Genomic DNA, 72,089 nt, shown 5'->3' on the forward strand with positions numbered 1-72,089 from the left:
ATCCAATTGAGAATCTGTGGTATGACTTAAAGTTTGCTGTACACCAGCAGAACCCATGCAACTTGAAGGAGCTGGAGCAGTTTTGCCTTGAAGATTGGGCAAAAGTCCCAGTGGCTAGATGTGTCAAGCTTATAAAAAACCTACCCCAAGAGACTTGCAGCTGTAATTGCTGCAAAAGGTGGCTGATACAAACCCCCCAAAAATATATTTTAATTACATGTTGTATGTCAACAAAATAGGAAAAATGTGAAGGGGGGTGAATACTTTCGCAAGCCACTGTACTTATTTAAATAAGGTATTTCTGTTTTTAATTTATTATACATTTGCTAAAATTTATAAAAACCTGTTTTCACTTTGTCCTTATGGGGAATTGTGTGTAGATTCCTGAGGATTTTTATTTTATTTCATCCATTTTAGAATAAGGCTGTAATGCAACAAAATGTAGAAAAGTCAAGGGATCTGAATACTTTCCCGAAGGCACTGTAATTGATACCATGCACCTGCAACAAGATAGCTCAGATGTGCGTGTGCATTTTTTAATGTTTAAGGTAAAACACACCATCAAATTTTTTTTTAATACAATCGAGAAACACTTTTCAATGAGAAAACCTAAATCAACTTTAGGTTTAAGAAAAGGTCTTCACCAAAAACAGTAGAAAATGAATAAATCCATATCTATAAATACAATAAATACAAAATACATAAAAGTATTTCTTAATCATGGCCTCTAAAATGGCCATAAGGTGCGCCTCCATGGCAGTCTCCTCCTTCTCCCGCCTCCACATCCACATTCTGAGAGGGAGAGGAGCCCACACCTGCAGGTTCTCCCACTTCTTTTTTAACCATGAAGGTGACAGGCTGGCCCTCCAGCTCATACTCATTCAAGTAGATCCTGAAAATACATAAAATGAAGTACAACATTAACCAAAACTAGCAAAGTAGAGTTGTGTGAACTTTCTGTAGCTACACTGCCACATACATATTACATTGGAGTGCCAAGGGGAAACAGTAACGAGTACAGCTTACCATTACTTCCACCATAACAGGGGTGTAATCATTACTCCAAACGTTTTGCAACTTACCTTTATCTGTCCAATAGAAACACTAGTCTTTGTTGCAAAACAGAAAATTTTGCAACTGTTTGGAGTAATGATTTCACTGCTATTTGCAATGAATCTAGCTAGCTAGGTAGCTAACTAGGCTAACGTTAATATGAAGTTGTCGCTCAACAGCAAGTAACCATGTAGCTGACATTACTGTTTTACATTACTAATTTCAATGAAATCACGTTGAACCAACGTGGAATAAATGTTTAACTGTGCCCAGTGGGAAGGTACAGCAGGCTGTTTTCAAAGAGGTACAATGAAATTGTCGTGATAATTTTAAGGAGAAAAAAAACGACTTACATTTGAACACCACCACAGAATCTTCACTATTTGCAATCTTCCAAAAATATCAAGCTATCAAAAATCGCAGCCGCCCTCTTGCAATGCATTGTGGCTGTGAAATTCCCAAAAAGTGTGAAGCAAATTTTACTAGAGGAGAAGCCAAAATGAGAATAACATCCTGGCATCTACAGCATACTAGATTTGTAAAAAATTAAACATATTCTTTCAAATACCAAGAATGCGTCATGCACAATTGCGTTGTTTCCTGCTTTTGGTTCATTTCAGTAACACATCCCCATGTCTTTTTATTTATTTATTTCACCTTTATTTAACCAGGTAGGAAGTTGAGAACAAGTTCTCATTTACAACTGCGACCTGGCCAAGATAAAGCAAAGCAGTGTGACACAGACAATAACGCAGAGTTACACATGGAGTAAACAAACAAGCCAATAACACAATAAACAAGTTAATGATACAGTAGAAAAAAGAAAGTCTATATAGAGTGTGTGCAAAAGGCATGAGGAGGTAGGCAATAAATAGGCCATAGGAACAAATAATTACAATTTAGCAGATTAACACTGGAGTGATAAATGAGCATATGAAGATGTGCATGTAGAGATACTGGTGTGCAAAAAGAGCAGAAAAGTAAATAAAATAAAAACAGTAAGGGGATGAGGTAGGTAGATAGGGTGGGCAATGTACAGATGGGCTATGTACAGCTGCAGCGATCGGTTAGCTGCTCAGATAGCTGATGTTTAAAGTTGGTGAGGGAAATAAAAGTCTCCAACTTCAGCAATTTTTGCAATTCGTTCCAGTCACTGGCAGCAGAGAACTGGAATGAAAGGCGGCCAAATGAGGTGTTGGCTTTGGGGATGATCAGTGAGATATACCTGCTGGAACGTGTGCTACGGGTGAGTGTTGTTATCGTGACCAGTGAACTGAGATAAGGTGGAGCTTTATCAAGCATAGTCTTATAGATGACCTGGAGCCAGTGGGTCTGGCGACGAATATGTAGCGAGGGCCAGCCGACGAGGGCATACAGGTCGCAGTGGTGGGTGGTATAAGGTGATTTGGGAACAAAACGGATGGCACTGTGATAGACTGCATCCAGTTTGCTGAGTAGAGTATTGGAAGCTATTTTGTAGATGACATCGCCAAAGTCGAGGATCGGTAGGATAGTCAGTTTTACTAGGGTAAGTTTGGTGGCGTGAGTAAAGGAGGCTTTGTTGTGAAATAGAAAGCCGATTCTATATTTGATTTTGGATTGGAGATGTTTAATATGAGTCTGGAAGGAAAGTTTACAGTCTAGCCAGACACCTAGGTATTTGTAGTGGTCCACATATTCTAGGTCGGAACGTCCAGGGTGGTGATGCTAGTCGGGCGGGCAGGTGCGGGCAGCGCAATGTTTAAAAACATGCATTTGGTTTTACTAGTGTTTAAGAGCAGTTGGAGGCCACGGAAGGAGTGTTGTATGGCATTGAAGCTCGTTTGGAGGTTAGTTAGCACAGTGTCCAAGGAAGGGCCAGAAGTATACAGAATGGTGTCGTCTGCGTAGAGGTGGATCAGGGAATCGCCCACAGCAAGAGCGACATCATTGATATATTCAGAGAAAAGAGTCGGCTCGAGAATTGAACCCTGTGGTACCCCCATAGAGACTGCCAGAGGTCCGGACAACATGCCCTCCGATTTGACACACTGAACTCTGTCTGCAAAGTTGTTGGTGAACCAGGCGAGGCAGTCATTAGAAAAACCAAGGCTGTTGAGTCTGCCGATAAGAATATGGTGATTGACAGAGTCGAAAGCCTTGGCCAGGTCGATGAAGACGGCTGCACAGTACTGTCTTTTATCGAATGCGGTTATGATATCATTTACTACCTTGAGCGTGGCTGAGGTGCACCCGTGACCGGCTCGGAAACCGGATTGCACAGCGGAGAAGGTACGGTGGGATTCGAAATGGTCAGTGATCTGTTTATTAACTTGGCTTTCGAAGACTTTGGATAGGCAGGGCAGGATGGAAATAGGTCTGTAACAGTTTGGGTCTAGGGTGTCACCCCCTTTGAAGAGGGGGATGACCGCTGCAGCTTTCCAATCTTTAGTGATCTCGGACGATACGAAAGAAAGGTTGAACAGACTGGTAATAGAGGTTGCAACAATGGCAGCGGATAGTTTTAGAAAGAGAGGGTCCAGATTGTCTAACCAGCTGATTTGTACGGGTCCAGGTTTTGCAGCCCTTTCAGAACATCTGCTATCTGGATTTGGGTGAAGGAGAAGCTGGGGAGGCTTGGGCGAGTAGCTGCGGGGGGGGGGGGGGGGGGGGGGGGCTGTTGGCTGGGGTTGGAGTAGCCAGGAGGAAGGCATGGCCAGCCTAATTGACAGCTGTTGTGAAAGATGAAATGAGTATGACATCTGGGCATTTAAAGTATACACAATTTTCAAAATGTCACCTACTTTAAAATGTTATTTTATTGCATACTCAAATTACCTATTATTTAGGACACAAGTATGGGTGTTCGGAGACTGCCACTGTGTCTTTACTTGAACTGTTTGCCCTGGCTGCCTATATTCTGTTGTTAGTAACGTTGAAGTTAGCATCTCACCTCGTCAACCTCATTGTCGGCTGCGGCCCTTACGTCCACGTGCTGCTTCTTTATCTGCTCTGACTGGCGGGCGATTTGTATCGCCTTCTCCAGCATCAAGTCAGACTCTAGATGTAACTTTTGTGAAACATCACTGCCCATAATGCCAATCATAATCCTGTCCCTTATTTGTTCATCCTTTGTAGTGCCAAACTCGCAGTGTTCGGCTAGTATATCTATAGATTCCTCACAAACAGTTCAACAGTCTCTGCCCCTTTTCGAATCCGTTTACGGAAACAGGCTCGTTAGTGAATCACATTGCACCATGGCACAAAATGTTCATTCAGCTTTTCAATCATCACATCAAAGTCGAACTTCATTAAAGTCATCAAAGGTGAAGGCATTGTAGACAATCTCTGCATCTTTCCCCATTGATAAATTTGTGAATTCACATGCACCACACTACTCTCCTTGTGTAGTTTTGATGCCACTCGAAAATTAGAATTTTTTGGTCTCTAGATCAGCCACGCCGACAGCGGCGAGAAATCAAATGGCTCCGGTGGGTTGAATTTCGACAGTGTTTCTCACCAATCTTCAGTGTGTGAGTTCTTTAATTCTGTCATAATGGAGACCAGGCAGACAGTAATCCAGTTTAGTCATGTTTACTGCAGTGGGTTAAATCAGGGTGACACAAAGTTTTTCTTGGTAGTCTTAAACAAATGTATATACAAGTATATACCTAATAAACATGGTTATGAGCTTAAAAAAAGAAGACACCTTTACCATGTCAGATATAGAGTTGAAATGTATTACATTTAAAATTTTCATCCCAATATTACACTTTAGATACATCACAGAAAACTGAAATTATTAACAAAAAGTTTGACATAGAAACAGCAGATTTACAGTGTTTTTTAAAATAATGTCTATTAATTATAAAATTATGAAAAATATGAATAATATTCAACCCATGAGGCCACTAGGTCATTTAACTGCAGGAAATGACTCCTACAGTAGGTCATTTAACATGCAGTCCACAGAGCTAATATCTGCTAGTACTTATTGCTAGGTTAGTCATGTTCGAATAGTCTTCTAGGTTGGTAACATCCGGTTAATGATGTTGCGCATAACTAATCAATCCCAGAGAGATCAGTCATCACTACGCTCTATCTCTCTCTCTCTCTCTCTCTCACCCTCTCCCCCTTTTGTCTTTAACTCTTATTCTCTTCCTCCGTCCCTCCCTCCTTCCCTCCCCTTCCCTTCATCCACAGACAGCTCTCGTGTGTTAAATACGAGTAGCCGTCACGTGCCGCTACCTGGGAAGGGGAGGGAGGATCAGGGCAGAGGCAGACAGAGGAACTTCAGGATATGTTCTAGAAGGCTGTAGGAGCTCTCCATCACTCTTTTCTCCGTTCAGGGCGTTGTTTATTTTAATCCTTTTCTTTGGTCATTGGGCAAAGTTCTGAGAACCGCTCACCAGGTTACTGAGGCTGACACCACCATGAGGGCCTATTGGAAGGGCTTCCCTCTCTATCTGCTTTCACACACACACGCACATGTGCACACGCCTGCACGCACACCCACACACCCACACACACTGGCAAAACAGAAACAGATCTGTTAAGTAGTGTGGGGAGTGTGCTGCTGTTGCAGGTAGTTTGCAGTTTTTTAATGACAGCAGTCATGGTTGGGTCTGGTCTGAATGCAAGCAGCAGATGCACTGAGACAGAGCACAGAGACAGTCATTCTAAAGGTTTGAATTTGTCCCAAATGGCACCCTATTCCTTATGCTGTGCCACTTGGAACACATCCACAGTCACTGGAGGGTTGAGAAAGAGAGTGGGTAGATTTAAGAGACAACAGAGGTAGAAAGGAAAGGCAGGGAAGAGAGGCAGGGAAGGCAGAGAGAAAGGGAAAAGTAGGAAATGGAGTGGGAAGAGAGGGAATGGCAGAGGGAGAGAGAGGGGAGAGAAAATTGTCAGAGAAGAAGAGTGGGATATGGGAAGAGAGGTAAAGGAGAGGGAGATTAGAGGCCAAGGGAGCGGGAGAGACATAGGCCTGAGAGAGAAGGGGCCAGGGAGCGAAGGGGCTGGAGAGGGCATACTTTACTAGTGACAGCGAGTGTGTGGTCCGACAGAAGGGCTGGTGTTAATTTATTGAGAAGTTGCTTTTATGAGGGGCTGGCCTAACAAAGCAGAGCCAGCAGGTTCAGACCAACATTCTCTAGTCTGCCCATAGCTACAGGGACACACAAACGCGCGCACACACACACACACACACACACACACACACACACACACACACACACACACACACACACACACACACACACACACACACACAGAGGACTGGTGAGATGAAAGGTGTGTATGGTGAGACTTTGGAATAGACTGTTGGATATGCCAACTGACAGAATAGCTAGTAAAGTTTTCAATGGGACAGAGGGAGCCTGAGCAACAGAAATGTCTGACATTATTCAACAGTCTGACTGTGAACATCTCTACGAAAACCAAATTAAGGGAGACAGATATGATTAGAAAACAACTATTGATGCAATATGAAAAGAAATGGGTGGAGGAGATTAATCATAAACACAAATTGAGAACCTTTTGTTTGATTAAGGGTGAATTTGTGTGTGAGAGATATATTAGGTATAACCTACCAAAAAGCAAGAGATCGCTATGTGCACAGGTGCGATCAGGGATATTGCCTCTGTGTATTGAAACAGGTAAGATCAGAGATATTGCCTCTGCGTATTGGAACAGGTCAGATCAGGGATATTTCCTCTGCGTATTGAAACAGGTCAGATCAGGGGTATTGCCTTTGAGTATTGAAACAGGTCAGATCAGGGGTATTTCCTCTGCGTATTGAAACAGGTCAGATCAGGGATATTTCCTCTGCATATTGAAAGATGTCGGTATTGTGGTGAAGCGGAAGAGGGAAGCCTATGTAACTATTGTGACCTCGAAGAAATGAGGATGAAACTCATTTCTACCACAATATACGCTTGCACTTATTCAAGTAAGCACACCAGATATACCCTGGCATTAAGTGGCTGAGTGATGAGGAGAAACTGAAATGTTTTTTTGGTCCATTGCATATTTCCATTTGCGGAAAATTTAGATAAAGCCTGGAATAAAATAAACCTAGAAAACCTACCTATAATTAAATTGTAAAAAAATGTTGCTTCTGTAGTCATGGCCAAAAGTTTTGAGAATGACACAAATATTAATTTCCACAAAGTTTGCTGCTTCAGTGTCTTTAGATATTTTTGTCAGATGTTACTATGGAATACTGAAGTATAATTACAAGCATTTCATAAGTGTCAAAGGCTTTTATTGACAATTACATGAAGTTGATGCAAAGAGTCAATATTTGCAGTGTTGACCCTTCTTTTTCAAGACCTCTGCAATCCACCCTGGCATGCTGTCAATTAACTTCTGGGCCACATCCTGACTGATGGCAGCCCATTCTTGTATAATCAATGCTTGGAGCTTGACAGAATTTGTGGGTTTTTCTTTGTCCACCCGCCTCTTGAGGATTGACCACAAGTTCTCAATGGGATTAATAATGTCTGGGGAGTTTCCTGGCCATGGACCCGAAATATTTATGTTTTGTTCCTCGAGCCACTTAGTTATTACTTTTGCCTTATGGCAAGGTGTTCTCCATCATGCTGGAAAAGGCATTGTTCCTCACCAAACTGTTCCTGGATGGTTGGGAGAAGTTGCTCTCGGAGGATGTGTCGGTACCATTCTTTATTCATGGCTGTGTACTTAGGCAAAATTGTGAGTGAGCCCACTCCCTTGGCTGAGAAGCAACCCCACACATGAATGGTTTCAGGACGCTTTACTGTTGGCATGACACAGGACTGATGGTAGTGCTCACCTTGTCTTCTCCAGACAAGCTTTTTTCTGGATGCCCCAAACAATCGGAAAGGGGATTCATCAGAGAAAATGACTTTACCCCAGTCCTCAGCAGTCCAATCCCTGTACCTTTTGCAGAATATCAGTCTGTCCCTGATGTTTTTCCGAGAGAGATGTTTCTTCTTTGCTGCCCTTCTTGACACCAGGCCATCCTCCAAAAGTCTTTGCCTCACTGTGCATGCAGATGCACTCACATCTGCCTGCTGCCATTCCTGAGCAAGCTCTGTACTGGTGGTGCCCCGATCCTGCAGCTGAATCAACTTTAGGAGATGGTCCTGGCGCTTGCTGGACTTTCTTGGGCGCCCTGAAGCCTTCTTCACAACAATTGAACCACTCTCCTTGAAGTTCTTGATGATCCGATAAATGGTTGATTTAGGTGCAATCTTACTGGCAGCATTATCCTTGCCTGTGAAGCCCTTTTTGTGCAAAGCAATGATGACGGCACGTGTTTCCATGCAGGTAACCATGGTTGACAGAGGAAGAACAATGATTCCAAGCACCACACTCCTTTTGAAGCTTCCAGTCTGTTATTCGAACTCAATCAGCATGACAGAGTGATCTCCAGCTTTGTCCTCGTCAACACTAGCACCTGTGTTAACGAGAGAGTCACTGACATGATATCAGCTGGTCCTTTTTTGGCAGGGCTGAAATGCAGTGGAAATGGTTTTTGCGGATTCAGTTCATTTGCATGGCAAAGAGGGACTTTGCAATTAATTGCAATTCATCTGATCACTCTTCATAACATTCTGGAGTATATGCAAATTGCCATCGTACAAACTGAGGCAGCAGACTTTGTGAAAATTAATATTTGTGTCATTATGTATGTATGTATGTATGTATGTGTATATATGCTTTGTGTATTTATGTATGTGTGTATGTATGCATATTATTTTACTGCTCTAGGGATGTAATTATTGTTCGGATAACCTTATTGACTTATGTATTGAGTTTTAATTATCATTTTATTACTACAGTGAATTATTGTAGTGTTTGTTTATGTGTCAATTCATCCCATAAGGGATGGGTTGCCAATTGGTGATTTGACACGAAAATAAAATGTCATTCAGTCATTCATTCATGCAGTCTGCATTCTCACAAAAACACAAACACACACACACGTGATTTGCACATCCACTCCATACTGTGCACATATGTATGCAGTATTGAGCTGTTCCATATGGGTCATAAAATGTATGAAGAGGATTACTAGCCCTCCAATTTCACCGGATGTTGTTGACTGGTGTCCCGCTGTCATCTACAGTGTGTTAGTGTGTGCGTGCACGCGTGTATCCTATCCCTGCTGGCTGATGCTGTCAGCGCATTAGTATTTTGTCTTCAGGGGTGATACTTTCCTTTCTTTCCCCACAAAGAAAGAGGAGATGGTGAGATCATTACACCAATGAAAATATCTGGAAGCAGAGAAAAGAGGAGAGGAGAGAATACAAAGATAAATGGGAGGAGAGGAACTCAGAGAACTTAGAGAGTGCAAAACATAACCATTTGAGCTGTGTCCTGGGTAACCGTCACTTGTTTACTAAAGTGGGAATCTGACATTTTTTATCCCTCCCCTTCAGCCTTTGTTCAGGGTCAGCTGTTGTTTGCACCAATGTGCCACACAATTCATTAACCTGTTTAGGATAGGGGGCAGTTTTTTCACGGCCGAATAAAAAAACGTACCCGATTTAATCTGGTTATTACTCCTGCCCAGAAACTAGAATATGCATATAATTGTTTGATTTGGATAGAAAACACCCTAAAGTTTCTAAAACTGTTTGAATGGTGTTTGTGAGTATAACAGAACTCATATGGCAGGCCAAAACCTGAGAAGATTCCATACAGGAAGTGCCCTCTCTGACCATTTCTTGGCCTTCTATAGCCTCTTTATCGAAAACAGAGGATCTCTGCTGTAACGTGACATTTTCTAAGGCTCCCATAGGCTCTCAGAAGGCGCCAGAACGGGGAATGATGACTGCAGTCCCTGGGCGAAAAACAGTAAGGCTTTTGGAAAGTGGTCGTTCTGAGAACAATGACACGGGTGCGCGCGTGCATGTGAAGACTGCATTTTCTATTTTCAGTGTTTGAACGAAAACAAGGTCTCCCGGTCGGAATATTATCGCTATTTTACAAGAAAAATCGCATTAAAATAGATTTTGAACAGCGTTTGACATGCTTCGAAGTACGGTAATGGAATATTTTGAATTTTTTTGTCACGATATGCGCCGGCGCGCCACCCTTCGGATAGTGTCTTGAACGCAAGAACAAAACTGAGCTATTTGGATATAACTATGGATTATTTGGAACAAAAACAACATTGGGTGTTGAAGTAGAAGTCCTGGGAGTGCATTCTGATGAAGAACAGCAAAGGTAATACAATTTTTCTTATAGTAAATCTGAGTTTGGTGAGTGCCAAACTTAGTGGGTGTCAAAATAGCTAGCCATGATGGCCGGGCTATCTACTCAGAATATTGCAAAATTTGCTTTCGCCGAAAAGCTATTTTAAAATCGGACACCGCGATTGCATAAAGGAGTTCTGTATCTATAATTCTTAAAATAATTGTTATGTTTTTTGTGAACGTTTATCATGAGTAATTTAGTAAATTCACCGCAAGTTTTCGGTGGGTATGCTAGTTCTGAACGTCACATGCTAATGTATAAAGCTGGTTTTTGATATAAATATGAACTTGATTGAACAAAACATGCATGTATTGTATAACATAATGTCCTAGGAGTGTCATCTGATGAAGATCATCAAAGGTTAGTGCTGCATTTAGCTGTGGTTTTGTTTTTTGTGACATTATATGCTAGCTTGAAAAATGGGTGTGTGATTATTTCTGGCTGGGTACTCTCCTGACATAATCTAATGTTTTGTTTTCGTTGTAAAGCCTTTTTGAAATCGGACAATGTGGTTAGATAAAGGAGAGTCTTGTCTCTAAAATGGTGTAAAATAGTCATATGTTTGAAAAATGGAAGTTTTGGGATTTTTGAGGAGTTTGTAATTCGCGCCACGCTCTATCATTGGATATTGGCGAGGCGTTCCACTAGCGGCACATCTAGATGTAAGAGGTTTTAACTGTTCTCCATTTTAAAAAGTTATTATGCATTTCTTGAGTCAAAGTATCACTCATCTAAAGCGTACTTTATGCAATAAAAAAAACCTACTTGAAATGTCAGTAGGTTGCAGTGGTTCCTAAACTTTGTATAGTCCAATACCCCTTCAAACATTCAACCTCCAGCTGCGTACCCCCTCTAGCACCAGGGTCAGCACACTCTCAAATGTTGTTTTTTGCCATTGTTGCCTGTCACACACACACTATACGATACATTTATTAAATATAAGAATGAGTGTGAGTATTTGTCACATGGCATCAGTGTCTTAACAGCCCATTTTGCCAAGGCAGGGTACTCTGAGTGCAGCCTAACCCAGAAATCTGGCAGTGGCTTCTGACTAAATTCAATTTTCACAGAACCACTTGTTGCAATTCCGATGAGGCTCTCCTGTTCAGATATCGGTAAGTGGACTGGAGGCAGGGCATGAAAGGGATAAGGAATACAGTTGTTTGTGTCATCCGTTTCGGGAAAGTACCTGCGTAATTGCATACCCAACTCACTCAGGTGCTTTGCTATATCACATTTGACATTGCCGTAAGCTTGAGTTCATTTGCACACAAAAAAATCATACAATGATGGAAAGACCTGTGTGTTGTCCTTGTTAATGCAGACAGAGAAGAGCTCCAACTTCTTAATCACAGACTCAATGTTGTCCAGCACATTGAATATAGTTGCGGAGAGTCCCTGTAATCCTAGATCAGATCATTCAGGCGAGAAAAAATATCACCTAGATAGGCAGTCGTGTGAGAAACTCGTCATCATGCAAACGGTCAGACAAGTGAAAATTATGGTCAGTAAAGAAAACTTTAAGCTAGTCACCATGCTCAGAGGAGCGGTGGCCTCCCTAATCGACCCTGACCCTAATCGTCGACTGTCTAAAGCGTGAACTGTGAAAGGCATAGCCACTGGAACGATGGGGATCCCTAAACTATAGGTGAATGATCTGTCTATAAAATCCCAGCCGCGCCTGAATCGACGAGCGCCTTATGCTGGGAATGCGGGGAAAACTCAGGAAAAGTGACAAACAAAAACATGTGTGCAACAGAGGGCTCTGGGTGAGAATGTTGCCGGCTAACCTGGGGTGACACCAGAGTGCCCTGCCTGCTGCCTCGATCCCCAGAGGAACCAACCCGGCACCGACCGGCAGTGTGACCTCTGCGGCCACAGATGGTGCACGAGACGGAACCTCCTCCGGTCTCCCTGCGCACAGCACCTCCCAGCTCCATGGGCATCGGAGCAGTGGTGCTGGGGAATGGACCCGACAGACCCTGCTCTGGACGTCCGTGGGTAGCCAGCAGGTTATCCAACCAAATGGACAGGTCCACCAGCTGGTCGAAAGGTGAGGGTGGTGTCCCTGCAGGCCAACTCCCGACAGACTTCCTCGCGCAAACTGCAGCAATAGTGGTCGATCAGGGCCCTGTCGTTCCATCCCGCGCTGGCGGCCAGGGTCCGAAAGTACATGGCAAACTCCTGGGCGCTCCTCGTCCCCTGCCTCAGATGGTAGAGACGTTCACCCACCGCTCTACCCTCGTGCGGGTGGTCGAAGACAGCCCGGAAACGGGTGAAATCCTTGAGATGGTTCAGCGCCGCATCTCCTTCTCCCCACACGGCGTTGGCCCACTCCAGGGCTTTCCCTGAAAGGCACGAGGTGAGGGCGGAAAACCTCTCATGGCCCGAAGGAGCCTGGTGGACGGTTGCCAGGTAGAGCTCTAGCTGCAATAGGAAACCCTGGCAGCGTGCAGCCGTCCCGTTGCACTCCTGGGGAAGTGCGAGACGAATCCCACTGGGACCGGGTGAAGGGGAGGCGAGTAGTGGAGACTCTGGTTGTGCTGGTGGAGGCGCTGGAGGAAGTCCCTGTCTCTCCCAGCGGTCCATGGTTTGGACGACGCGGTCCATGGCGACGCCGAGATGGTGGATCATTGCCCCTTGCTCCTGTGCCACGCTCCTCGACCCCTATACCAGGGGCACCTGCCCCTGCTGACTCCATATTGTTGGTGTGGAATTCTGTAAGGGGTCCGTAACTGGTGGCAGGAAAGTCAGACGCAGGGGACCAGAACTAGGTAATAGCCGGAGCAGTTTAATTGCAAAACCAACGGCATAAAGAATAACAAACATGGGTACAAAACCCATCGCACACCAGTAAACATGTGCAACATGCACTTACAACAAACAATTCCACACAAAGACATAGGGGGAACAGAGGGTTAAATACACAACAATTAATGAGGGAAATGAAAACCAGGTGTGTAGGAAAACAAGACAAAACAAATGGAAAATGAAAAGTGGATCGATGATGGCTAGAAGACCGGTGACGTCAACCGCCGAACGCATAAGAAGGGCTTTATAAATACAATTGATTGATTGATTGATTGAGGTCTCCAAGAGGCCACCTCTCCAAAGCGTGTGAAAGTAATTACAATACACTTTTATGACTCAAAAAAGAGTCTTTAACTTTTTAGCTCCCCTAGCTGTGCTGTTGAGGAACTAGATCAAGCACACTGATAGTTGTTTTGAACACAGCCCTGAATCCCCACTATCACACATATACTGTTACTGTTTACGCAATCCAAAGACAGTCCATTATAAATCACAATCTGTGTCAGGTGGGCGTCCTTTGAAAGCTTGTTCTACTGCAAACATGACTAGCTAAATTATAAACTACAATCTTACAGTGTTAGGATTTCGCAAGGCAATTCGGGAAGCAGACGGTAATTTTAGCTTGCATAGAATGGAGACATGAGTGCATTCTGATGTGTGGTCCGCTGCTAATTCTCTTCGCAATACAACAAACATAGGCTCATTCTGTTCAGGACAACCCAGAGTATAACATTATGTCATCTTGTAACTGTAAATTGAACATAGTGAGCATAAACGTTGACACTGTATGTTACATGAGTTTTATTTTATGGAAATGTGAAGTGCACATTTGGACTCATGGGTGTTTGGCTTGGTTGTATGACATCAAAGTGGTATTGATTATAATCCTCTGTCATCTTTCAAAATACATAGAGTTGTCTTAATTTATAGCATTTCCATCAGACAACAAAACATTTTCAAAACTTTCCCAATTAATGAAAGGGATAGAAGCAACTTCTTTATAGAACCTTCAAAAAATGGTTCTATATAGCACGAAAAAGGAGCTGCTATGATTACAAACCAAATAACCATTATTTGGCACTATATAGAACCTTTTTTTAAATGTGAAGGACAGTGTTTACTGTAGTTATATTTTTACGGTAATGATATCAGCTCCAAATAAAAGAGCATCCAGACTGAACAAATACAGTAGCCATGGAGTAAGTAACCAACAATCAATCTGATTAACTTTATTGACACACAACAGCAACAACAACACCAGACTGACACACGTCAAGTCGGTTGGAGACCTTTTCGAGTTGGATACTGTTCATGTCAGTTGGACACTTGATCACAACTAATAAACAACTTTATGGATGCACAACAGCACCAATAGTTGTGCACCGGAGTGACACAAGTCAAGTCGGTCAGAGACTTTTCTAGTCAGTTGGCGACTTTTTAATGAATGATAAACAGCGTTATTTTATTTCAAAACAAAGAGACTTTTCCACTTGAGCACCTCCATGGAAACATCATTGGTCATCCAGAGCCAGTGGCATAGGTGAGGTGACCTGGAAACACGCCTGTTGTTATTTTCCATTGAATTAAGAATGTATGGCATGCAGTCAGAGCACTGAAACATCCCTCTCTCTCCCTCAATCGCTCTCTTTTCAGTCTCTCACTCTCTCTCACACCCTTTGTATCTCTCTCAACACCCCCACCCTCCTTTTCCTACATATCCTATGCCTTTTGTCGCGCTTCCCCTATCTCTGTCTACGTCTCTCTGTTTATCTTTTTACTAAACAATTTAGGCCTAGACAATTAAGTCTCAGTATGTCTCTCTCCTGAACTGTACAACTCTCTGTCTTTCGCACTCTCTCTCTCCCTCTCACTCTCTCCCTCTCTGCCTCTCCTCTGTGAATGCGTTCACTGGGATGTGGTTCCAAGGCTGTTACACCTTTCACATAGGATTCACAATATGTTGCCTGTAAAAACAATCAGGCAACGTGTATATGATCCCCTTCAAACAGCACGTTTACTTCTTTCTTGTTGGCATTCACCTTTTATACAGCTATTGCTTAGCCAGCAAGGAGCAAGATTAATTTAACTTTGATACTGTTGTTGCATCGTTATGATGTTGACCTGACATGACAGCAGCGTGTTATAAATTCCTCCAACAGAATGCACTGCTTTTCATTTCTTCACATTCACAACAGTAAGTTAGTAGCTCACTATACTTTTAAATAATTACCTAGTAATGTGTTAATTTTCCTGTTATGGTGAACTGAAAGTTGGCTACAGTTAAACTCTTAAACAAAATATTGTCTAGAATGTTGCTTTTAGTTGCCTGGCTTGTTAGATTGACAGATACTAAATCCATTGCTGACAAAAATGTAGCAAGTAACGTTGCTATTTGGACCAGGCTCTAGTGATGATATGTCGTTTATATGTTTATACTTTTTCATACTGACTAGGACATGTTTGATGTCAGGCAACAACAATAGAATGTTCATGATTTACTGCGTGCAAAAGCCGATAAGTTGGCGGGACTTTTAAACATTTTACTGCATGCATGACTACCTTGGTGGAAATAAAAGTACAATGCGGGAAAAAAAGTTGGTAAAGTTGGTGGATTTTCGTCTTGGTTTGAAAGGGGTTTGTGTGAGGCTCACATTGGTTAATATCCCCCAGCTGGACCTATCTTTGCTCAAATATGTGAAAAACTAGTTGCGAGGGGAGGGACAGAATATTTTAGTATTTTTCCTACACAGGATATCTTTTTAGACACCATGTGGGTTTTCAACCCCTCTGGTACACAGACACACTGGGGTAGGTGGATGATCAAGCCACTCGATCTGTTCTGTGTGTGACCGAGGAAACTCTGAAGAAACATAATTCAGTCGTGTCATGAAATATACATTCAAGCAGTGTTGCACGGTATACCGGTGCCAGGGTAATATCACTGTACCAAAACGTCATGATACTTATGACACCAACTGTAGTCCCGCTTCAGATGATACTACCAAATGTTTCGTCCCTACTGATCTAAAGAACCTGCTGGCACTTCTAATAAACGTTTTGTTCAGTCATTTTTCTTTATAAATGTTTTAATAAGCAACATTATCTAGTCTCTTTTATGCACTGGTCCAATAACATCCACTTCACTTTTTTGCGCATATCACGTGTGGCAGCTATAATCATCCAGCTGCATCCCCTTCTAGTCATCACTCACCTGCTTCGCTTTGTACGCTCTCCCTGGGAATTTATTCCTGAATCAGTTTTCCTGAATCAATATTATTTACCCGTGATGGCGAGCGGTTATGCAGAGCAAGCAAAGTTGATACATTGCATAAGGCCAATCAGAGTAGGCTTTGCAACTTCGCTGTCAAGCATCCTCTGAGAGCTAGAGAGGAAAGCTTCGCAACAGGTATGCGTCAAATAATTTTTGGGGAAGTTGAAGTTTATTTACTGCATTTCTACACAATTTAAAAACTCTAAAATGTTATTCGGAGAATAGCAAAAACAAAAAATATTACCCCAGTCATCAATTATCACAACAATTTTAGGATTAAAGGTCTGTGGAGTGGCATATACAATTGTCATGACGTTGCCCTGTTGGTGAGGTTTATGACCCCCATAAATACCTTTCCCCTTTTCTCTCTCTTCGCTACAGATTGGACTCTTGGAAAGCCCTTTGTTAACATAGATAGAGTCTGGTAACATCAAAAGGTTGGGAACGGAACAATACTTCGGTAATCCAACCAGTTCAAAATATCCGTTGGTACTTAAAGAAATTGATGTCAGATCAGTTGTCGTCTGAGACATTATTACTGTTGATCAGACGACATAAACTGTATCTTGGAAAGTCTACACATTCTAGTTATCAGATTCACATGGAATTGTTGTGCAATTTAAATGTTTAAATACAAAACTATTTGTGAAAAGATTAAATGTAATTTTAGCTTCTAAATAAGAGAATTGTTTTCATAAGTGAACTATGCTCACTCAGTGGCCCCCGCCCAAGTGAACAAGCATTGGTTGTGAACTATGAAACACGCCCTTCTCTCCTCCACTACAAAGCCAATTGACGAAAGTCAACCTTGTCTTCCCGATGACATGAGGACTGCTGTCCATACGTTTAAAAGGGCTAATATCAACTACAGAACTAGTTACTACAGAACTCAACGTGAGCTTTGGTTGCGAATGGTTGAACGACTACAACCTAACGAAATTAACATTGTGTTCCCGATGACGTGAGGACTGCTGTCCATACGTTTAAAGGGTGAATTTCAACGTGGAGGTGACTATCGCCACACTGGAAGGATGAGTGTGACTATACCAGCCAGAATATAGCATGAGCTTACAGCTCAAGGACAGAACTAATTGCATACATTTTTAAAAATGCACACGTTGCCTACATATCAATGCATACACACAAACTAACTAGGTCAAATAGGGGAGAGGCGTTGTGCCACGAGGTGTTGCTTTATCTGTTTTTTGAAACCAGGTTTGCTGTTTATTTGAGCAATATGAGATGGAGGGAAGTTCCATGCAATAAGGGCTCTATATAATACTGTATGTTTTCTTGAAATTGTTCTGGATTTGGGGACTATGAAAAGACTCCTGGTGGCATGTTTGGTGGGATAAGTGTGTGTGTCAGAGCTGTGTGTTGACTATGCAAACTATTTGAGATTTTCAACACATTTAACTTGTTCAAGAGCCACACCATTCATTACCCGATTTAGCTGAGGTCTAGCACTTAAGGAATGATTTGTATCAAATACAATGCTCTTAGTTTTAGAGATGTTCAGGACCAGTTTATTACTGGCCACCCATTCCAAAACAGGCTAACTCTTTGTTAAGGGTTTCAGTGACTTCATTAGCTGTGGTTGCTGATGTGTGTATGGTTGAATCATCAGCATACATGGACACACATGCTTTGTTTAATGCCAGTGGCAGGTCATTGGTAAAAATAGAAAAGAGTAGAGAGCCTAGAGAGCTGCCCTGACATTAGAGACACTTCCATTAAAACAAAAACCTTTGAGTTCTATTAGATAGATAGCTCTGAATCCACCATATGGCAGAGGTTGAAAAGCCATAGCACCTCCATTTTTTCAACAACAGGTTATGGTCAATAATATCAAAGGCTGCACTGAAATCTAACAGTACAGCTACCACAATCTACTTATTATCAATTTCTTTCAACCAATCATCAGTCATTTGTGTCAGTGCAGTACATGTTGAGTGCCCTTCTCTATAAGCATGCTGAAAGTCTGTTGTTAATTTGTTTACAGAGAAATAGCATTGTATTTGGTCAAACACCATTTTTTTCAACAGTTAGCTAAGAGCTGGAAGCAAGCTTATAGGTCTGCTGTTAGAACCAGTAAAGGTCGCTTTACCACTCTTGCATAGCAGAATTACTTTGGCTTCCCTCCAGGCCTGAGGACAAAGACTTCCTCTAGGCTCAGATTAAAGATATAACAGATTGGAGTGGCTATAGAGTCAGCTACCATCCTCAGTAGCTTTCCATCTAAGTTGTCAATGCCAGGAGGTTTGTCATTATTGATCGTTAACAATAATTTTTCCACCTCTCCCACACTAAATGTACAAAATTCAAACTTGCACTGCTTTTCTTTCATTATTAGTTTTTTTAATGCATGAATATAATTGCTAAATGTTTGTCATGCTCATTTCCTGCCTAGGTTTGCCCACTTTGCCAATGAAATAATCATTAAAATAATTGTCAACATCAAATATTTTTGTGATGAATAAGCCATCTGATTCGATGAAAGATGGAGTTGAATTTGACTTTCTGCCCATAATTTCATTTAAAGCACTCAAGTTTTTTTCCCATTATTCTTTATATCATTGATCTTGGCTTTATAATAAAGTTTATTCTTCTTTTTGTTGAGTTTAGTCACATAATTTCTAAATTTGCAGTAAATCAGCCAGTCAGATGAACAGCCAGACTTATTAGCCACTCCTTTTGCCCCATCTCTTTCAACCATACAGTTTTTCAATTCCTCATCAATCCATGGAGCCTTAATAGTTCTAACAGTCTGTTTCTTAACAGGTGCATGTTTATCAATAATTGGAAGAAGCAATTTCATAAATTCATCAAGTGCAGCGTCTGGATGCTCCTCATTAATCACATCAGACCAACAAATATTTTTAACGTCATCCACATAAGAGTTACACCAAAATATTTTGTATGATCTCTTATAGTGAGAAGCTTCCTCTTGAGCGGACAGCTTGATGAAAATCAGTCAATATTCAGGTCCCCAAGAAAGTAGACCTCTCTGTTTACATCACATACACTATCAAGTATTTCACACAAATTATTTAGATACTGACTGTTAGCACTTGGTGGCCTATAGCAAAACCCCACAAGAAAAGGCTTTAGATGTGCCAAGGGAACAACACTTCAATAACACTTGACCTCAGATCTTCTCTAAGCATTACAGGGATATGGCTCTGAATATATACAGCAACTCTTCCCCCATAAGCATTCCTGTCTCTATAAATGTTATACCCTTGTACTGCTACTGATGTATCATCAAATGAATTATCTAAGTGAGTCTCAGAAATGGCTACTATATGAATGTTATCTGATGTTAGCAAGTTATGGATTTCATAAACGTTATTTCTAAGGCTACATATATTAATATGGGCTGTTTTCAGTCCTTTCCTGGGTAGCTTATCAGAGACAGACATAATATTGAAAAAAGCAGACAAAGCAAGAGAAAAAAATATACATTCAGCAGCCCATTAATCAATTGGTGTGTGTGTGTGTTGCGAGGTTGAGGCTATGAACCCATAGGCTTGGCTCTCTCATCCCTTCCAGGCTTCTGGGAGGGAGGGTAGACAATGAGCCTGTCGTAGCGGATGTATGCAATGTCCCCACGCGCTCTGGCAGCTTTCATGGCTGGGATCAGTTCTTTCCTCTTCTGGCACACAGCTTCTGGGTAGTCCTCATTGAGGAAGATATACGTTCCTATCAAGTTCTTGGTTCTTTCCAGAACAGCTACCTTGTCCTTGAACCTCAGGAACTTGACCACTATCGGCCTGGGCCTATCACCTGGGCCGGTGGTGGTTTTCCAGTCCTGTGGGCGCGCTCCACCTCAATCTTCCTTTGGTCCATTTCCCTCACTTTGTCCTCAGACTCCATCCAGGTCTCATGTGGAGATTCTGCAATTCCATCCACAACCATGTTGTTTCGCCTTGATTGTCCCTCGAGATGGTCTGATTTATCTATCATTGTTATCATGGATTCACACACAGAACTGATGTCCTCTCTCAATGATTTACAGATTGCTGTCATCTTGCCGTTCTCCTGTTTCAACTCGAAGAGCTGACCCTGGGAGAACTGCAAACTGTTCATCAGGTCCTGGACCTCTCTGGTCAGGTCATCCATTCTTTTATTAGTAGAATCCACAAGAATTTGGACAAAACACTTGAAACTATTTTATTGTTGTTGTAACAACTGCTTATAGGTCTCTTTTTGTTAGTTTAAAAGATCCTTCACGTGTGATAGAGAGACACCACTGGCACTGTCCTCAACGGTACTCCCGCTGGCTTTGGTCTTCGTCATGGTAGCTAGCAACGTATGTTAGGCTGTTACTCCTCGCAGTTCCAGACAGGGCAGGTTACAGGGAAAATTGAAAACATCAAACAGCAGGGATCTAGACAGCCACAAACCCGGGACAATCCGCGGTCCCAGTCACAATGGCTAACCGTGTCGTGGGTTGCATTCAAGAGCACCTCGCTAGCTTGATGTCCAGCTAGCTAGCAGTTAGGCTAGCTGCGACGCCAAATAGCTCCTCAGACCTGTCCTTGGTCAGCAGGATCACTGGAAAGATACAAGCAGTTCCAGCAACTGATGCCAACTGCGTCACGGGATCCAACATAAGAAGCTAGGTAGCTACAAAGAACTTTCCAAAATAATTTAAAACAACAAACTTCCCAAACAAACAAAACTGAGCTCTTCCTCGTAAAATAGGAAGTGACGAAGTTCAATGGCTGTGACGAAGTTATAGGCTACATGTGCACCACCAAGTCAGAACAGTAGGTGAAATTAAGAGGGGTAAATAGACTAAATTATTAGGGTGAGGCACATGGTGTCATAAATGTTGAAGCCGTGTTGAATGGACCAAACTGCAGACGGAATGTGGATACTCATCTTTTTAATATAGAAGAGCAAAGCATACACAGGAAAACAATAAACACGAAACTCACGACAGGCTAACAGGCTTACTACAAACAAAAGGACTAGCAGTGTTAGCACAACCACCCACAAACCCAAGTGACAAACATACTCCTAAATATATGACTCCCAATCAGGAACAACGATCCCCAGCTGTTCCTGATCAGGAGTCACAAGACTAACACAGAAACAGACATACTAGACAACACATACAGACTTCTTCTGCCACGTCCTGACCAAAAATACTACACCACTACTCCCTCTGCTGGTCAGGACGTGATACATGGGCTACTAACATCTTACTACACAACATACACTTAGTGTTACTTTCTTAGCTACATTATACATATCTTCCTGACATATTACATAATTTATGCAGCAGCATACAATACATTTTTGGACTCACCTTGTTGTGCTGTGCTCACTTGAACAGGGCGGTCCTTCGCGGGAAAATGTTGTCATCAAAGTCCGGATTTATGGTGCTTTCAAAACCACTGGGAACTCGGAAAAAACAAGGTCAAATCATGATGATGTCATTGATCTTCAGGTCGTAGCTCTAGAAAGAGGCCGGATTTACAATTCCGAGTTGGATGACTGTCCACAACTTCCCAGTTATCTTGAACTGACTGAAGTCAAGTTTTCGCAGATAACAGTTGTTTTGAGAGCGGCACAAATCTTGCTTCATTGACAGCATGGCCAATGTTAAATGTTTGTCATTTTAAACTTGGAAAAGAGCCCCTTAATCCCAGATTTGGGACAACACAGCCACTCCACTGAATAGCAGGCTAGTGAATGCTTTGCAATGCTTGCAGTTAGCCACTGTCACTGATTCCTTCCAAACCACTCATTGTTGAATATGTGATTCCAACTTGTGGTGTAATGTTTATGTCCAATGGCCGATGAGCACCGATACATTTTATCTATTATTTCTCTTCATATAACAAGGATTAAAAAGGATTTGCCAGTAGATTGTTGACTTGATTCATGATGATGACTGCTAGCTAAGATTTTGAAAGTATGATGTTGACATGATCAGTCCAATCAAAGCTACTATACATATAACGTGATTTCACATCATTTTATCTGTGGTCAATGACCTTGAACTTTCTTGGATGGGCACTTCTAATCTAACTCTACGGCAGCACCCAAGGGGCTAGAATTTTCTAGCTCTACCCTTTGACTTGGCGGTGACGTAGTGTCCACATGAGTGACAGAACACTGAGCCATTCACGATGAAATGCTCCGTATTTTCTGAAAGCACTGAGCTAGACTGAAACACCTGCATTTTGGAGCTGCCTTTCTCAAGAAAACAAAAAAGAGACCATGTTTGTACGCAGCTTTATTAACTCAATGATATATATTTTGAGCTACAGCCTTCCCTACAGCCTTCCCTACAGCCTTCCCTGTAGCTCAGTTGGTAGAGCATGGTGTTTGCAACACCAGGGTTGTGGGTTCGATTCCCACGGGGGGCCAGCACAGAAACAAAAAATGTATGAAATTGTATGAAATGTATGCATTCACTACTGTAAGTCACTCTGGATAAGAGTGTCTGCTAAAATGTAAAAATGTATTTTTTTTACATTGTTTGCAAACTGATATGTGACACGTATTAATGCCAAAATAACATGCAAAACAGGCAAGCCCATTTTTGCTAAATGCAGTGGCCCCCTGAATGACGGGTCGCCACTGCATCTATCATCAGATGCTGAGTGCATGTATTGAAGAGGTACTACAAAAATCATGGGCTATCAGTCCATGTTGTCGTTTGAGGCTTAGGCCTACTGGTTCAGTTCTAGGCAATTGTGTATCTATTCCAATTCAAGCCAACCCAACGGTACTTTCTAATAGGGGGTTACCTGTTGAACATGACATGTTCGTATTAGAGACTACGTCTTATCTGAAATCCAGCAGCTGTGGTATTGGGCTGATTCATGTAAATGCCAGAACTCTGATTTCAAAAATATATTTTATTTTAACTCTGGCTTTTCAAACCAACACTGACCTTCTGGTTATAACTGAATATTGGTTAAAGAAGTTTATTGGTTAAAGATGTATCTCTGACTGGTTATGTTTTTAGATCTGACGTACACTACCGGTCAAAAGTTTTAGAACACCTACTCATTCAAGGGTTTTTCTTTATTTTTACTATGTTCTACATTGTAGAATAATATTGAAGACATCAAAAGTATGAAATAACACATGGAATCAAGTAGTACACAAAAAAGTGTATTTTATATTTGAGATTCTTCAAATAGCCACCCTTTGCCTTGATGACAGCTTTGCACACTCTTGGTATTCTCTCAACTAGTGTCACCTGGAATGCTTTTCCAACAGTCTTGAAGGATTTCCCACTGATGCTGAGCAGTTGTTGGCCGCTTTTCCTTCACTCTGCGGTTCACCTCATCCCAAACCATCTCAATTGGGTTAAGGTTGGGTGATTGTGGAGGCCAAGTCATCTGATGCAGCCCTCCATCACTCTCCTTCTTGGTCAAATAGCCCGTACACAGCCTGGAGGTGGGTTTAGTGTCATTGTCCTTTTGAAAAAATAAATGATAGTCCCACTAAGCCCAAACCAGAAGGGAAGGCGTATCGCTGTAGAATGCTGTGGTTGCCTTGAATTTTAAAGAAATCACAGACAGTGTCATCAGCAAAGCACCCACACACCATAACAACTCCTCCTCCATGTTTTACGGTGGGAAACCACACATACGGAGATCATTCATTCACCCACACCGCGTCTCACAAAGACATAGAGGTTGGAACCAAAAATCGTAATTTGGACTCCAGACCAAAGGACAAATGTCCACCAGGATAATGTCCATTGCGTGTGTTTCTTGGCCCAAGCAAGTCTCTTCTTATTATTGGTGTCCTTTAGTAGTGGTTTCTTTGCAGCAATTCGACCATGAAGGCCTGATTCATACAGTTTCCTCTGAACAGTTGATGTTGAGATGTGTCTTTTACTTGAACTCTGTGAAGCATTTATTTGGGCTGCAATTTCTGAGGCTGGTAACTCTAATGAACTTATCCTCTGCAGCAGAGGTAACTCTGGGTCTTCCTTTCCTGTGGCGGTCCTCATGAGAGCCAGTTTCATCATAGCGCTTGATGGGTTTTGTGACTGCACGTTCAAAGTTCTTGAAATTTTCTGTAATTACTGACCTTCAAGTCTTAATGATGCACTGTCGTTTCTCTTTGCTTATTTTAGCTGTTCTTGCCATAGTTTGGACTTGGTTTTTCACCATGTTGGGCTATCTTCTGTATACCACCCTTATCTTGTCACAACACAACTGATTGGCTCAAACACATTAAGAAGGAAAGAAATTCCACAAATTTAAATTTAAGAAGGCACAACTGTTAATTGAAATGCATTCCAGGTGACTACCTTATGAAGCTGGTTGAGAGAATGTCAAGAGTGTGCAAAGCTGTCATCAAGGCAAAGGGTGGCTATTTGAAGAATCTCAAATATAACATACATTTTGATTTGTTTAACACTTTTTTGCTTACTACATGATTCCATATGTGTTATTTCATATTTTTGATGTCTTCACTATTATTCTACAATAAGAAATTAGTTTAGAAAATTATTTAAAACCCTTGAATGAGTGGGTGTTCTAAAACTTTTGACCGGTAGTGTAGTTGGCGGAGGTGGAGAGCAATTTAAATGTTTCTTTATCTATTATCCCCTCTGTCCCTATGCAATTTGAATGTTTAGCCCTAAATGTGGGACTTCGTAATGATGCCCATCTGTTGCAGATAAACATGCGCTGTACAAAAGGCTGAGGGTAAAATAAAGATCTAACCCTTGGTTCATGCATAAATTGTCTGAGAAATTACAGGAAAGAAATGTAGCTTGGGCTAAGGCTAGAATGCCTGATTCTACGTCTTATTGGGAGTTCTTCAGACATTTGAGAAATAAATGTCTATCGCTGTTTAGAAAAGCAAAACCAACATATTCTTTGAATTTTATATCGGATAGAGGTGGTAATCCAGCCAACTTCTTCCAGCCCCCCCCCCTCCCGTACTAGACTGGTGTTTTTAATAAACATTTTCTTCAGCTGGCCACCTGTTTGAAAGGAAAGTCTCTGAAAAGGAATCTTATTCCACTAGAGAGAGTTATTTAGTCACCTCAGAACAGATTGTAGAGAATTATGCACTGACACTGACAGACTCACATATGGTACTTTACTTTCATTTCAACCACTTGATGTCAATAATGTACTAAGTCCTTTGCTATGGATTGATGTTTATTGCAGAGCTATTAACATATATGTGTTACTTGACAATTGTTTCTGGTGTTATCCATAAGATCTGGAATGCTTAAAGGAGGAGATCCTTCTGACTTAGGTTACTGCTGTCCAATTTCCAAATTATCTTGCCTTTCCAAATGTTTAGATTCCCTGGCCAACTCTCAGCTAAGAATGTTTTTAACTTCTCACTATATTCTTAATGTGCACCAAACTGGTTGTATTCATTTATTTGATATTTTGCAGGACGCAATCTCTTGAGAGCCATCTTGTTTTTAGCAGTGTCCAAATAAAATAATAATAATAATACTTAGTAACAAGAATAATATGGCAATTAGTGTCTAATAATAATAACAATGAAATAATAATAATAATAATACAAATAAAAACATACATGAGCAGAATAAACTCTTTGTTGTACAACTACTAATAGGCTTACAACTAATAAAAACTACTGCTACAACTACTAATACAACGAATAAAACTAAGTGTATATAATATATGCTTACATTCATATCTACAAATATCTTTACATGTTGATGTTTCTATTAGCTAAAAAGACAAGTTTGTTCTTAACATTGGAAAAAAGGGCTTCCTTAAATTCATTGCGTTATTTTAATGCCCTGATTTCTATAGGCAAATTATTCCAGTCAATTGGGCTTTTGTGTATGAAAGATCTTACTCCAACCTCATGATGTACCCTTGGAATGTGTAATTATTGCTGTTGTCTAAAGGATTAGTCACATGCGCCGAATACAACAGGTGAAACGCTTACTTACAAGCCCCTAACCAACAATGCAGTTTAAAAAATACAAATAAGAATAAGAAATAAAAGTAACAAGTAGTTAAAGAGCAGCAGTAAAATAACAATAGCGAGACTATATACAAGGGGTACTGGTTAGTTGAGGTAATTGAGGTAATATGTACATGTACAGTGGGGGGGGGGGAAGTATTTGATCCCCTGCTGATTTTGTACGTTTGCCCACTGACAAAGAAAGGATCAGTCTATAATTTTAATGGTAGGTTGATTTGAACAGTGAGAGACAGAATAACAACAAAAATATCCAGAAAAACGCATGTCAGAAATGTTATAAATTGATTTTCATTTTAATGAGGGAAATAAGTATTTGACCCCCTCTCAATCAGAAAGATTTCTGTCTCCCAGGTGTCTTTTATACAGGTAACGAGCTGAGATTAGGAGCACACTCTTAAAGGGAGTGCTCCTAACTGCAGCTTGTTACCTGTAAACAGAAGCAATCAATCAATCAGATTCCAAACTCTCCACCATGGCCAAGACCAAAGAGCTCTCCAAGGATGTCAGGGACAAGATTGTAGACCTACACAAGGCTGAAATGGGCTACAAGACCATCGCCAAGCAGCTTGGTGAGAAGGTGACAACATTTGGTGCGATTATTCGCAAATGGAAGAAACACAAAAGAACTGTCAATATCCCTTGGCCTGGGGCTCCATGCAAGATCTCACCTCGTGGAGTTGCAATGATCATGAGAACGTTGAGGAATCAGACCAGAACTACACAGGAGGATCTTGTCAATGATCTCAAGGCAGCTGGGACCATAGTCACCAAGAAAACAATTGGTAACACACTACGCCATGAAGGACTGAAATCCTGCAGCGCCCGCAAGGTCACCCTGCTCAAGAATACATATACATGCCCGTCTGAAGTTTGCCAATGAACATCTGAATGACACAGAGGACAACTGGTGAAAGTGTTGTGGTCAGATGAGACCAAAATGGAGCTCTTTGACATCAACTCAACTCGCCGTGTTTGGAGGAGGAGGAATGCTGCCTATGACTCCAAGAACACCATCTCCACCGTCAAACATGCAGGTGGAAACATTATGCTTTGGGGGTGTTTTTCTGCTAAGGGGACATGACAATTTCACCTCATCAAAGGGACGATGGACAGGGCAATGTACCGTCAAATCTTTGGGTGAGAACCTCCTTCCCTCAGCCAGGGCATTGGAAATGGGTCGTGGATGGGTATTCTAGCATGACAATGACCCAAAACACACGGCCAAGGCAACAAAGGAGTGGCTCAAGTAGATGCACATTAAGGTCCTGGAGTGGCCTAGCCAATCTCCAGACCTTAATCCCATAGAAAATCTGTGGAGGGAGCTGAAGGTTCGAGTTGCCAAACGTCAGCCTCGAAACCTTAAGGACTTGGAGAAGATCTGCAAAGAGGAGTGGGACAAAATCCCTCCTGAGATGTGTGCAAACCTGGTGGCCAACTACAAGAAACGTCTGACCTCTGTGATTGCCAACAAGGGTTTTGCCACCAAGTACTAAGTCATGTTTTGCAGAGGGTTCAAATACTTATTTCCCTCATTAAAATGCAAATCATTTCATAACATTTTTGACATGCGTTTTTCTGGATTTTTTTGTTGTTATTCTGTCTCTCACTGTTCAAATAAACCTACTATTAAAATTATAGACTGATAATTTCTTTGTAAGTGGGCAAAATCAATTTCTTTGTAAGTGTGCAAAATCAGCAGGGGATCAAATACTTTTTTCCCCCACTATAGATAGAGTTATTAAAGTGACTATGCATAGATAACAACAGAGAGTAGCAGGGGTGTAAAAGAGAGGGGGGGGGCAATGCAAATAGTCTGGGTAGCTGTCACGTCCTGACCATAGTAAGCTGTTATTTTCTATGGTAGAGTAGGTCAGGGCGTGACAGTGGGGTTTTCTAGTTTAGTTTTTTCTATGTTGTTATGTTCTAGTTTTGTATTTCTATGTTGGGATATTCTAGTTTTATATTTCCATGTTGGGCTTTGTTTGTGATGATCTCAATTAGAGGCAGCTGGTCATCGTTGTCTCTAATTGGAGGTCATATTTACGTTGGTGTTTGTCCCACCTGGGTTTGTGGGAGATCACTTTTGAGTAGTGTATATTTCACCTCTGCGTCACGGTTTGTTGTTTTGTTTATTCAGGTTTATTTTGTATGTATTGCAGAGATTCACAGTTTAACCTGTTTAGGATAGGGGGCAGTATTTTCACGGCCGGATAAAAAACGTACCCGATTTAATCTGGTTATTACTCCTGCCCAGAAACTAGAATATGCATATAATTGTTTTATTTGGATAGAAAATACCCTAAAGTTTCTAAAACTGTTTGAATGGTGTCTGTGAGTATAACAGAACTCATATGGCAGGCCAAAACCTGAGAAGATTCTAAACAGGAAGAGCCCTCTCTGACCATTTCTTGGCCTTCTATAGCCTCTTTATGGAAAACAGAGGATATCTGCTGTAACGTGACATTTTCTAAGACTCCCATAGGCTCTCAGAAGGCGCCAGAACGTTGAATGATGACTCTGCAGTCCCTGGCTGAAAAACAGTAGCGCATTTGGATAGTGGTCGATCTGAGAACAATGAAACGGTGTGCGCGTGCACATGAAGAGTCCATCTTACATTTTCAGTCTTTGAACGAAAACAACGTCGCCCGGTCGGAATAGTATCGCTATTTTACGAGAAAAATCGCATAAAAATTGATTTTAAACGGCGTTTGACATGCTTCGAAGTACGGTAATGGAATATTTTGTAATTTTTTGTCACGATACGCGCCGGCACGTCACCCTTTGGATAGTGTCTTGAACGCAAGAACAAACGCAGCTATTTGGATATAACTATGGATTATTTGGAACCAAACCAACATTTGTTGTTGAAGTAGAAGTCCTGGGAGTGCATTCTGACGAAGAACAGCAAAGGTAATCCAATTTTTCTTATAGTAAATCTGAGTTTGATGAGTGCCAAACTCGGTGGGTGTCAAAATAGCTAGCTATGATGGCCGGGCTATCTACTCAGAATATTGCAAAATGTCCTTTCACTGAAAAGCTATTTTAAAATCGGACATAGCGATTGCATAAAGGAGTTCTGTATCTATAATTCTTAAAATAATTTTCTTGTGAACGTTTATCGTGAGTAATTTTGTAAATTCACCAGAAGTTTCGGTGGGTATGCTAGTTCTGAACATCACATGCTAATGTAAAAAGCTGGTTTTTGATATAAATATGAACTTGATTGAACAAAACATGCATGTATTGTATAACATAATGTCCTAGGAGTGTCATCTGATGAAGATCATCAAAGGTTAGTGCTGCATTTAGCTGTGGTTTTGGTTTTTGTGACATTATATGCTAGCTTGAAAAATGGGTGTCTGATTATTTCTGGCTGGGTACTCTCCTGACATAATCTAATGTTTTGCTTTCGTTGTAAAGCCTTTTTGAAATCGGACAATGTGGTTAGATAAAGGAGAGTCTTGTCTTTAAAATGGTGTAAAATTGAAGTTTTGGGATTTTTGAGGAATTTGTAATTCGCGCCACGCCCTATCATTGGATATTGGAGCGGTGTTCCGCTAGCGGAACATCTAGATGTAAGAGGTTTTAATAAAGAATTATGTGGAACGAGAATCATGCTGCACTTTGGTCCGCTCCTTTCGACTACCGTGACAGTAGCAATTAGATTAGATGTTCAGGAGTCTTACTCCTTGGGGGTAGAAGCTGTTTAGAAGCCTCTTGGACCTAAACTTGGCACTCCGGTACCGCTTGCTGTGCGGTAGCAGAGAGAACAGTCTATGACTAGGGTGGCTGGAGTCTTTGAAAATGTTTAGGGCTTTCCTCTGACACCACCTGGTATAGAGGTCCTGGATGGCAGGAAGCTTGGCCCCAGTGATGTACTGGGCCGTACGCACTACCCTCTGTAGTGTCTTGCGGTAGGACACTGAGCAGTTGCCATACCAGGCAGTGATGCAACCAGTCAGGATGCTCTCGATGGTATTGTGAGTCTTGTAAAGTTAGGTGTTCCTTAATATAACCTTTCATCACCGCCTTCCAGCATTGGGATGTCGAAGTTCCAAATTCGCGGTCAAGTTCAAGTTCCAGTTCAAGTCATTATTACAAACTCTAACAAATAAAAATGTGCCCAAAATCTGATGGCAGGCCCATTTATAGTAACGTGGCTTGCTAGCAGAGCCATAAGATGGTTATCATCAGCTGTATTTTGTCAAGGAGCAGGGCCATAAATTAGCTGGATGTAAATCCCTATTCTTCCCTTTCACTTTCACACCAACCAGCAATTGCCGGAGAAAAGAGATAGTTGTGGAGTTATCATGTCAATTTTATCCCACTGTAAATTGTGTTTTCGTAAACTCAAAAACATGCCCATTCTCAATTTTGCATATATAAACATTATTTGTTTATTTTGTGCTCACTATTACAACACACAATAAAACATCTGGGTTGGAAAACCTTTCCTTCTTTGTCTGACAACTTGTATAGGGACATATAATATTGTAAGTCATATTGTTAGTTACAATGTCAATTCTCAGCACTTTCTAAAATGCTATGAGGCTAATAGAGAATGTGCAAGGCACATGACTAAATGTGTTGCTCCTCCAGCTCTTGTGCCTGGCTCGTGCGCCCGTGCAATTGCGCGCTTTGTCTCCAGTTTGTGTATGTGCTTCAGGGCAGTGCATGCCCAAATAGCTGATGCCCATTGCTATCTAGCTAGATTTGATGATGGCAAGCCTAAGGGGAAGCGAATGACAATGTTAGACATTCTGGAGGAGAAAGAAGTGATCCTGGACTTGATGACAATGCTTTCTCGGATGCGGAGCGCATTGACTCTGTGGCAGATTTTTTTATTTTATTTTATTTTGACTGAAATTGTATTTAACTAGACAAGTCAGGATGGGATGTGAGGATGGAATGGACCTGCTTCTTGACATGTAAGTGAATGAATTGCGTTATTACCCATGTAGCTATGCATTTATGTAGCTACTGGTATTTTGGTATAATACTGCCAGGTTCTTGTTTGCAGGTATAAAAATCACAAAAAATGAACCATGATACATTAGTTATTTACCTAACTAAACTCTAAAAAGAAATGTTAACTCACTGTCAACTGTGTTTCTTTTCAAGAAACTTAACATGTGTAACTATTTGTATGAACATAACAAGATTCAACAACTGAGACATAAACTGAACAAGTTCCACAGACATGTGACTAACAGAAGTGGAATAATGTGTCCCTGAACAAAGGGGGTGGGGGTCAAATTCAAAAGTAACAGTCAGTATATGGTGTGGCCACCAGCTGCATTAAGTACTGCAGTGCATCTCCTCCTCATGGACTGCACCAGATGTGCCTGTTCTTGCTGTGAGATGTTACCCCATTCTTCCACCAAGCCACCTGAAAGTTCCCGGACATTTCTGTGGGGAATGGCCCTAGCCCTCACCCTCCGATCCGACAGGTCCCAGATGTGCTCAATGGGATTGAGATCCGGGCTCTTCGCTGGCCATGGCAGAACTCTGGCATTCCTGTCTTGCAGGAAATCATGCACAGAACGAGCAGTATGGCTGGTGGCATTGTCATGCTGGAGGGTCATGTCAAGATGATCCTGCAGGAAGGGTACCACATGAGGGAGGAGGATATCTTCCCTGTAACACACAGCGTTGAGACTGCCTGCAATCACAACAAGCTCAGTCCGATGATGCTGAGACACACCGCCCCAGACCATGACGGACCCTCCACCTCCAAATCGCTCCCGCTCCAGAGTACAGTCCTCGGTGTAACGCTCATTCCTTCAACGATAAACGCGAATCCGACAATCACCCCTGGTGAGACAAAACCGCGACTCGTCAGTGAAAAGCACTTTTTGCCAGTCCTGTCAGGTCCAGCGATGGTGGGTTTGTGCCCATAGGCGATGTTGTTGCCGGTGATGTCTGGTGAGGACCTACCTTACAACAGGCCTACAAGCCTTCAGTCCAGCCTCTCTCAGCCTATTGCGGACAGTCTGAGCACTGATGGCGGGATTGTGCGGTCTTGGTGTAATTCGGGTAGTTGTTGTTGCCATCCTGTACCTGTCCCGCAGGTGTGATGTTCGGATGTACCGATCCTGTGCAGGTGTTGTTACACGTGGTTTGACACTGCGAGGACGATCAGCTGTCCATCCTGTCTCCCTGTATCGCTGTCTTATGCATCTCACAGTACAGATATTGCAATTTATTGCCCTGGCCACATCTGCAGTCCTCATGTCTCCTTGCAGCATGCCTAAGACACGTTCACACAGATGAGCAGGGACCCTCGGCATCTTTCTTTTGGTGTTTTTCAGAGTCAGTAGAAAGGCCTCTTTAGTGTCCTAAGTTTTCATAACAGTGACCTTAACAGTTTTCAGTTTTCATAACAGTGACCTACCGCCTGTAAGCTGTTAGTGTCTTAACAACCATTCCACAGGTGCATATTCATTAATTGTTTATGGTTCATGGGGAACAAGCATGGGAAACAGTGTTTAAACCCTTTACAATGAAGATCTGTGAAGTTATTTGGATTTTTATGAACTATCTTTGAGAGACAGGGTCCTGAAAAGGGATGTTTAGTTATTTTTTTGTACCCACTTGATGCATGCTAATAGTGGTTGTATCTTGAATTCAGTGATATAGTGCCTATAATGCAATAACATCAGGTAAGAAGACACCCTGGATCCCAGTGTGTGTGAATGAGATGTTCAGGTTCCTGAGTGTGGTCATCTTCATGGCTCTGCTGAAGGCCAACGCTGTCCATATACACTTGAGCCAGGCTGGCCTTTCCTGCATCATGCCCAGGAAGAGATTCAAGGTTTTGAGATGGACCATACATATGAGCGACTTATAGGGAGTCGTAGAGAACGACCAAAAGAAGGGCACCAAGGGCTAAGACCGCCTGTTCCAACTCCGTCCCCTCCTCGAAGACATCATTGCGGCATGCGGGGCCTACTACCACCCTTACCAGAATCTCTCCATCGATGATCACATGGTGGTGTCGAATAATTTCTATCGGTATAAAACAGTACATGGTTACAGCTGCGACTTTAACATCTATCAATGAAAGCTGTTCTCTGCCACAGGGAAGGGTTTGAGCCACATATGCAGTTATGGGCCTTCTGAGAGTGGCATACCTTGGAATAGGGTTTCATGTGTATGTCAACAACTTCTACACCAGCACAGCCCTCTTCCGCAACTTGAGCCTGTGGCACTGTCAGGTAGATCAATATTGGATTCCCCCCCAAAACCAAGAAATCCCATGCCTAAGAAGGCAGACAGGGGGGCCATCAGTTGGATCTGTGATGGGCCACTTCTGTACGTCCAGTGGAAGGACACTCGGGATGTTACCATGCTCTCCTCCATCCAAATCGGTGTTCAATGTAGACTCAGTCCAGCAGAGAGTCAGGAACCATGACGGGAGATGGACTAGCTTCATGTGGGAGTGGACATGTCCGATGCCTTCCTGAAGTGTTACAATGTGGCCCAGAAGACGCCAAAGTGGTACAAGAAGCTGTTCTACCACTTTGTCAACATTGCAGTGGTGAACAGCTTCATACTGCACAAGGAGATGGCCCTGGAAAAGAGGAGAAAGCCCCTGGCACAGCGACTGTACGGAGAGGTCCTCTGCATGCAGCTGGCTGACTGTCGTGTGGAGGAGGTGGAAGAGGTAGGTGTGTGTATATTGTTCTATTATTTGCTGATGATAATGAATTTCCCCGTGGTGATCAATAAAGTATTAATCTTTATGTTCATCCATCTATCTGTCTATCCATCTGTCTAGGATGACACGGAGGAAGAGGGGGCTACAGTTTCAGCAGCAGTAGTGGGGGCTCGAGGAGGGTCATTGGCTGCTGGGTGGACTGCAACTCCATCACAATTGTGGACACCTCACTCACCCCTGACGACCTCAAGGTCACCAAGGGCAGGCTATGCTGTGACCTGTGTGCGGAGGAAACGCTGGAAAACAAGACCCCTTGGAAATGTGAGTCTTGCAATGTGCCACTCTGTCTTACAGTAGACAGGAACTGTTACCAGGCATGGCACAAGAGGAGAAGAGAAGGGACAGAAGTGTTAACACTTGAAACACAGACACAAACACACCTCTATTTTCCTTTCCCCCACACAGATAGAATCAGTTTTGTTCTCATAATCAGTTTTGTTGTAAATACTAGTTCATGGTTCCCTTAATTAATGTTCAAATATCAATTTCTAACTTGTAGCATATTACGTTTTGAGAGTGGTTAATTGTTTTCCTAATGTGTTCGGTAGATATTCAATAAAAGGCAAATCTTTGAATGGCATTTTTGCTTTTGCTTTGTACTTTTCTTGTTGATTATGTAAGGCGTATGTGTGCTTGCTCAGGTAAATGAGTACTATTATTAGACCATAGTATGAAAGGTAAAAGGTTTGCTCTTCAAATATAATATTCAACCATGTTCTTGCACTTTATACTTTTTGAGATATTCACATTTTTACGAGACGAGTAGGAACTAGGCTGGAATTACAAAAACAATTGGCCACTGAAAACCATGTGTTTGATACCATTCTATTCACTCCATTCCAGCCATTATTATGAGATGTCCTCCCCTCAACAGCCTCCTCTGATGTGTAGATACCACTGAAAGAAGAGTTTAGCTTCCTACATGTTTGAATTGCTGATTAGATGATTTATTAGACCATATTATGAAAATTACAGAGGTCCCCTTCAAATTGAATATTCAGTCATGTATGTGCAGTCTATACTTTTTGAGATTTTCACATTTATATGACATGAGTAACAATTCGCCGGAAATTGCCACCTGGAGACATGGCGTTGAAAGGGTTAATTTGACTATTCTCGCATCATTGATTTAATTTACTTTCAGAGATTTTTGAGTTTGGGTTTTCATTAAAGTTGTCTAATGTTGGTGAACATTTTTCTGCGACCAACAGGTGTCAACCATCAGGTGACGTCCATGGGACAAACCGGGAACTAGACCATGAAACAATGTCCCAAGAAAGTCTTAAAAACGACCTCGGGGGCAAAGATATGTGCGACAAACTGATAACTAGACAAAACCTGTGGGACAAACCGGGAACCTGGCAAAACCTCAAGGGGACCATGACACAACGTCCCAAGGACATCCTAAACATTTCCTCGGTGACATCCCCCTGACAAACCGGAAACTAGACAAAACCTTCAGGGGAACATGACACAACATCCCAAGGACATCCTAAACATTTCCTCTGTGACATCCCCCTGACAAACCGGAAACTAGACAAAAGTTCCAGGGGAACATGACACAACGTCCCAAGGACATCCTAAACATTTCCTGGGTGACATCCCCCTGACAAACCGGGAACTAGACAAAACCTCAAGGGAACCATGACACAACGTCCCAAGGACATCCTAAACATTTCCTTGGGACATCCCCCTGACAAACCGGAAACTAGACAAAACCTCCAAGGGAACATGACACAACATCCTTACCACTTTAGGCGACCATTTCATGACTTTTCCATCCTAACGACAAATTCTTCTTTGCAGTGTTATATAAAAACATTGCATGAAACATTGAGATTTTAGTAGTAGTTTGCAAAAAAATTGGTGCATGCACAAACGTACACACACATACACACACACAATCTCTCTCATTTCTCTCATTTACACAGACAGACAGACGGACAGACAGACTTACTGATCCACTGACTCACTGATTCACTGACTGACTGGGGTTGTGGGCATGTATTGTGGGGTCAATTGTGGGTAACACTTTATTTGAATAGTTCATCTGTAGATGCTCCTAACCCTAACCTTAACCCTTACCCTTATTCTAAACCTAACCCTAACTGTAACCTTAGCAAGCAGTGGCTTGTCAACAGATAGTTTGGTGATAATAGGACCATCTACAGATGGACTATCTGGACTGTCCAAATAAAGTATAAACCAATTGTTTCATTTGAATGTCTTGATATTACTGCTGAAATCAGTTTTAAAGCTAGGATTCAGGAATGTGGTTTGGCGTGTAGTCAGCTATTACTGAAGTATGACACTTGATATGCATGAAGAAAAAAAAGACAGTTATATTACATTATTGGTTAACGTTATTACACTATTAATGGAAAAAATTTACCCACTTCATAATGTAATAATCAACACACAATATTTTAAGCAGAAATCATTACATTATGTGCAAAAACTGTTTTACTTTAATAAGCATTCAGCATATTTATTATATTATTGGCAGTTTATTACATTATCAGTATTTATTACATTATAAATGAAAAAGCTATTACATTATATCATTAATAGCAGCTATTACATTATTATTATTATTATTATTATTATTATTATTATTACATTATAAGTTGCAACACACCCCTCTCTAGCATTGCCATATGGTGAGAAGTCTGTCAGAAAACATTTAGAAGAAAATGAGTAAACAAGTTAGTAAATCTTCACATATTTTTCAGAAGTGTCACTACCGAACATCTAACATTTCAAGAAATATGTAAAGTATGGTCTTAGTAGGGCAATTTACATCTAGCTAAGATGTTTGGTGCAGTGTGTCATGGTCCCCAGCACTATTAGTGCACTGCGGATAGTATCGAATCAGCTGTGGTTGCGCTCAGGACGGATATCTGAGAACATGTCTACAACTTCATCAGTCAGCTATCAAACTATGGTAAATAAGGGACACTGTTTATCAGTGGCAAAAATCACTAGCTAGCTAAGTTCCTTCTGTGTTTGTCATAAATCAGCCTATCACTGGCATGTGGCAAAGTGCTTCAGTGGCGTTTTGTCTTTACAACTTTTTCACTATCTATTTAAGTTATAATGCCCGAGAAGCTGGTGTATATGGGAGGATATATTGGCATGGGTGTTGTTAGGCCCGAGACAAAGTCAAGGACTGGCAAACCGTGCCATTTTATCCTCCAAACACCGTCTTCGAGGGCATTATCACTTTTATACAATGGGTTACCAACATATTAAAATGATTGACATATTTTCATTAAAAGCTTTATTTTGATGAATATATTTATGCCATTTTATCCTTCCAGAAAATATAGTCCCAACACAAATCTAGGGTTGCTACCCAAGCTCACTGGTCGTTCATTCTATTGGTTTGGTTGCCAGAAATGCGACCCAGTCGTTCAGTCTTTTTGTTCTGTATCTATGGACTCGACCAAGCCGTTCGTTCTAAATGTTCCATTGCCATACTGGCTGGCAACGTTATTAGCCCTTGCTTGCTAGCTAGCCAACTGCGTCTAATTTACAGTCACGTCAAACAGTGCAGAGCGCATGATGTCTGTCTCATCCCGACTCCTACACGTTCATTACTATGGGACAGCTGGAGATCGAATTTGAATATTGAAACAATGTTGCAAATGTCGTAAAGACAGACAGCAAGGTTTATACAAATCTCCGCTATTGAAAACTAAATGTTAGTCTAAAATACATTTGAAATGTATTCTAGATGCTTTTTATAGTAGAGATCGTTTATAACTTGCCTGGCTGGGCTGATGAGACAGATGGAACAGAGTACATAGGCATTTTAAGGTCATAGATTTAGCCTGTGGTAAGTTGTGGAATAGACACCGGCTGTAATGCGCATTTAACCAATCAGCATTCAGGATTAGACCCACCCATTGCATAAAATGCCATAATCAATGCATGATGTTATTATCATTATTTAATTATGTGCAAAAACGTTACTACGTTACTCTATTCCATCTCACTGTGCAATCCACTGTCTCATCAAGACAGCCAGGTGATTTACAAACTTTATATCCACTGTAAAAAGCACCTAGATTTAATCTCCAATTTCTTTTAAACTAGCAATTGGTTTTCAACAGCTGAGATTTGTATAAACCTTGCTGTTTGTCTCTCTAACATTTGCAACATTGTTTCAATACTGAAATTCGATCTCCAGTTGTCCCACAGTAATGAACGTGTTGGGGTAGGGATTTGAACGACAGGCAGCTTTTCTCAGCCAGTTGAAATCATGAATCAGCATAGTTTTTATGGATATATGCAAGGAAATACCAATACAAAAATACAAAATGCAGAATTTATCTGTAATGACAGAAACCAAGACAACGACTGGATCGTCTCTGGCAACCAAAATGATAGAACGAACAACAAGCAAGCATAGGTAGCAACCCTAGATTTGTGTCAGGACTATATCTTGTGAACGGATGAAATAGTATGAATACATTCATCAAAATAACGTTTTTAATGAAAATATGTCAATCATTATTTGAATATGCTGGTAACTCGTTGTATAAAAGTGATTATACCGTTGAAGCTGGTGTTTGGAGGATATATTGGCACAGTTTGCCATGCGAATATATCTTCCTAACACCAGCTTCTTGGGCATTATCACTTAATTATTACATTATCGGTTGCTACAGGGTGCATCCCATCACCTGGTGATATTTCTAGGGGTGTGGCTTAAGGCAGATTCATTCCAAAGTATTTTAATGTGTGTGTTTTGGTAGTGACAGCAAAAAGTGGGACAGCATGTTTCAGAGAAAGATGTTTAAAAACAAACACAACTACTAATCAGATCAGTATCGTCAAATGTAATAATATAACAACTCAAGGTGTTGTACAGAAATAATAGTGTTGAAAATGGTTTTACTTTATTTCTAGCAGCAACAACGGCTCAGCCGCGAAGCGGTAGGCCACGCAAGCTCACAGAACAGGACCGCCGAGTGCTGAAGCGCATAGCATGTAAAAATCGCCTGTCCTCGGTTGCAACACTCACTACCAAGTTCCAAACTGGCTTTGGAAGCAACGTCAGCACAATAACTGTTCGTTGGGAGCTTCATGAAATGGGTTTCCATGGCCGAGCAGCCGCTCACAAGCCTAAGATCACCATGCGCTATGCCAAGCGTCAGTTGGAGAGGTATAAAGCTGGCCGCCATTGGACTCTGGAGCATTGGAAACACGTTCTCTGGAGTGATGAATCATACTTCGCCACGAATCTGGGTTTGGCGGATGCCAGAAGAACGCTACCTACCCGAATGCATAGAGGCCAACTGTAAAGTTTGGTGGAGGAGGAATAATGGTCTGGGCCTCTTTTTCATGGTTCGGCCTAGGCCCCTTAGTTCCAGAGAAGGGAAATCTTAATGCTACAGCATACAATGAGATTCTATACGATTCTGTGCTTCTGACTTTGTGGCAACAGTTTGGGGAAGGCCCTTTCCTGTTTCAGCATGACACTGCCCCGTGCACAAAACGAGGTCCATATAAAAATGGTTTGTCATGCCCTAACCTCAACCCCATCGAACACCTTTGGGATGAATTGGAACGCCGACTGCGAGCCAGGCCTAATCACCCAACATCAGTGCCCGACCTCACTAATGCTCCTGTGGCTGAATGGAAGCAAGCCCACGCAGCAATGTTCCAACATCTAGCGGAAATCCTTCCCAGAAGAGTGGATGCTGTTATAGCAGCTAAGGTGGTCCAACTCCATATTAATACACATGATTTCATAATTTTGGAAGTAGATGTTTGACAAGCAGGTGTCCACATACTTTTGGTCATGTAGTGTATCAGAATTATTAGTTATTATAACAATAAAATAATATCATAATAAAAAACATTAGTTTAGAGATTAATGACTTCTCAGCCACCAAAAAGCCTGGAGCAAGGCTAAGGAATGTATTCATGCTTACATCATCTCAAATCATTGCACCATAATTTATGGCTGGTGCTGAGTGAAAACAAACTCTGAAAGACCAAGCAGTTCATAAACCCCCTGAACCTCAGTGAAATACCAAAGCACCACAATAATAATATGAAAAAACAATATCAACACAATATTATAAAATATGAATAACATTTTAATACATCAATAATTGCCTTATGGACTACAGAATGTTATTTATATCTAATAGTCATCTAATTGAATGTATTTGTGTGTCTGATAAAAACTGTGCATTGAAGACAACTCCGGTGTTCTCTCACCCGGCAGGCAATTATGTTGTCCAACCAAGCTCTTCCCTGAGGATTTCTTCCCTGGATTTCACTCAGTACAGTGTGGACTGGCTCGAGAGACAGTGGTGCTGTGTCCTCTGCCTGCTGCTTCTCCCGTGTGTGTGCGCGTGTGTGTGTGTGTGTATGCTCGTGCGTGTGTGTGTGTGTGTGTGTGCTTCTATTTCTGGACGTGTGAGACGTCTGAACGTCTGACCACAAAGAGACACAGACATGCCCTGGGAGAAAGAGAGCAATGCAGCTGAGCCTTTCCAACACACACACACACACACACACACACACACACACACACACACACACACACACACACACACACACACTTTAACATAGAAATGTCCATACACAAGTAACCGTAGAGACTGTACACACGTGAATACGAGGAACACATTTGAACATCATTTTAAACTTTTCTCAGATAAATGAATATTCTGAATGAAATGAAAATAGTCGAAGTCTCCACAGTTCCAATGCACTTCCTACCTTGTTGTTTGCAAGTTGTACCTTTCAGTCGCTCTCTGTCTTTCCAATGACGTTTGTTCCTCAGATTTCTCTCCTCTTAAGATGGAAGACATACATGTTCCAAACAAACTCCTCTCTTTTCTCTGCACTTCTCTTTTCTGTTTGTTCTCTTCTCTTCTTCCCCTTCTTTCTTATTCTTTAGTTCAAATCCAGTTCTGCCGTTCTCCTGCCAGGTCTACTCCTCAACTAGCTCCTAACAAAACAGTCCTGATAAACAAAGACTGAAAAAAGAAAGAGCGAGCACAGAGAGAGCAGAGAGCACATAAAGGCCTGTGTCTGCAAACACTCTGGAAGTCATCTGAAAACAGAGCCAGCCACAGAGAGCAAAGTGCCCTCCTAACAGAGAAGCACACTGAAATGAACACAGCTTTTTTTCCACTGGCTAGCTCCCCTGCGTGGGACTCCAATCCTGGCTGTTCCCCCTCCTCCTCCTCTGTTATCCTCCCCCTGCCATCCCAGCCGCTCCAGCTCCAACCAGCGACTCTCTCGACAGAGCAGCCGCCAGTGAGAGTGCAGTCAGACTAAAGTCTAGCATGTGTGTTTGTTTGCTTGTGAACATATTCGATGTTTATGAGCATGTACTGTATACGCACACTGCACTGCATGTATGTGTTTTATATATGTTGTTAGATTTTTTTTACCATGAAATGTATGCAGTAGTCATATTAATAATATGCACCGAAGATGTGTGTATAATACATGTGAGTCGTTCTACATTTCTCAAAGGAGAATATGGTGTGATGTCTGGGTCTGCCTCCCTAATGGCACCCTATTCCCAATATAGTGTACTGTTTTTGACCCGGGTCCATAAGGCTCTGGTCAAAAGTAGTGCACCATACAGGGAATAGCGTGCCATTTGGGATGCAGCCTAGAAGCGCAAGACTAGTGACTATGCATTATTGGTGCAGCGTCTTACTGCCCTTCAAAGTGCCCTTAAAATATTTAGTGGACTGTGAAATTAAGATTTTTTTTGTATGGGGGCACTGAGTTTTTCAATCTAAAAACTTTGTCATAAAAAAGGCCTCTCCCTAATTGCAAAATAGTATATTTCTCAATTCTCTTTTCCTGTTTGATTAAATGTCTCCAATAAAACCAATAAGGTACATCTGTAAATATAATGAGTTCACTGGGAGTCAGGAAGCAAGTTCAGGGAGTGAATCATTTAATAAATAAACGGAACATAATACAAAACACGAAACAACGCACAGACATGAAACTGAAACAGAAACAATAACGCCTGGGAAAGGAACCGAAGGGAGTGACATTGTCACACCTGCTCCCGCTCTTCCCCCCTGGCGCTCGAGGGCACCAGGCTGCCCTGCATTACGCACTCCTGCCACCATCATTTACACACACCTGCCATCCCTCGTCATGTGCTTCAGCGATATTGGACTCACCTGGACTCACTCAATCACCTGTTAATAACCTCTCCTATATTTGTCAGTTCCCCAGCTCTGTTCCCTGCTGCTGCATTGTTTGTCATATGTCCGTGTTACCAGTGTGCTGACGCTGTTCCGGTCTTGTTCTATGTCTGTTCCTGTAACGGCTGTCGTAGTAATAAAACCAAGGTGCAGCGGAGGATGTGTGTTCATCTTGATATTTAATGAAAAAAGGAGAACACTATACAAAAATAAACCAAAGACAGCAAAACAGTCCTGTCAGGAAAAACTCTCAACAGAAAACAATCACCCACAAAACCCAAAGGAAAAACAGGCTACTTATGTGTGACTCCCAATCAGCAACAACAAACTACAGCTGTGCCTGATTGGGAGCCACACACGGCCAATCCAAAGAAACCAGCCAACATAGAAAAATGAACATAGAATGCCCACCCAATGTAACACCCTGGCCTAACCAAAATAAAGAACAAAAACCTCTCTCTATGGCCAGGGCGCTACAGTTCCTGAATAAATGTCTGACTACCTGCTTCTCCTGTCCGGCACCAGCCCTTACAGACATATATAGGGAAGGTAAACAGGCAGATGATTGAATTGACTTTATTTTGGGCAACAGACATATACAACAAAATGTACAATGTGGACCCAGAGGATATCACTTGAAAGTATTAATTAAAACGCTTATTTCCAAAGTGATCCTCGATGGAGTCCAGGTGAGTCTGATGAGGCGCTGATGGAGACAGGTGTGCGTAATAATGAGCAGCCTGGTGACCTAGAGCGCCGGAGGGGGAATATACGTGACAGTAAATCAGATTTCTTTATCAAAACGTCCAATCTCTAAACGTTCACCGTATTCAATCAACTCTCATAAGTACTCCAGGATGTTATTAGACTAAAGTAACTGAAACCGTCTTGGTTTTGTACCACAAATAAAATGATTTCATGTGTGGTGTCCTCTCTGAAGACTGAACATACTGAGGGCGCGTTATTGTGTGTGCGTGTGTGTGCATGCCCTGCTGTACTTGTGTATGAGTGTGCACATATGGCCATAAAGCATAATAGCTGCACCAAAAGTGCAGGGACAACATTTGTGGTCGATAATAGTATTGTGATCTACAGTCCAACAAGAGATAGGTAAGCACACATAAGATAAACTACTTCACACAAAGAATAAGTGTCGCTTTTTTATGACTACAGGAGGAACTGAACCTCCTTTCATAAACGACCTTCAGAGTATTCAAGATTCAAAGCGGTATGCAATGTTGCTAACACACGTTTTGATCCTGAAATGTCAAACTCATTCCCTGAAAATGTTTGCGAGAAGAACCAATACAGAATATGTATTATCAATAAAGTTCAGTTCTACTATTTTCTATTCAACACATACTGTGTATTTATCAGTATTCTAGAAACAACATCAACTGCTATTATCACCAAGGGCCCAATTTTGACTTAGAAATGTACGCCTTTCCTACATACTTCTCAGAAGTTGGTATGCAGACTTACCCTATGAAGGTGACGGGTTGTTTCCCTTCCGTGAGATGAATAAATATAGTTCAACCACTGAAAACCCTCCAACTTGCTGGCCAACAAATTTTCTGGTGGAGTTTTCATTCAATACGGTTTTCAGCACATTTATCTTAAGCCATACATTTAAATACAGTGTATCTTTTAGTTAGAATTCTGTTGACAGACTCAATAGAATATATAGAGAGAACGGGTTCACAATATTAGAGATCAATGAAAGAAAGCCATAGATTTAAAATACTCTTGTCGATTATTTAGGGTTAGAAAAGTATTTATGAGTCATAAAAAACATGTTTGTTGGGTCTTTATGCATGAAAGAAAGAAAGTTTGAATAATTCTGAAAATTGCCACATTCATTTCTTTAACCCATGGTAATGTTGGACGATTAGTGTAGAGTACATATAAAATTATAAAAGGGAGAATAGTGTACAATAGTATGCTATACCCTTATCTGTTACCTGCACTAACCATAGAACTGTGTAATGACACAGGCAAGTATTGCACCATTCGTAGGGTTCAAACAGTTACGGCTTGGCCTGTGCTCCGCTCCATAACGATTTAATTAGCCTACATGTCTGTTCTATATATTATCAGCTGTTACTAATGATCCTCAGCAACAACCGTGATGGTGGTTACAGAGAAATCAAATGAAGGGAAACAAAACAATGTAATTAAATGGGGAAATGATGTAGGCTACACAACCTATTTGGCCTACTGACGGTCGACACTTATAGTGGCTAATATTTAACATGATCAAAATAGGAAACAGAGAAGCCTATAATTAGCACATTTGAGAGTGCCCATCTCTGCAAGTTAAAAGGCTCTATCATTTAAATTATACATAATGGCACACCATTTCATAAACTCTACGAATGTAAAATATATCTAAAACAAGTGTAATTTATGTTGACAATCCCCTTATCCAAACGGATTACTCATTTACCTAGCTCTTATCAATAGCTCTTATCCATTTGTAAATTACAGTGCATGGAAATGGTGTTATTTCTATGAGAAAAAATGAAGTAGATGCTTTTCCACTTGGAACCAGTAGGTTTGCTAGACCTTATTCATGGTTTCTTCACCGTAAAGGTGGTGGAATTAAGTCAAGGTCAGAAAAGGATCTGTAGACACACATCCGTCACACCGTAATTTATTCCATCTCCACCCTAAATGAATTGCAGGTGAATACGGGGAGGATTTCTGTTTTTTGAAAGTTAGATATTTTGAAAACTTGATTCCTGACTATGTCGACAATGGACTAATGAAACAAATACCTAAATATTATTGTTGGGTGGCCTTTTCCTTCAAGGTCAGAATACACATAGAGAGAAAAGTGCGTAAAAAGGGAAATACCTTCCATTTACTCGTGCTTAACTCAGGTCGGAATCTGGCCCTAGGAGTATAGGGTAGCTTATAGTATAGTATAGGGTAGCTTAGACTACACTGAGTCTATACCTCACCATTCAGCCTGGACTCATAGACTAGAAGTAACATAGTAGATGGAAATTCAAGACACTGAAATTAGTATGATACGTTACATTTGGTATGGCAACATAAGGCAGATGGTTACTTAACCTGTTTGGGATAGGGGGCAGTATTTTCACGGCCGGATAAAAAACGTACCCGATTTAATCTGGTTATTACTCCTGCCTAAAATATGCATATAATTAGTAGATTTGGATAGAAAACACCCTAAAGTTTCTAAAACTGTTTGAATGGTGTCTGTGAGTATAACAGAACTCATATGGCAGGCCAAAACCTGAGAAGAAACTATATGGGAAGTGCCCTATCTGACCATTCCTTGGCCTTCTGTAGCCTCTCTATGAAAAATACAGGATCTCTGCTGTAACGTGACATTTTCTAAAGCTTTCATTGGCTCTAGGAAGGCGCCAGAAAGTGGAATGATAGCTCTGCAGTCTCTGGGCAAAAAACAGCAGGGGTTTTGGAGAGTGGTCCTTCTGAGGACAATGACACTGGCGCACGCGTGCATGTGACGACTCCATGTTTTTCTTTCAGTGTTTGAACGGATACAACGTCTCCCGGTTGGAATATTATCGCTATTTTACGAGAAAAATTGCATAAAAATAGATTTTAAACAGCGTTTGACATGCTTCGAAGTACGGTAATGGAATATTTTGAATTTTTATGTCACGAAACGTGCCGGCGCGTCACCCTTCGGATAGTGACTTGAACGCACGAACAAAACGGAGCTATTTGGATATAACTATGGATTATTTCGAACCAAAACAACATTGGTTGTTGAAGTATAAGTCCTGGGAGTGCATTCTGACGAAGAACAGCAAGGTAATCCAATTTTTCTTATAGTAAATCTGTGTTTGGTGAGGGCCAAACTTGGTGGGTGTCAAAATAGCTAGCCGTGATGGCCGGGCTATGTACTCAGAATATTGCGAAATGTGCTTTCACCGAAAATGTATTTTAAAATCGGACACCGCGATTGCATAAAGGAGTTCTGTATCTATAATTGTTAAAATAATTGTTATGTTTTTTGTCAATGTATATCGTGAGTAATTTAGTAAATTCACCGGAAGTTTTCGGTGGGTATGCTAGTTCTGAACAAAACATGCTAATGTAAAAAGCTGGTTTTTGATATAAATATGAACTTGATTGAACAAAACATGCATGTATTGTATAACATACTGTCCTAGGAGTGTCATCTGATGAAGATCATCAAAGGTTAGTGCTGCATTTAGCTGTGGTTTTGGTTTTTGTGACATATATGCCAGCTTGAAAAATGGGTGTGTGATTATTTCTGGCTGGGTACTCTCCTGACATAATCTAATGTTTTGCTTTCGCTGTAAAGCCTTTTTGAAATCGGACAATGTGGTTAGATAAAGGAGAGTCTTATCTTTCAAATGGTGTAAAATAGTCATATGTTTGAGAAATTGAAATTATAGCATTTTTAATAAACAGCATGATCATTACACAGGTGCACCTTGTGCTGGAGACAATAAAAGGCCACTTTAAAATGTGCAGTTTTGTCACACAACAGAATGCCACAGATGTCTCAAGTTTTGAGGGAGCATGCAATAAGCATGCTGACTGCAGGAATGTCCACCAGAGCTGTTGCCAGAGAATTGAACGTACATTATTCTACCAACGTCATTTTAGAGAATTTGGTAGTACGTCCAACTGGCCTTACAACCACACACCACATGAATGGCGTTGTGTGGGTGAGCGGTTTACTGATGTCAACGTTGTGAACAGAGTGCCCCATGGTGGTGGTGGGGTTATTGTATGGGAAGGCATAAACTACAGACAACTAACACAACTGCATTTTATCTATAACAATTTCAATGCACAGAAATACCATGACGTGATCCTGAGGCCCATTGTGAGGTATCTGTGAACAACAAATCCATAGATTAGGGCCTGATGAATTAATTTCAAATTAATGATTTCCTTATGTGAACTGTGCGATCTTTGAAATTGTTGTATGTTGCATTTATATTTCTGTTCAGTATACTTTGGAACTACTTAGCATGTTAGCTAACCTTTCCCCTAATCCTAACCAAATCAAATCAAATTTATTTATATAGCCCTTCGTATATCAGCTGAAATCTCAAAGTGCTGTACAGAAACCCAGCCTAAAACCCCAAACAGCAAGCAATGCATGTGAAAGAGGCACGGTGGCTAGGAAAAACTCCCTAGGAAAAACTCCCTAGAAAGGCCAAAAACCTAGGAAGAAACCTAGAGAGGAACCAGGCTATGAGGGGTGGCCAGTCCTCTTCTGGCTGTGCTGGGTGGATATTATAACAGAACATGGTCAAGATGTTAAAATGTTCATAAATGACCAGCATGGTCAAATAATAATAATAATTGTAGTTGTCAAGGGTGCAACAAGCACGTCCGGTGAACAGGTCAGGGTTCCGTAGCCGCAGGCAGAACAGTTGAAACTGGAGCAGCAGCATGGCCAGGTGGACTGGGGACAGCAAGGAGTCATCATGCCAGGTAGTCCCGAGGCATGGTCCTAGGGCTCAGGTCCTCCGAGAGAAAGAAAGAGAGAAAGAGAGAATTAGAGAGAGCATATTTAAATTCACACAGGACACCGGATAAGACAAGAGAATACTCCAGATGAAACAGACTGACCCTAGCCCCCCGGCACATAAATTACTGCAGCATAAATACTGGAGGCTGAGACAGGAGGGATCAGAAGACACTGTGGCCCCATCCGATGATACCCCCGGACAGGGCCAAACAGGCAGGATATAACCCCACCCACTTTGCCAAAGCACAGCCCCCACACCACTAACCCATTTAGCTAATCCTTCCCCTAATCCTGACCTTAACCCTTTACCTAACTTCTAATCTTAACCCTAACCCCTAGCCTAGCTAAAGTTAGCCAGCTAGCTAATATTAGCCACCAAGCGAGAATTTGTAACATATCATATGTTTTGTGAAATTTGGAACATATTGCACATTTTGCAAATTAGGAACCACTGTACATTTTGCAAATTCGGAACATATAATACGAATTGTAATTGGTAGCATATCATACGACATGGGTGATGGAAATCCACATATTAATACATACTATCTGAAACTTAATATATCATTCCAAATGGAGTATCTAGGATTTACGTACAGAATAATATGAAATGCTCTGAGACCAGGTTGCACTGTTCCCCCTAAAGGTTGCACTGAGAAGAGTCTACCTCACAGTCTATACCACACTGTTCCCCCTAAAGGTTGCACTGAGAAGAGTCTACCTCACAGTCTATACCACACTGTTCCCCCTAAAAGTTGCACTGAGAAGAGTCTACCTCACAGTCTATACCACACTGTTCCCCCTAAAGGTTGCACTGAGAAGAGTCTACCTCACAGTCTATACCACACTTTTCCCCCTAAAGGTTGCACTGAGAAGAGTCTACCTCACAGTCTATACCACACTGTTCCCCCTAAAGGTTGCACTGAGAAGAGTCTACCTCACAATCTATACCACACTGTTCCCCCTAAAGGTTGCACTGAGAAGAGTCTACCTCACAGTCTATACCACACTGTTCCCCCTAAAGGTTGCACTGAGAAGAGTCTACCTCACAGTCTATACCACACTGTTCCCCCTAAAGGTTGCACTGAGAAGAGTCTACCTCACAGTCTATACCACACTTTTCCCCCTAAAGGTTGCACTGAGAAGAGTCTACCTCACAGTCTATACCACACTGTTCCCCCTAAAGGTTGCACTGAGAAGAGTCTACCTCACAATCTATACCACACTGTTCCCCCTAAAGGTTGCACTGAGAAGAGTCTACCTCACAGTCTATACCACACTGTTCCCCCTAAAGGTTGCACTGAGAAGAGTCTACCTCACAGTCTATACCACACTTTTCCCCCTAAAGGTTGCACTGAGAAGAGTCTACCTCACAGTTTATACCTCACTATTCCCCCTAAAGGCTGCACTCAGAAGAGCAGGGTTGGGGTCAATTTCATTTGAAATCAAGTCAATTGAGAAAGCAAACAAAATTCCAATTCCAAATGTTCCTAATTGAAAAGCGTTGAAGAGAATTGGAATGCAATTATAATGTACTTCCTGAATATACTGGAATTCAAATGGAAATGGACCCCAACCCTGGAGAAGTCTACCTCACACTTCACTGAGTTTACACCTCACTATTACCCCTAAAGGCAGTGCTGAGAAAAGGCTGCCTCACAGCAGAATATCTCCCTGTCTATTCTGTGTCATAAGCACTAACAATATATAGTACGTCACTCTTCCCTCATAGGCAACAGCACTGAAAAGAGGATACCTTGGTATATCACTGAGTTTGTACCTCACTGTCTATGGGTTATACATTCTAACCAGGAACCAAATAAAGCTATAATGTTTTTGCATTTCAGCTTTTTGCATTTGAGGCGAGCTCCGTAAACTCCCTCCTCCACTATTCAACATGTAGAAGCTAACTAAGACATTCAGAGACATTTAGGAAAGTGTTTTTGGGATGCATGAATCATGTCATAATATACTATTTCCTACCATTGAAAGAAAGTACAGAAGATATAAGTAAATATATTTTAAGTATACTGGTGATCAAAGCACAGTGTTTAACCAAATCGGGGTTCTCCAACAGCAGAGAGAGAAAATATTCCCAGTGTTTCAGCTGTCTGCTCTGTTGTGTTCCGGCTGTTACATAAAGGCTGTCCTAAAAACCCTGCCATCTAATTCTGCTCACAGTGCTGTTCGTTGTCTGCCTGTGTAATTTTATTTTTTCCTCTGGCTGTGTCTGTGATGACCCAGTTTGCCTGCCTCTGCCTCATCACTCAGAACACGACCCGCCTGTCACTGTCCCTGTTCCTCCCTCCGACAGACAGACAGACAGACAGACAGACCTGAGAACACACAGGCTGCGTCTAAAATGACACCATATTCCCTACTTTTGAAAGAGCCATGCACTACTGAGCAGTCTCAGTGCTCTGTCCGCGGGAGAAATTGTTCCCACCCTATTCACTCAAAAGTAGTGCACTGCATTGGGAATAGGGTGCCATTTCAGACGTTACCACAATGCACTGAGTTTGTTCTGGGCATAGACAGACAGGGCCCAACTCACCTGACCTAATTTCTACTAAACTCAGTCACCATGTCTCTTTCTCTTAATACACAACCCTCAGGACTTATCAGAGCACAACTCTGAGACCCCTCCCTCTCTCTTTCTCTGTCTATCTCTCTTTCTATATCTCCACATCTTTCCCTCCCTTTAGCGCTCTTTCTCTCTCTGTTTCTCTTCCTCTCTCTCTTCCTCTCTCCTTTTCCTTTGCTCCCCCTCTCTCCCACTCCCCCTTCTCTCTCCATATCTATCTGTGTACTGGGTTAGAGCCAGACATGGCCCTATCCACCCGACCCGGCCCAGTCAGCCACAGCTGCCCCTGATGGCATCATATCTCCCTAAACACAGTCCTAGTGCTAGAAATAGCTGTCAGTAATCCAGTGTACAGACAGAATGTTCTGTCTTTTTCATGCACATTCTCAGACAGCTTTTATGTTTCATAGCCATCAACACACAGCCAGCCACCCTCCTCTCCTCTCTCCTCTCCTCCATTCTCCTGTACTCCCCATCTCCTCTAGCATCCTCTCCATCTCCTCAGCTCTTCTTTCCGTCTCCTCTCCTCCCACCTCGGCTCAACCCAGCTGATGAACTCATTAACTTATGCTGACCAGTATTCATTCATATATTATGCCTTATTCTCATGCCAACGTCACTACAGGACCTGACCGACATATTAAATACTACCCAAATATGTGGTGGCTTAGAGCCAGTCTCCAACTATGTGCAGAGATGTGATATTTAGAAGAGATTCAGTCGACTCTGCATAGTCTCCTAAAAAGGAACTGAATGTATACTGGCACTACTGATGCATTTGAGTAGTTGTCAGCTTCTTCTAAAATGAATAACTTGATGTGATGTTTGTGGGTCCAGCATAATAACTGTGTCATAATAGGTATATACAACACCAGTCAAACGTTTGGACACACCTACTCATTCAAGGGTTTTCTGTATTTTTACTATTTTCTACATTGGTGAATAATAGTGAAGACATCAAAACTATAAAATAACACATATGGAATCATTTAGTAATAAAAAAAGTGTTAAACATATCAAAAAATATTTTATATTTGAGATTCTTCAAAGTAGCCACCCTTTACCTTGATGACAGCATTGCACACTCTTGGCATTCTCTCGGGAGATAATTGTGGACTACAGGAAAAGGAGGACTGAGCACGCCCCCATTCTCATCGACGGGGCTGTAGTGGAGCAGGTTGAGAGCTTCAAGTTCCTTGGTGTCCACAACACCAACAAACTAGAATGGTCCAAACACACCAAGACAGTTGTGAAGAGGGCACGACAAAGCCTATTCCCCCTCAGGAAACTAAAAAGATTTGGCATGGGTCCTGAGATCCTCAAAAGGTCCTACAGCTGCAACATCGAGAGCATCCTGACTGGTTGCATCACTGCCTGGTACGGCAATTGCTTGGCCTCTGACCGCAAGGCACTCGTTGGCTGGCCCTCGCTTCATACTCGTCGCCAGACCCACTGGCTCCAGGTCATCTACAAGTCTCTGCTAGGTAAAGCCCCGCCTTATCTAAGCTCACTGGTCACCATAGCAGCACCCACCCATAGCACGCGCTCCAGCAGGTATATCTCACTGGTCACCCCCAATTCCAATTCTTCCTTTGGCCGCCTCTCCTTCCAGTTCTCTGCTGCCAATAACTGGAATGAACTGCAAAAATCTCTGAAGCTGGAGACTCTTACCTCCCTCACTAGCTTTAAGCACCAGCTGTCAGAGCAGCTCACAGATCACTGCACCTGTACATAGCTCATCTGTAAATAGCCCATCCAATCTACCTCATCCCCATACTGTATTTATGTATTTATCTTGCTGCTTTGCACCTCTGTATCTCTACTTGCACATTCATCTTCTGCACATCCTACCATTCCAGTGTTTAATTGCTATATTGTAATTATTTCGCTACCATGGCCTATTTATTGCTTTACCTCTCTTATCCTACCTCATTTGCACATGATGCATTGTCACAGGGATTACAGGGAGGTGCGTATGAGGTGGAGGGCGCCATGTTAAGCTGAGGTACGCACCATCTCGCCTATACGGACGCACAGGCCAGTCCGCCCTGTACCAGCGCCCCGCATGTGCCAGGGTGAGGTGAGCATCGAGCCGGAAGGGGTGATGCCAACCCTGCGCTCAAGACCGCCAGTGTGCCTCGACGGTCCGGTGTTTCCCGCTATACGCACTATCATGGAGGTGCGTGTCTCCAGGCTGGCACGTCCAGTACCAGCCCCACGCATCAGGCGTCTAGTGCGTCAGCCCAGCCTCGCCAGTCAAGAGTCGCCAAAGCTGCCCACCTGTCAAGAGTCACCAGAGCTGCCCGCCAGTCAAGAGTCACCTGAGCTGCCCGCCAGTCAAGAGTCACCTGAGCTGCCCGCCAGTCAAGAGTCGCCAGAGCTGCCCGCCAGTCAAGAGCCGCCAGAGAAACTGTTTGAATTATATGCATATTCTAGTTTCTGGGTAGTAGTAATAACCAGATTAAATCGGGTACGTTTTTTATCCGGCCGTGCAAATACTGCCCCCTATCCCCAACAGGTTAAAATCAATTTTTATGCTATTTTTCTCGTAAAATAGTGATAATATTCCAACCGGGCAACGTTGTATTCATTCAAAGGCTGAAAGAAAAAAAAAAACGTTGACGATCTTCATCAGATGACACTCCTAGGACATCATGTTACACAATACATGTATGTTTTGTTCGATAAATTTCATATTTATATCCAAAAACAGCATTTTACATTGGCGCATGATGTTCAGAAAATACATTCCCACCAAAACGTCCGGTGCACATCAATTTACAAAAATACTCATCATAAACGTTGACAAAATACATAACAATTATTTTAAGAATTATAGATAGACTTCCCCTGGATGCAACCGCTGTGTCAGATTGTAAAATAGCTTTACGGAGAAAGCACATTTTTCAATATTCTGAGTACATAGCTCAGCCATCACGGTGAGCTATTCAGACACCCGCCAAGTTCGGGGCAACCTAAACTCAGAATTAGTATTAGAAATATTCTCTTACCTTTGCTGATCTTCGTCAGAATGCACTCCCAGGACTGCTACTTCCACAATAAATGTTGTTTTTGTTTGAAATAATCCATATTTATGTACAAATACCTCCGTTTTGTTCGTGCGTACAGATCACTTATCCAAAGGCACAACGCGTGAGCGCTGAATGAGAGATGAAAAGTCAAAATGTTCCCTTACCATACTTAGAAGCATGTCAAATGCTGTTTAAAATCAATCTTTAAGTTATTTTTAACATAAAATTGCGATAATATTCCAACCGGACAATAGCATATTCATTCAAGAAGAAAAAGAAGGAACGGCATGCTCGCGTGATCGCGCATATCCAATCCCTTTGTTGCCAGGCAGACTACTCAGTAACTGAGCTCCTATTATCTGCCCAGTGACAGGAAAATGCTCAAACCACTTTCTGAAGGCTTTAGACAGCCAATGGAAGCCTTAGGAAGTGCAACGTCCCCCACAGACACTGTAGCTTCGATAGATAATCAAAAGAAGAACTACAATTCTCAGACTTTTCACTTCCTGCTTGGATTTTTCTCAGGTTTTTACCTGCCGTATGAGTTCTGTTATACTCACAGACACCATTCAAACAGTTTTAGAAACTTCAGAGTGTTTTCTATCCAGATCTACTAATAATATGCATATTCTAGTTTCTGGGCCAGAGTAGTAACCTGTTTAAATTGGGTACGTTTTTCATCAAGCAGTGAAAATAATGCCCCCTACCCCAGACAGGTTTTAAGCATGTCACAGTTTAGGTCACCTAGCATCTTTCCAGACTTGTTTCTGGAAAGATGGATTTTTAAAAGTATAAGTTCGAATTGTTTGGGCACAGACCTGGATAGTAAGACAGAACTCTGTAGGCTATCTCTGCAGTAGATTGCAACACCGCCCCTTTGGCAGTTCTATCTTGTCAGAAAATGTTATAGTTAGGGATGGAAATTTCAGGGTTTTTGGTGGACTTCCTAAGCCAGGATTCAGACACGGCTAGGACATCCGGGTTGGCAGAGTGTGCTAAAGCAGTGAATAAAACAAACTTAGGGAGGAGGCTTCTAATGTTAACAGGCATGAAACCAAGACTTTTACAGTTACAGAAGTCAACAAATGAGAGCACCTGGGGAGTAGGAGTGGAGCTAGGCACTGCAGGGCCTGGATTAACCTCTACATCACCAGAGGACCAGAGGAGGACTAGGATGAGGTTATGGCTAAAGGCTAACAGGAGTGGTTGTTTAGTGCGTTCAGAGCAGAGAGGAAAAGGAGCAGGTTTCTGGGCATGAGAGAATAGATTCAAGGTATAATGTACAGACAGAGGTATGGTAGGATGTGTGTACATTGGAGGTAAACCTAGGCATTGAGTAATGATGAGAGAGATATTGTCTCTAGAGACGTTTAAATCAGGTGATGTCACCGCATATGTGGTTGGTGGAACTAAATGGTAGGTTAAGGCATATTAAGCAGGGCTAGAGGCTCTACAGTGAAATAAGACAATAATCACTAACCAGGACAGTAATGGACAAGGCATATTGATATTAGGGAGAGGCATGCGTAGCCGGGTGATCAATAGGGGTTCAGTGAGTTGTTGGGCTAGCTGGAGACACGGCAATTCAGACAGCTAGCAGGTTGGGGCTACAAACTAGCAGACCGGGGCTAGCAAGCTAGCAAGAGGGACGTCTCGACGGAGTAAAGTCTGTTTTGGTCTCCGCGTTGGTGACGTCGATAGACCAATCGTGATGGATTAGTAGGGTTCCGAGTAGCAGAGGGGTCCAAGTCCAATTGGCAAAAAAGGTATAGTGGTCCAAGAAATTGGTCGATGGATCTATACAGCTAACAGTCCAATATGCTCTAGACAGCTAGCAGCTAGTGGGCCGCGGCTTGCGGGTGGGCATTCAGGGGTGGTCGCGATGTAGAGGCCAGTTGAGTACCCCCTCGAGGAGATTAAGTTGTAGTCCAGTCGTGAAGGTTCGGCGGGGTTCCGTGCCCTGTACCGGCAGTAGAAGGGGTCCGGGTATTGTAGCCCAGGAGTGGCTGATAGGCCTCTTTAGCAAGCCGGGAGAAAGGGCCTAGCATGGGCTCCAGGCTAATTGGTGCTTGCTCCGGGACCGACGTTAGCCAGTACTCGGATAGCGGCTAGCTAGCTGCGAAGATCCAGGTGAACATTTCCAGAGCTTGCGGTAGAAATCCGGGGATATGGAGAGAAAATAGGTCCGGTATGCTCTGGTTTGAGTCGCGTTGTACAAACTGGCGAGAGCTTTCCGAGCTAAAGGTTAGCTGATGACCGCTAGCAGTGATTAGCTGACTGCTAGCTAGTAGCTACTGAGCTGGCTAGCTTCTGTTGTGAGATTCCTTATTCGAGGTGAATAATACTTCAGAAAAAAACCCAGATCCGCACCACATTGGGTGAGGCGGGTTGTAGGAGAGTGTTTTGAAGTTGAGTTTTAGAAAAAAATATTTAAAAAGATATGCGAAGAAAAAGATATAAAAAGATATATACACGGGACACGATAAGACGGGGACAAAGGACATCTGACTGCTACACCATCTTGGATGTCATATCACCTCAATCAGCCCGACTAACCGGTGTCTGTATGTAGCCTCGCTACTTTTATAGTCTCGCTACTGTATATAGCCGCGCTACTGTTATTTTTCACTGTCTTTTTACTGTTGTTTTTATTTCTTTACTTACCTATTGTTCACCCAATACCTTTTTGCACTATTGGTTAGAGCTTGTAAGGAAGCATTTCACTGTAAGGTCTACACCTGTTGTATTCGGCGAACATTACAAATAAACTTTGATTTGATTTGAAAACAAGCTTCATGAGGTAGTCACCTGGAATGCATTTCAATTAACAGGTGTGCCTTGTTCGAAGTTAATACAGTTGAAGTCAGAAGTTTACACTTAGGTTGGAGTCATTAAAACTTGTTTTTCAACCACTCCGGAAATGTGTTGTTAACAAACTATAGTTTTGGCAAATCGGTTAGGACATCTACTTTGTGCATGACACAAGTAATTTTTCCAACAATTGTTTACAGACAGATTATTTCACTTATAATTCATTGTATCACAATTCCAGTGGGTCAGAAGTTTACATACACTAAGTTGACTGTGCCTTTAAACAGCTTGGAAAATTCCATAAAATGATGTCATGGCTTTAGAAGCTTCTGATAGGCTAATTGACATAATTTGAGTCAATTGGAGGTGTACCTGTGGATGTATTTCAAGGCCTACCTTCAAACTCAGTACCTCTTTGCTTGACATCATGGGAAAATCTAAAGAAATCAGCTAATACCTCAGAAAAACAATTGTAGACCTCCACAAGTCTTGTTCATCCTTAGGAGGAATTTCCAAATGCCTGAAGGTACCACGTTCATCTGTACAAACAATTGTATGCAAGTATAAACATCATGGGACCACGCAGCCGTCATACCGCTCAGGAAGGAGACGCGTTCTGACTACTAGAGATGAACGTACTTTGGTGCGAAAAGTGCAAATCAATCCCAGAACAACAGCATAGGACCTTGTGAAGATGCTGGAGGAAACAGGTACAAAAGTATCTATATCCACAGTAAAAAGAGTCCTATATCGACATAACCTGAAAGGCCGCTCAGCAAGGAAGAAGCCACTGCTCCAAAACCGCCATAAAAATGCCAGACTACGGTTTACAACTGCACATGGGGACAAAGATCGTACTTTTTGGACAAATGTCCTCTGGTCTGATAAAACAAAAACAGAACTGTTTGGCCATAATGACCATCGTTATGTTTGGAGGAAAAAGGGGGAGGCTTGCAAACTAAAGAACACCATCCCAACCGTGAAGAACGAGGGTGGCAGCATCATGTTGTGGGAGTGCTTTGCTGCAGGAGGGACTGGTGCACTTCACAAAATAAATGGCATCATAGTCATTTAATTTCTTTCCTTTTATCTCTTTTTCACCACCAACCTGAGAAAACGAAGAGGGGACAATAGACATCATCCTTGTGCTGTTTGCCCTGATCAATTATCTGTTCCCTAATCAAGTAGCCTATTTGGTGAGCTATTATTATTTTAAAAAATTACAATCTAGCTAACTGTAATAATGTTATACTATGTCCCCTCCGTTAGTAAGTGTAATGAAATGTTTTTTTACTAGAACTCAATGATGGAGACTAGACTAAACTAGATTAGATTTATTGGTTGGGTTGATTGATTGATTGATTGATTGGGTTGATTAATTTATTGACTCATTGATTACATTTTTTTGCTTTCCTGTACTACACCCAAAACACCACACAGAGAGAGTCAGCCCCAGTATAGTACTCCTCAAGCAGTTTAGGGGTTCAGTGTGGACAACAGCAGGTGGCACCATCTAGCAGCAACCTTGATGAACAGATCACATTTCATTAGATATCTTTTCTATCCAGTTCCTCAAATGGAAAGAGTGCTGGAGGAGAGAAATGGAGAGGAGATAGAGAGTGTTAATAAAAGAGAGTGTGAATACAGAAATGCATGAAAACACTGTGAATGTTCTCCTTAAACAGCTTGAGAAGATACAACAAGAGGAAGAGAAGGTGAAAATAAAATGCATGAAGGACTGAAGAAGACGGCAAGAATTGTTTTTAAATGTTTTATTTAAGTGAATCTGGCAAGTCAGTTATTTACAATGACGGCCTAGGAACAGTGGGTTAACTGCCTTGCTCAGGGGCAGCGGGACAGATTTTTACCTTGTCAGCTCAGGGATTTGATCTAGCAACCTTTCGGTTATGAGCCCAACGCTCAGGAGAGATGATTAAAAAGGAAGAGGTGAAAATAGATGTGGAAGAGAAGGCAAAGGACGAGGTAGAGTGAAAGAAGAGTTGGGGGACTTGAAGGAGAAGATGAATTGGGGAAAAGAGAGGGAGAAATGGAGAGAGGAAGAAGTGGAGAGAGAGAGGGAGGAGTTTGACAAGAGGAAGGAGGATGAGGAGGTGGAGCATGTGAAGTTGCATATGGAGGAGAAGCTGAAGATGTAGGTAAGGAGGGGGATGTCAGACATGGAGAAACAGAAAGAGGAGGTGGGGAAGGTGAAGTTGAATATGGAGGAGTAGAAAATGGAGGTAAAGAGAGTGATGACAGAGATGAAGGAGAAAAAAGAGGAGGTGGATCAGTTGAAGGAGGCAATAGAGGAGAAATAGAAGAAGATGGAGAGTGTGAGCGAGTAGGAAATAAACAACAGAAATGTAATTGGAGGATGTGGAGAGAGTCCGAGAGGATTTGGAAGAAGTGATGAAACAGTTGAAAGAGAGAGAGAGGAGATGTTTAAGAAGAAGGTGGAGAAGGTGAAGCTGGAGAAGGAGGAGGTCGAGATAGAAGGGTGAAATGAGAAGAAGAGATAAGGCGGAAAAGAAGTGTGATACAGAGATGAAGCGAGTGAGAGTGGATTGAGAGAGTGAAGGAGAAGACGACAGAGAGAGGAGATCAAGAGGAAGAGGAAGGAGTTGGATCGAGTGAGGGAGGGAGGGAGGAGTTGGAAGGTTTGAAGAAGAAAATGAAGGAGAGAGTCAGTGATGTAGCTAAGGTAATGGAGGAAATGGAAAAGAAAGAGGAGAGGGGGAGAGGGAGAAGAGAGTCAAGAAGGAAATAGAGGAGGTCAGAGATTGACGGCGCAAGCAAAGAGTGAGAGAAAATGAAAGTCGAGAAGGAAAGGATGAAGGAGGAGAAAGATAAAGAAAAGGCAATATCGGAAAGTAAATCGATGGAGAAGGAGAAAGAACGAAAAGGTCTCAAACCTGTTGAATGTGAGACTGAACACAGAAAGGACAAGAGATGCCTTCATAAAGAGCCAGTAGTCTGAGACTGAGATCCACACCCTGGTTTGCATACGCCATAGAAATATAATACATTATACTGCACATAGCCACAGCCATAGGAATAGCATAAGAATATTATACAGGTACCTCTATTACCACAGCCACTGCTCACTAACATTATCTTGTATACATAGCAAGAGCCAGTATTCAGTTGAGATTTTATGGAAACCAGGTAGCATGCTCTTGTTTGTATGCATATACTAGCTCAAATGATGCTATAACTGTAGAAACAAATTTCCTTTCACTTTCAGATTCCCAGACGGGACAGCTACCATCATTTCATCGTTGACCTCATCAAAAGGGAGTAGGATAAAGAGAGGAACACACACCCAAATTATAAATACAGGCATGCAAAGACAAATTGGTTATTGGTCCTTGGCATGTGATGGGATGGTGACTGACTAGAGAAAATTGTTTATCTGGCATTTTATATGACCTATCCCACCTTATAAGTTTGACATTGATTTATAAGTATATCCTACCTATGAACAATACATTTACTATTCTAATCATGTGGATCTGACGATATCGCTATTGTCCGATCCATGACCATGCACACCTGTGCCAAGTGCTTGCCACGATTGCTGCATTGATTGCCAAACGTAACATTCTGTTCACCATGGCGGGAATTCGTTCAGTAAGCCTACTTGTCAGAACCTGCAATAGCCTATTCTCTCAGTGTATTTACAAAGTTCTCTGAGTATGCCTAGATAGTCATTCAACCAGACTTACATGGTATATGACATCAACTTGTGAAACTGTGCTGACTCAACTGGAATACAAAATCAGACAGTACCACCTAGTGGCATATGTTATGAGTAGCATCTCTTTTACAATCGCACATATCAAATTACAATCTATTTACAATCGCACATATCAATGCAGATAAAACATTTATTCGCAAAAATAATGTATATATCTCTTTAAGCAGTACATGATCCTAATAATCTTCAGAATCATTATAATTACAAAGGCAGTTTTGAAACAAAATATACATAATACACAATCTTTTGGAACACTGTAATGCATAAATCTTAAAAACAATCATTTAAATACATAAAAGCAATTAAACATTAATTTTATTTTGTTTCATGTATAGTTTGTACTTCAAGTAAAGAGATTACATTGAATAAGTGAGCTTGTTGTATTTCCCGCTTTTTGCATGCACTTGTGGAAATATGAGAGCATTTTAACTCAATTTCAGAGAGCAGAGGAGGTGGTTATTATTAATATTTACTCAAATTTGTTTCTGTTAAAGGACAACAAAAACTAAAGACATAAAAGACATGCTCTGGAACTTTGGCAACTACTAAAAATTAAATTAAATCTCGCACTTTGGGCTGGATGTGTCAACGTGTAGTTCACACATACATAATCTAGGAGCAAGATTACTGTCCTCAATTAGCCACGAAATTCCTACTTTGAAAAGCAACTGTTTTTCTGGAAGCTGTGCTGTGCCATTTTCCCTGCATTTTCCCCCACATGGGCCAACCCCCAAGAAATTCGAGTTTTAGTCAATGAGCTTCAGCCCGTCACCAAATGAGTGACAGCTAGCAAGATGCACATGCAGCAGAGCAAAAGAGAGATCAATGACGTGGTGCACATTAGGTGATGCAGTACGCAATTTTCAGGGACCTCTTTTGGCTCGTGAGCCCTACTTCCAGAACAACTGGATAAAAAGTATACAAAAGTACCAGAGAATCTCTTTAATGGTTATATGGGGAAGACAATGTTATCTCTGAGAGGTTGCCAATAGATTTTTATTTAACCAGTTAAGTTGAATGAGAGCACATTCACAGCAACAACCTGGAGAATAGTTAGAGGGGATGAATGAGCCAATTGGAAGCTGGGGATGATTAGGTGGTATTATGGCCAGATTGGGAATTTAGCAAGGACACCAGGGTTAACACCCCTACTCTTACTATAAGTGCCAATGGTTCTTTAGTGACCACAGAGAGTCAGGACACCCGTTTAACATTCCATCCGATAGACAGCACCCTACACAGGATAACATCCCCAAACACTGCCCTGGGAGATTTGGATATTGATTTTTTAGACCAGAGGAAAGAGTGCCTCCTACTTGCCCTCCAACACCACTTCCAGCAGCATCTGGTCTCCTAACCAGGGACTGACCAGGACCAACCCTGCTTAGCTTCAGAAGCAAGCCATCACTGGAATGCAGGGTGGTATGCTGCCATCTCAAGTAGGTACTGTACTGCCAACTCAAGAAGCGATTTGGACCATAATTCTTTCCTGCCTGAGCTTTCAAAATGTAACAAGTATTTTTTGATGTCAGGGAAAATGGATGGGACATGAAAGTACATATTTTCTTAAGGAATGTAGTGGATTAAAAGTAAAAGTTGTGAAAAGTATAAACAGTAAAGTAAAGTACATACACCCCAAAAAATGGCTTAAGCAGTACTTTAAAGTATTTTTACTTAAGTATTTTACACCACTGCTCATCACCTAGTGAATCACATACATGTAAACAACTTAAATATAAAATCCTTCAAATCTAGCAGACATATGGAAGTGTTTTAAGAAAGTCATACCATGGATCATTTAGCTATTTGATTTGGAATTTTAGGACCCCTTTCGGTATCCCCCAAAAATATAAACAAATTATTTGATAAAATATAGAATTTGGCCTTTACTACCATAGCCCATAGAAACGCATTGAATAACACATTCATAAATGGCAAAAAAAAGACGGTCAAAAAATAAATCACAATGAATAAGGTTTTTGAAGTGTCTGTCCTATATCTAGGATCTCCTATATCTAGGAGATATAGGACAATTACAGTACCAGTCAAAGTTTGGACACATACTCATTCAAGGGTTTTTCTTTATTTTAACTATTACTATTTACTATTTTACTACAAGTGAAGACATCAAAACTATGAAATAACACATATGGAATCGTGTAGCAACCAAAAGTGTTAAACAAATCAAAACATATATTATATTTAGATTCTTCAAAGTAGCCACCCTTTGCCTTGATGACAGCCTTGCACACTGTTGGCATCCTCTCAACCAACTTCACCTGGAATGCTTTTGCAAAAGTCTTGAAGGAGTTCCCACATTTGCTAAAAACTTGCTGGCTTCTTTGCCTTTGCTGTGTGTTACAACTCATCCCAAACCATTTCAATTAGGTTAAGGTCAGGTGATTGTGGAGGCCAGGTCATCTGATGCAGCATCCATTACTCTCCTTCTTGGTCAAATAGCCCTTACAAAGCCTGGAGGTGTGTTTGGTCATTGTGATGTTGAAAAACAAATGATAGTCCCACTAAGCGCAAACCAGATGGGATGGCGTATCGCTGCAGAATACTGTGGTAGCCATGCTGGTTAAGTGTGCCTTGAATTCTAAATAAATCACTGACAGTGTCACCAGCAAAGCACCCCAACACCATCACACCACCTCCTCCATGCTTCATGGTGGGAAACACACATGCTGAGATCATCTGTTCACCAACTCTGCATCTCACAAAGACATGGCGGTTGGACCAAAAATCTCAAATTTGGACTAATCAGACCAAAGGACAGATGTCCACCGGTCTAATGTCCATTGCTCGTGTTTCTTGGCCCAAACAAGTCTCTTCTTCTTATTGGTGTCCTTTAGCAGAGGTTTCTATGCAGCAACTCGACCATGAAGGCCTGATTCACGCAGTCTCCTCTGAACAGTTGATGTTGAGATGTGTCTGTTACTTGAACTCTGGGAAGCAATTATTTGGGCTGCAATTTCTGACGCCGGTGACTCAAATGAACTTATCCTCTGCAGCAGAGGTAACTCTGGGTCTTCTTTTCCTGTGGCGGTCCTCATGAGAGCCAGTTTCATCATTGTGCTTGATGGTTTTCGTGACTGCACTTGAAAAAAGTTTAAAAGTTCTTGAAATTTTCCACATTGACTGACCTTCATGTCTTAAAGTAATGATGGACTCGTTTCTCTTTGCTTACTTGAGCTGTTCTTACCATAATATGGACTTGGTCTTTTACCAAATTGGGATATCTTCTGTATACCACTCCTACCTTGTCACAACACAACTGATTTGCTGAAACGCATTAAGAAGGAAAGAAAATCCACAAATTAACTTTTAACAAGGCACACCTGTTAATTGAAATGCATTCCAGGTGACTACCTCATGAAGCTGGTTGAGAGAATGCCAAGAGTGTGCAAAGCTGTCATCAAGGCAAAGGGTGGCTACATTGAAGATTCTCAAATATAAAATATGTTTTGATTTGTTTAACACTTTTTTGGTTACTACTTCATTCCATATGTGTTATTTCATAGTGTTGATGTCTTCACTATTATTGTACAATGTAGAAAATAGTAAAAATAAAGAAAAAACCTGGAATGAGTAGGTGTGTCCAAACTTTTGACTGGTACTGTATATAATTTTTTTAGGAACTCAGTCAGGGTCTGAATTTACTGTTGAGAGTTAGAATAATAGAATACATAAGGTGCAATTTCAAAATTTGGTTGTGCATCAGCAGCCACTCAATTAGCCCATGTCAGCCCATTTTTTTAGATTGCTTACTAAAAGTTTAGACTAATTTACCAATCGGCACATTCAAGGGGATCGGTCTGAGCAAGGCGCTGCATAGATTTGCTAACCTTGATCACATAATGATTAGTTATTTTGGGATGCAATATGATGATAGAACAGTAATTATTCCGCAGCACCTTGCTCTAGTGTTGTCACGATATCAGAATTTATTTCTTTGATACCAGGTTTAGTATCACGATACCATCATGATACTCGATACCAAAACGATACCACATCAAAAAAAGAATGCATATTAGCCAAATCCACAGAATGGCACTTGATCCAGACAGATAGTTACTGCTCTGTTCAATCTTTGGGCAAATTATTTTGTTCAATATCATTATATTTGAAAAAATGTTTAGACATAGCCATGTATGCATTAATGAATCAATTATACAGTCATACCATCAATTTCACAGTTTTTACCTGTCTAACTACATAACACAAAAGTAATCATTTATTTGAATGGTACATTTCTATTGATAAACTATGCCTATTCACAATACAGGTGAACGCATATTCAATAGTGGGTGCATACAATAGTGTGTGCAGTTATCGCTGATAGACAGACTTGGTCCATGAGACACATTTGACAGAAGTACCAAAAGTAATTTCATGTTCTAGTATCGACAAAGTACTGAAGTTTCAGTATATCATGCAGCTGCTCAGGCTGATCTTCTCAAACACGCTTAAGATCTATATGTATCCAAAGAAACCTTGAGGCTGCTTGTCATGACTCTTAATAGTCATGAGAAGTGTTTGTTCAAGAGCTGGTGATGTGGGTTACTATGACAATTCACATTCATACCACACTGACATTCACTTTCTCCCCCTCACAGGTTGATATCTCAGTAAATGGCGCTAGAGGAGATGGCTGCCGTTTTACAGGCTCCTAACCAACTGTGCTATTTTGTTTGTTTTTTCGCATTGTTTGTAACTTATATTTTCACTTATTTTGTGCATAATGTTGCTGCTACTGTGTCCTATGACCGAAAAGAGCTTCTGGACATCAGAACAGCGATTACTCACCAACTGGATGAAGATCTATTCTTTAACGAGTCCGACGCAAAGGATTTACTGCTTTCTCGAGACCAGACCCAAACCCCATCATTTGAAGAAAAGACAGAGAAAAAGGGGGCAGAGGATGGGCTGCCACCTGAGAATTTGTAGGTGAGTGAGTAAACTTCCACTACCATCCGTACTATTGGCCAACGTGCAATCACTGGAATATAAAATGGATGATCTATGATTATTAAGACTATCCTACCAACGGGACATTAAAAACTATCATATCTTATGTTTCATCGAGTTGTGGCTGAAGGACGACACAGATACTATAGAGCTGGCTGGGTATTCCATGCATCAGCAGGACAAAGAAGCTACGTCTGGTGTGATGAGTGGCCGGGGTTTGTGTCTATTTGTCACTAACAGCTGGTGCGCTATTTCTAATATTAAAGAAGTCTCGAGGTTTTGCTCGCCTGAGGTAGAGTACCTCATGATAAGCTGTAGACCACACTGTCGACCAACAGAGTTCTCATCTATATTATTCGTAGCCATCTATTTACCACCACAACTATAAGGCCATAAGCGAAAAAGAAAATGCTCATCCAGAAGCGCGCTCCTAGTGGCCGGGGACTTTAATGCAGGCAAACTGAAATCCATTTGACCAAATTTCTATCAGCATGTTACATGTGCAACCAGAAGGAAAACAACTCTAGACCCCCTTTAGTCCACACTCAGAGATGCATACAAAGCTCTTCCTCACCCTCCATTTGGTAAATCTGAACATAATTCTATCCTCCTAATTCCAGCTTTCAAGCAAAAATTAAAGCAGGTATTACAAGTGACACGCTCAATTCAGAAGTGGTCAGATGACGCGGATGCTAAGCTACAGGACTGTTTTGATAGCACAGACTGGAATATGTTCTGTGATTCATCACAATGGCATTGAGGAGTATGCCACCTCAGTCATCGGCTTCATTGATAAGTGCATTGACGACGTCGTCCCCACAGTGACCGTAGGTACATATCTCAACCAGAAGCCATGGATTACAGGGAACATCTTCAAAGAGCTAAAGGCTAGAGCTGCCACTTTCAAGGAGTGGGACACTAATCCGGACGCGTATAAGAAATCCCATTACTTCCTCAGACGAACCATCAAACAGGCAAAGTGTCAATACAGGATGAAGATTGAATCATACTACACCGGCTCCGATGTTTGTCGGATGTGGCAGGGATTGAAAACTATTACAGACTACAAAAGGAAACCCAGCCGCGAGCTGACCAGTGACACGAGCCTGGTAGGCTAATTGACATCATTTGAGTCAATTGGAGGTGTACCTGTGCATGTTTTTCAAGGCCTGCCTTCAAAATCCGTGCCTCTTTGCTTGACATCATGGGAAAATCAAAAGAAATCAGCCAAGAACTCAGAAAACAATTGTAGACCTCCACAAGTCTGGTTCATCCTTGGGAGCAATTTCCAAATGCCTGAAGGTACCACGTTCATCTGTACAAACAATAGCATGCAAGTATAAACACCATGGGACTACACAGCCGTCATACCACTCAGGAAGGAGACGCGTTCTGTCTCCTAGAGATGAATGTACTTTGGTGCGAAAAGTGCAAATCAATCCAAGAACAACAGTGAAGATGCTGGAGGAAACAGGTACAAAGTATCTATATCCACAGTAAAACAAGTCCTATATCGATATAACCTGAAAGGCCGCTCAGCAAGGAAGAAGTCACTGCTCCAAAACCACCATAAAAAAGCCAGACTACGGTTTGCAACTGCACATGGGGATAAAGATCGCACTTTTTGAGAAATGTCCTCTGGTCTTATGAAACAAAAATAGAACTGTTTGGCCATAATGACCATCGTTATGTTTGGATGAAATAGGGGGAGGCTTGCAAGCCAAAGAACACCATCCCAAACGTGAAGCACGGGGGTGGTAGCATCATGTTGTGCTTTGCTGCAGGAGGGACTGGTGCACTTCACAAAATAGATGGCATCATGAGGGAGGAAAATGATGTGGATATATTGAAGCAACATCTCAAGACATCAGTCAGGAAGTTAAAGCTTGGTCGCAAATGGGTCTTCCAAATTGACATTGACCCAAGCATACTTCCAATGTTGTGGAAAAATGTCTTAAGGACAACAAAGTCAAGGTATTGGAGAGGCCATCACAAAGCCCTGACCTCAATCCTATAGAACATTTGTGGGTAGAACTGAAAAAGCGTGTGCGAGCAAGGAGGCCTACAAACCTGACTCGGTTTCACCAGCTCTGTCAGGAGGAATGGGCCAAAATACACCCAACTTATTGTGGGAAGCTTGTGGAAGGCTACCTGAAACGTTTAATCCAAGTTAAACAATTTAAAGGCAATGCTACCAAATACTAATTGAGTGTATGTAAACTTCTGAACCAATGGCAAGGTGATGAAAGACATAAAAGCTAAAATAAATCATTCTCTCTAATATTATTCTGACATTTCACATTTAAAATAAAGTGGTGATCCTAACTGACCTAAGACAGGGCATTTTAACTAGGATTAAATGTCAGGAATTGTGAAAAACTTACTTATATGTATTTGTGTATGTATGTAAACTTCCGACTTTAACTGTATGTGAAAATGCTGTTAATTGACTACAGCTCAGTGCTCAACAGCATAATGCCCACAAAGCTTATCACTAAGCTAAGGACCATGGGACTAAACACCTCCCTCTGCAACTGGATCCTGGACTTCCTGACAGGCCGCCCCCCAGGTGGTAAGAGTAGGCAACAACAAGTCTGCAATGCTGATCATTAACACTGGGGCCCCTCAGGGGTGCACGCTTAGTCCCCTCCTGTACCACGACTGCGTGGCCAAACACAACTCCAACACCATCATTAAGTTTGCTGACGACACAACAGTTGTAGGCCTGATTACCGACAACGACGAGACAGCCTGTAGGGAGGAGGTCAGAGACCTGGCAGTGTGATGCCAGGACAACAACATCTCCCTCAATGTGAGCAAGACAAAGGACAAAGTTGCGAAGAGTGCATGACAACACATTTTCCCCCTCAGGAGACTGAAAAGATTTGGCACGGGTCCCCAAATCCTCAAAAAGTTCTACAGCTGCACCATCGAGAGCATCCTGACCGGTTGCATCACCGCCTGGTATGGCAACTGCACGACATCTAACCGTATGGCTCAGTACATTACTAGGGCCAAACTTCCTACCCTCCCGGACCTATATACTAGGCGGTGTCAAAGACTCCAGTCACCCAGTCATAGACGGTTCTCTCTGCTACTGCACAGCAAGTGGTACTGGAGCGCCAAGTCCACGACCAAAAGACTCCTTAACAGCTTCCACCCCAAGTCATATGTCTGCCAAACAACTAATTGACCCTCGCCCCCTTTTTTGTTTTTACACTGCTGCTACTCTCTGATTATAATCTATGCATAGTCACTTTACAAATTACCTCGGCAAACCTGTACGCCCGCACATTGACTCGGTATCGGTATCCCTTGTACACTGCTCAAAAAAATAAAGGGAACACTTAAACAACACAATGTAACTCCAAGTCAATCACACTTCTGTGAAATCAAACTGTCCACTTAGGAAGCAACACTGATTGACAATAAATTTCACATGCTGTTGTGCAAATGGAATAGACAACAGGTGGAAATTATAGGCAATTAGCAAGACACCCCCAATAAAGGAGTGGTTCTGCAGGTGGTGACCACAGACCACTTCTCAGTTCCTATGCTTCCTGGCTGATGTTTTGGTCACTTTTGAATGCTGGCGGTGCTTTCACTCTAGTGGTAGCATGAGACGGAGTCTACAACCCACACAAGTGGCTCAGGTAGTGCAGCTCATCCAGGATGGCACATCAATGCGAGCTGTGGCAAGAAGGTTTGCTGTGTCTGTCAGCGTAGTGTCCAGAGCATGGAGGCGCTACCAGGAGACAGGCCAGTACATCAGGAGATGTGGAGGAGGCCGTAGGAGGGCAACAACCCAGCAGCAGGACCGCTACCTCCGCCTTTGTGCAAGGAGGAGCAGGAGGAGCACTGCCAGAGCCCTGCAAAATGACCTCCAGCAGGCCACAAATGTGCATGTGTCTGCTCAAATGGTCAGAAACAGACTCCATGAGGGTGGTATGAGGGACTGACGTCCACAGGTGGGGGTTGTGCTTACAGCCCAACACCGTGCAGGACGTTTGGCATTTGCCAGAAAACACAAAGATTGGCAAATTCGCAACTGGCGCCCTGTGCTCTTCGCAGATGAAAGCAGGTTCACACTGAGCACATGTGACAGACGTGACAGAGTCTGGAGACGCCGTGGAGAACGTTCTGCTGCCTGCAACATCCTCCAGCATGACCGGTTTGGAGGTGGGTCAGTCATGGTGTGGGGTGGCATTTCTTTGGGGGGCCGCACAGCCCTCCATGTGCTCGCCAGAGGTAGCCTGACTGCCATTAGGTACCGAGATGAGATCCTCAGACCCCTTGTGAGACCATATGCTGGTGGGGTTGGCCCTGGGTTCCTCCTAATGCAAGACAATGCTAGACCTCGTGTGGCTGGAGTGTGTCAGCAGTTCCTGCAAGAGGAAAGCATTGATGCTATGGACTGGCCCGCCCGTTCCCCAGACCTGAATCCAATTGAGCACATCTGGGACATCATGTCTCGCTCCATCCACCAACGCCACGTTGCACCACAGACTGTCCAGGAGTTGGCGGATGCTTTAGTCCAGGTCTGGGAGGAGATCCCTCAGAAGACCATCCGCCACCTCATCAGGAGCATGCCCAGGCATTGTAGGGAGGTCATACAGGCACGTGGAGGCCACACACACTACTGAGCCTCATTTTGACTTGTTTTAAGGACATTACATCAAAGTTGGATCAGCCTGTAGTGTGGTTTTCCACTTTAATTTTGAGTGTGACTCCAAATCCAGACCTCCATGGGTTGATAAACTGGATTTCCATTGATTATTTTTGTGTGATTTTGTTGTCAGCACATTCAAGTATGTAAAGAAAAAAGTATTTAATAAGATTATTTCATTCATTCAGATCTAGGATGTGTTATTTTAGTGTTCCCTTTATTTTTTTGAGCAGTATATATAGCCTCATTATTGTTATGTACAATTATTGTGGGGAATGTTTTCCTGGCACACGTTAAGTCTCTTGATACCCATTGAGCAATGTTTCCATGCGCAAAGAATTCAGGCTTTTCTGGAGGCAAAGGGGGGTCCGTCCTTATACTAGATGTGTGTACCTAATAAACTGGCCCCTTAGTGTATGTACACTCACTTGCTGCAGACATATTATTTGGAATAAAAAATGGTGCCTTTTATCTTAGAAATAAAAACTATTATGGAAAGGCTTATTTAAATGCAAAACTAAGCCGGACACCATGTCTGTTGGTTGACTGTTTCTTCCGCTACCAGCTGACTGTCACTGGTGTTCTGGATCAGTTGTTATTGGAGTCACTTAGCAAATAATGAATTTGATGGTTCTTTGTGTATTCTTAGTTTGTTTTACTTTTGATCACATCATATTTCCAAAAGTTGACTACATTTCTATGAAGTTAATATCACCCTCAGCATCTAATATTATTTTGTGTTATAGGTTAATTTGTTGTAATTTCTATTAAATTCATGTGAAAGAGATATGTGCTTATTTACACAGGGACACTGAAAATCTACTACACTGAAAATGAAAACAACTAACATTATTTAGTCTCACTATCATGAGTGGACTATGTACCTTGTATTCAGCTGTGATGATTGAGATTTTCGTTTTAAATACCACATAGGCTAATACTTAAAATACTGTATGTCAGTGTAAAGAATATTCTGTAAAATACTAATCAAGTGAAACCGGTTATTGAAATAAACCAATAGACTGCTTTATATTGACATACGTCACGTAGGTAATGGATTGCGTCACAGTTTCGACGGAATACCTATCATATTGTTCTACAGGAGCAGTCGGTCGGTGCGGAAGGGCGTAGAGTTCTTGTTCGTCGAAAGTATATATTTCAAACCGAGTGGGCTAACGTGTCAACAATTACTGAATTGCACTTTGATTGCTGGAATAATCGAATCTTTTTTTTAAACGAAATTGGACACATCGCTGGCTTTTGAAACAAAGGCTTCAGGTGTTCGGGCCGACATGTTTGTCAGCTGCTTGGTTTCGATGTTTCTATTCTTTCATGCAACAGGTGAGTGCTCCTTCTGTCGATCTAAACTCCTCATGACTTTAAATTAGCCCTACGTTTATACTATCCTACGTTTCAATTGAGTGTTTATTGAATTAGTAAGGTATGCACTTGATTGCTGTATATTTTCTAAACTTTCACTTTAGGCCCACAGGTAGGCACAGGTCATAGATCAGTTTACCCAACCCAAAATAAGAAAACAACATAATTAACAGACCTGGGATCAGTAGGGGCTTGCCTTGGCTAAGTCATTGTACACAGTTCTTAAAAAGTAGGAAACAATATATCTACAGTGATTCACATACATCTGACTAGCTATTAGAAATATAACCTAGTCAGACCATTACTCCCAAGTGACACAGCGGTCTAAGGCACTGCATCTCGGTGCTAGACCCTGGTTTGATTCCAGGCTGTATCACAGTGGTCTAAGGCACTGCAACCCAGTGCGAGAGGTGTCAATTCAGACCCTGGTTTGATTCCAGGCTGTATCACAACTGGCTGTGATTGAGAGTCCCATAGGGCGGTGCAAAATTGGCCCAGTGTCCTCCGGGTTAGTGTTTGGTCCGGGTAGGCCGTCATTGTAAATAAGAATTTGTTCTTAACTGACTTGCCTAGTTAAATAAATAGACATTAAAAAATTACTCTGTTGCAGCTGGCTGAGGGGCGTTATTAGATAGGTTTGGCATAGCACAGAGAATTTCCAACCAAACCGTTTAGGTGGTTAATTTGAATTTAGAAAATGCTCTGTTATTAAATGTTGTATTTTTTCGCTCCATGAAGTAATCTGACAATGTGTACGCCATCTTGACTATTTCAAATCTTTGATTTTGCTGGGCACCGGTCCATGACCTGTGATGTGATCGGTCAAAAGTGGTGAGAGAAGAGGACCCTTCTCAAGTCGAACAGTAATCTGCGATGATCGGTCATGTTGTCAAAAAGAAAACATGGTGCATCCTCCAGAAACATCTCTTTTCTGTAAAATACAGTGCTTTTGGAAAGTATTCAGACCTTGACTTTTTCCACATTTTGTTACGTTACAGCCTTATTCTAAAATGGATTAAATAAAATAATTTCCCCAGCAATCTACACATGATACCCTATAATGAAAAAGCGAAACAGGTTTTCAAAATTCTTTGCAAATGTATTAAAAACAAAAAAATACCCTTATTTA

The 72,089-nt window shown here is 41.8% G+C and overlaps 1 protein-coding gene and 1 long non-coding RNA gene across 2 annotated transcripts in view; one reads left to right on the forward strand and one right to left on the reverse strand.

Annotated features, from left to right (window-relative positions):
- Window positions 1–458: 458 nt before the first annotated feature.
- Window positions 459–41,218, reverse strand: LOC115197213 (uncharacterized). Its single transcript, XR_003878983.1, has 2 exons — window positions 40,791–41,218; window positions 459–892 (listed from the first exon to the last, which is right to left on the reverse strand). It is a non-coding gene; the product is annotated as an uncharacterized LOC115197213 (long non-coding RNA).
- A 29,434-nt stretch (window positions 41,219–70,652) lies between these two features.
- The window catches only part of LOC115197214 (junctional adhesion molecule A), a 17,795-nt gene continuing 16,358 nt past the window's right edge, over window positions 70,653–72,089 (forward strand). Inside the window, exon 1 of the mRNA XM_029758538.1 lies at window positions 70,653–70,921. Within this exon, the coding sequence (XP_029614398.1) occupies window positions 70,873–70,921 (49 nt within the window). The 5' untranslated portion in view covers window positions 70,653–70,872. The remainder of the gene's footprint in view (window positions 70,922–72,089) is intronic.

The sequence above is a fragment of the Salmo trutta genome, chromosome 7, assembly GCF_901001165.1.
Source record: "Salmo trutta chromosome 7, fSalTru1.1, whole genome shotgun sequence".
Lineage (NCBI taxonomy): Eukaryota > Metazoa > Chordata > Actinopteri > Salmoniformes > Salmonidae > Salmo > Salmo trutta.